Genomic DNA, 61,003 nt, shown 5'->3' with positions numbered 1-61,003 from the left:
AAAAATAAGAAATATAAGAAAAATAAAAATTAGAAATATTCTAACCCAACTGCCGTACTTCCCAACTTTTTCCTGATGTCATGCCGTTACATGTGTACATTCAAGACTAACATACGTAATTATTTAGATATTCAAAATTTCCAAAACTGTAACAAGCTAAAAACTTAACTAAACAACTAAAACTATACTAAAACAATAATTCTATGCAGCTCATAACTGCCCCTAAACTAGACCTGAAAAGGTGGACACATATTTATCAAGTTAAAACCTACCTATACAATGAACAGCAGTTTGGTCAGCAGCTCAGGAGAACATGACCGTGGTGGAGGGAGAAGCTGGAAGACTGAGCTGTGGATGTCTGTGCCAGAACGTGACCTGCTGTATGAATAATTCATTCATGCATGTGGTGGCTCTGGTGTAGTTTACAACTAATGGCCAACGACAGGTTTGATAATGATGATCGAAACTAACACACACGTCTGTGTCTGGGGTGCCATGTGTTTGCACTCAAAGGCAGAATTAAACTGCTGGGGTAATTTCTCAAATTTCCCGGAACACAGTCGCATGGTGTCGCATCAAACTCCTGTAGACTTATTTGAACCATTGACAACCAGTGTGTGTGTGAGGAAGTCACACTCTGTATATACCTTTGATATATGTTTCTTTTTCTGAGATTCTTAAGGAAGATACTGGCAGACAGTTGTGACAAGCTTTTACAAACCAAAACACCATTGTTAAATATAACGTTTTTATTAAATGTAAACACGTCTATATGAGTAATCATCTTAAAATAAAAAGCTATAAGTGAAAAAAGTCGACATATACAGTTGTGTGTAAGAAAGTATTATTTGCGTCTCACTGATATCTAAAATCCAGAACAAAACTTAGAAAAAACATTATTTCGCATATTCGGCAACGACAGTTAAAATGAACTTTAGTTTGACCTTTGCAGTTTTGTAAAATAGTTCGTTTTTGTCACAATGTATTTAGATCACCACAATTTAAATCCATCCTTTGGGGACACAATGAGTAACGATGAGTTAATCTCTGTAACGCAGTGATGAGTAATGAGTAGCACCTTTTCACAGTCAATAAGGAACCGTTAATCAAGAAAGTGACTGAAGGAGTTTCGGGAGCGATCTTGCGAGTGTGTCGGCAACTCGATATTGCCTGCCTTCTGGGATGTCTGTTAAAAAATATGAATTAAAAAAAAAGATTTTAGAGTTCAGGGCACGGCTGTCGGAGTAAAGCTCTGATGAACTTTTTAAGCTCCTTGTCGCCTCTGGTCCACCTCACCAGCCGAGATAACACCAGCCTGCCCTCCTCAGCCTGAGCCAGGGACAAGTACCAGGCACTTTGTGAGCTCTCAGTTTTGGACTGTCCCTGCTGGTCATCTTGGAAATTGTGGTCGACCTTGCTGTCCAATCCAGGACACACACAGGTGCCACCTTCTTGCAGCCACAAGGCATTGTGAGCCATTGCGCCTCCAACCCCCTCTGCCCTCTCCGCACCTCCTCCTGCCCACCTTAGGATGCGACTTCGTGCCTGAGGCACCAGCTGGCGGTCGCCACCCACTGTGGACACGCTGCTTAGTCGCATCTTGAATGCTGGAACATATAGAAACGCAAGTTAGCACACAGGCAGAAGCATCAATGGTTTCATTTCTTGCATGATGTAGCTCACTGGACTCACCGTACTGACTCTGGCAGAAGTTCTCCTGGATGTCAGCTTCCCCTTCCGCAGCCAAGCTGCATGCATCGCATATGACACTTCCTGCGTATAAAGCAACGATGGGTTACAGAAAGCTAAATTCCAAGTTAAATTTCCCCTCATTGGGACTAATAAATTAGTGGTCTGAAACATGGCAAATGTTTCTACTACTAAATATAATGAAAAATTAAAAACAAGAGATAAAACAAGAAATAGTGAATAGTTCAAAATGGAAAGGAAAAACCAACTTCTGATTCTCACAAACTAAAAGATGGAAGTAAAATTTAACATTCTAAATTTAAATGGTAAGATTAAAAACTGAACAAAACAAAAAGCTATCAATAAATAAAAATATGAATAAAAAAAACAAATCATAAATTGATTAATCTATGGACACACAGGGTTCTGTGTTGGTTAAACACAGCTGAAGTCGATGTACAGTCCCTCCTCAAACTGACCCCACTTCCACTGACCTTTCAGCGCCTCCTCCTGTGTGGCCTCCACGGGACTCGGAACTTGCTGCTCCCCGGTGGTTGGGATGCAGAGCTCGGTTCCTTTGGGAAACCGGCTGCAGTTGAACATTTCCGGCCACGGAAACCCGAAGGCGCTCATCACCGGCACACAGTCGTCTCTGACGGCCTCGCACAGACTCCTACACGGGCTGACGGGTCCGCTGAGCTCCGGGAGACACACCGGAGCGAACAGCGAGCAGAGAAACTTCTTGGTGTCTGGGTGACAGAGCTTGGAGACCAGCGGGAGCCAGGCCGCTGACTGCTGCTGGGCCTCCCGTAAGGAGTCGTGGCCAAGCAGATTCGGGAGGCGCATTTGTCTGTAGCCGATCCCGTGGCACAGAGTCAAAGTGCTGGGGATGGGTTTGCACACCGAGCGGACCGAGGAGCTAAATCCCAGCGACGGCGGGCCCACCTGGACCGTGGCCAGGCCGTCGGAGGCGAGCTGGAGCACCAGCAGGAGGACCAGTGAAGCGGTCATCGTTGTCGTTCCGCCGGTGATGCCTGGTTCTGCGAGCAGCGATCAGGGCGTCTGGAGGTGTAAACAAAGGTGAGGAGGAACCGGAGGGGAGGTGAGAGGACAGGAACTTCAGTCATCGCCCTCCCTAATAACCCTCCGACTGACTCACCCCACCGTCTCAACTGTTGCATTGCACTTTAGTCACCAGAGATTTTAACACAGATTTTTTTTCTGGGCAAATGTGAAGTGCGTTCTTACAGGAACAAATGCAATTAAAAGATAAGGAATGTTGCTTTTGTTGTGAAGAACGGAAGTAGTATCTAACATTTAATAATTTAATTTTGTTGGCTACAAGATTTACAAAAAAATAGCATGTCCATATTTTAAACTATCAGCACTGTACTGGTCTACAGACTATTTCTTATACATCAATATATTCCAGCTAACTCAAGTTCACGCGCACACTTTATATCTCCTTTTTTTTACACTTTATTTTGAGCTTGTTGCTCTGATTGGATCAGCAATCATTGTTAAAGGCGACATTCAATGTTAATATTCTGCCATGTGTTTCAGGGTCACTTACAAGGGGTAAAGGGTCTGGACACGTTCACAAATAATTCAATGCCAAGTAGTAGTTCAATAATATTTTCTGCGTGTCCCTGAGGCGTCCTGGAGGTTGGCTCAGCTCATTTGTCTCTGCATCAATTTGACATGACGTGGAAAACTATTTCTGCAACAACAAAACAGAGAGAATAGTGGGAGTCCATTTGATGACTTTGGCACAAAATATAGACAAATACACAGTCTGAAGAAGAGGCTGGTAAACATTATTGTCTCCAGAAAAACACTTTAGAGGCAAGTTTCATTCATCCATTTAAACGCCAAAGTTATTGTTGAAGAAATGTTTCAATCGTGTTCTATTCATAGAAATAAACAAACCTCCAAACTTGGTTGAAGAGGCAACATGTCCTAGGAGGGAGCCATTGTGGAAGGACCTCTATTTGCAGCTGGAAATGAACTGTTGCTCACCGGGCACTAAGAACATCAGCACTCTATCATCACACCCACCCTGAGGATGTCAGAGTCTGTCATCTGTCTCCAGTGAGGCCGTCAACAAGTTCCATCCTGCCCTCTCTTTCCCATTTCGTGTTCTAATAGGAGACACTGTTGTGAAGTTTGCGTACAGTCTAAGGTTATTTTGACTGTTGGTGAGCAACACGCAGGAATTTCTCATTCTAACTGATATCACAATGGCCGACTTCTCCTCCTGTTGAATGACCAGACTTGGACATCAGATGTGGGAACCATCCTCCAACAAACCACAATCCTGTTCAGCATACTTAGAATTAAAAGTTACTCCATGTCAATTTTCTTTTATGACATAGAACCACGTTTAAATCAGAATCATAATCAGAATAGAATTTATTGCCATGGTCAGTGGGGGTCCCACCAACAAGGAAAGTGCTTTGAAATAAAGTGCAGTTAATGAAATAAAAATAAAATAAAATACAAATGCATTTTGTGAAAAGGTTATACTGAAATGGACCATTTAACATTACCAATAAACCGCATCAAGCCTTTAAAAGAGTAGAAGGCTGTTCACAACCAACACGTTTGCAACACTGACAGCAACAGGACATGATCAGGTGCGTATAAATAATAATGAATGTTCCGCAACGTGTTTAATTAATTTACAAGTACGGCTTAAAAATAAAGATAATCTGCTATTTCGCAGAAAATACAATCCTAAACTTTCATTTTATTTGCGAAAGCTTCAAACGTTCAGATACTACGTCACTGGGTTGCCTCTGAAAAACCGGAAGTAGCACTCGTGTTGTGACGCTGTCATGTGATAGCTCGTCTGTGCAGTTGCAGGCTTGATAAACGCACTGCCTGTGGACGGAAATGAAATAAAAAAAACTCCAACTACGTTATATGTTTGCTGGTGAGCACAAGCCCAGCTGCAGTCTGAGGGTCTACGGGGAACCTGGAGATTTGTAGAGCCCTCTGTCGCTGACATGGGTTGCTGTTATAGCAGCGAGAACGACACCCCAGAGGAGGTAGGTTCCTGTTAGCCGGCTAAAACTGCTTCTCAGTACGGTTGATGAGCCATATTGTGAGTTTAATGTCAACGCATATGATGTTGTTCTCTTAATGAACTTGGGCTTTCCGTTTTTAATCCTTTACTTTCAACCTTACAAACTGTTGAAGACAGATTTAGCTCCTCGCTGTTAGCCCAGGGCTAAGGCCTCTCTCAGCTGTTCACTCAGTCATGTAACACACAAAGGTCTGCAGGCAAAGTAAACAAACATGAAGGGCTCTGTCGTATTTCAAACTCGAATAGGCAGCTTCGTTTCCTTGTTAAAATGAGTTTATAACCCTATCATACTGGAATCATCTTGAAATCTGTTGTCTTGAGGACCCAACTTTGCGGAAACTCCGTGTCGTACTTCTTCATTTTTAGCATTAAGTAACACAAGTGTGTGTTGAATATAGTGTGACTTGTTAAAGTCTTAACTGGGAAACTCCTCTCCTACATCTCAACGTTCTTTGCTTGTTGACCAACATTAAACACTTGACTCAATACATTGGAAACATTCATACATTGGAATTTCATTCCTTCCTCTGCCATTCCAATCCCATACTGTATTAATTATTATTCCCTTTACTAATCTGTAATCCCTTCTGTACCTGCCTAATCACAATAATCCAAGCACAGGATTCAGGTAAGGCAATGGAGCTTTCCGATTCTTCAGCTGAATTAAATTTCCATTGGCAATTTTTGGCAATTGTTCATCTAAGGTCACTTCCTGGACTCATGACTATCATTATCCATTGGAGCAGTAGGAGTTAGTTTCACTTGCAGAACTAGTTCTTTAAAGCCGGAGTATCCAAAGCACAAGACGGGGAAATAACAACACATGTCGAATCTTCCCACTGTTGGAAGAATGAAGGACTATTTAACTATCTATATGCCTGAAATCGACATCAGTACATTGACCTGACTAAGTGTATGACTAAAATTGATGACTGAAGAAGGGGTTAAGACATGTTTGTCAATGTATTGACTAAATGATAAGCATCAGGTCAGCACGAGTGATTAAACCAAGTGTATTGGCACTAAAATGTGAAGGCAAGATTAAAAACAAAACAAACAAAAAGACTCTCAGTACCTTGAAATATATATAGATTGCTCTGACCGTTGAATTTTGTGCTCTATTGTCCTTTTATTTTTAAAGAAATGACCTGTTTCAATACATTTTAGCCCCTGGAGGGAGCCGATTTAACCAATGCAGATCAGATGAAAAAACGTTTATTTATGCTTGATTTGTGCTTTATGGCGACTTCTCATTATTTTCACTTGCTTGTAAGGATCCTGAACGTAAACCCCTGATCCCACATCCAAATCCAATAAGCAAGCCACCCAATGGGACAGACTGGACCACTCCCACAGTTCCCTCTGCCCCGACAGATGAGCAGGCCCTCCTCACGTCCATCCTCACCAAGACTGCACAGTAAGAAATAAATAATCTACAAATGTCCAGGGAATGTATTCTTTGATTTCAGTGCCTTACATCCAATAGAGTTGCAAGCACTGGCATTCCTTCCACAAGTTAAGTTTTTCGTACGCCAATGCAAACCCAAACAAATGTATACGTTGATGTCTAGGAACATTATTGATGTCTCAGCTGCCGATTCAGTCATGATGGAGCAGCACGAATACATGGACAAAGCTCGTCAGTACAGGTATGTTTTGAAATAAATTCTAATATCCAACTTGTCATAATCGAATCGTCAAGTATTTTAAGACAGGTCGGTGGCTTGAATTAATGACATCTAGCGGCATAAAGCGGGTACTACATGTTGAATGTTTCCTTGCAGTACAAAACTTGCTGTTTTGAGCAACAGTCTGCCACAGAAGAAAGCCCCAGCTCTGCCGTCACTCACCAGTCAGCCGCACCAAGTGCTTGCGAGTGAATTGGTGCCATACTCTGATGTTCAACAGGTAACACTGCTCTCCAACTGTATGTCTAATGTCTTGAATGCCCTCAGTTGAGTGTCACTTGGAGAGTCTTTTGCAATCATGTATGTGTGGTATTCACTGTGTGTGTGCACCATGCCTGAGGCTATTAATAGATTTCTGGTCTAAGAACATTTGCTGTTGTGCCTTTAAGCAAAACCATGTTTCTGACATTGCACGTATGTTTGTATGCGCTTGTTCATGTTCCATACTTGCATTGACCTCTCGTGTTTGTTTTCAGATCTCCAAGATTGCAGCATATGCATACAGTGCAATTTCTCAAATCAAAGTGGATGCAAAAGAAGAACTGGTGGTCCAGTTTGCCATTCCTTGACTCTGCAAATCTGGCCCGCATATAGTTCCTCCCATCCTGCGGTCTCTTTGTCGTACCTGCCCCTTTGCCTTCCAGCCCAGCCTTTATTAAATCATCCAGCTCCTGTCCCGTTGACGCTTCTAACTTATACCAAGACAGAGACGGCCTAGGACTGCACCACAAACACACTCTATGACTGCCTGTTGTTAAAGTTGGGTCAGCGACAGTATCAAGGGAGGCTGAGGAAGCTAGACTCGACCACACCTGAACCCACTTGTCTTCTCTTACCCCTTATTATAGTGCTTCTTTTTTTTTTTTAAGGCAACTGAAAGGTGCAGTCAGTTGTACTGCTCTGTCTCTGCCCTGCTGTAGAGGGACAGGATAGCATGGATGGTGGTGAAGACTTGGGAGCAAACTTTCAGGTGTTAACCTCCCTGTAGGTTGTAATATTTTGGTGTATATGTTTGACGCAGATTGTACTTTTGCCAAGGAATAGGAGTGATTGGAATAAATTGCCTTTATCCATCAGTTCAATGTTCTCTCATCTTCAAACATCCCACAGATGCCAGTGGCTAACTTCGAAGTTATCCCCTTGACATGACGGCTTGGTTCCTGCTTTTCCTCAAATTATACTGCGACAATTGATAACATCCATTGCTGTCAAATCTTTTCGCTGTTTACAGCGGTGGATGGTTCAGTCCCCCTGCATGCATTCAAAATTGGCATGAATACCAGAACAACAAGAGATTGGCTCAGTTAGATGGAGTCCAGTGTCTTTTTGGTGAGCCAATATTGGTGTTTTGTGGACTTCAAACAGCTTCCATCCACTCAATTGGGGGGGATCTTTCAGGTTTTGATTCATCGTCTTTCACAGTAACCAGTCATTGGCATGTAGAGCAGATGGGAGGGGGCAGGAATGGACGGATGCTATGTATTCATGCCTTCATTGTACAGAATTCTTCGGATCGAATATAAGAAGGAGACAGATTGTAGGAGGTTCCCTTTTTTTCCGCAGTGGGTCGGGATCCGCTACCCTTTTAAGCGTCGACACTTTTAAGGCCTGGATTCCTCAGCTTTTAAACAGAAGCTTTTGTGCTGCAGATTGGAATATGAGTTATTCATATTAATCAGAAACTAACCACAGCAGCGTGTGAGTGATATTGATCATTGTACCAACACTGATGATTCAAGACGTTATTGTGATTATTTATTTTGTTCTTTTTTCTATGTAAAGCTGTAAACATGATGCTCTTCGGATGAAACCCCTGAGCTGCTCTTGAACCTCTAAAGGGATAATCTGTCACGCTTTGATAATTTTAACACATTTTTGTTTGAGCTTAACTGCAATCAGTCTCAGTTTTTTTTCTGTTTTATTAATTTGTTAACTATGTAATACTATGTTTGTATTATCTTAGGCTAGTACCAAAAATGTTTTACATGGTTTTTTGTTGGTTTTTGGTTCAGTTAAACATTAAAAACTTTAAACAAAGGCTTCGTTCATTCAACATTCAATTCCGATTGTTGTTGGAAGCTTCTTTTGCTGATCGTCCTTCTTCGCCTTTGACGCCACATGTTCGCCATAATTGGCTTGTTTGGCGTCACAGCACTGCAGTTCATATTTATGTGTGCAGAGCTGAAATCACATGACCACTGCAGCCGCAAAATGGAAGTTAATCAAATGGTCTGCTACTCTGATGGAGCAACAACCCAAGTTCTCCTGAACACATTAAAGTTCTTTGAAATTTACCTATGTGGCTACACAACACACGCTATGATCCCCGTTGTTCAGCAGAGTTCAACTGATCAATTCTCAACTTCACATGACAACAACCATAAAATGTCATCTAAGGCAGGGGTTCTTAACCTTTTAGATCTCAGGGCCCACCTTTCCCTGAACTGATGGGCCTGGGGCCCATTCAAGTTATAAAATATAACCTTAAAAAATAACCACATTGAATGTACTTATACGTAAACAAACTAAAACCTGGTGGAATGACATGAAACCATGCGATCATCGCCAAGATATTTGTCATTGAAAAGTACAACCAGCTGCAGAACCAGGTGCAAGTCATATTCATCAAGTTGACTAAAGAAAAAAGGAAAAAATACCCTTAATGCAAACTGTAGAGGGAATTGGAAAAACTGAATACAATAAATATAATAAAACCATGTCTAAATATCATAAAATAGAAATAATATATTTTATTTTAACTCCAAAGAAGAAGAAAAATGTAAATGAAAATATCGCCATAAAATGTTCCAATAAATTTTCAAAACTGCTTCAACAGGTGGTTTCATGAACAGTTTTTACTGTTGGGGTGGCATCACTTTCTTAAACATTTTTTCTTTTCAAGAACTTCTCCATAGTTGTTAACTATCACAGATTTGCAGCTGTCAAGTCAATTCAGTGACTCACTACTGCCACCATATGTGTGGCAAGTGTCTTAAAACTGAGCGTCTCGCGGCCCTCACGGCCAAAAGGCGTAAAACAAAGCGGCCCTCTAGGAGGCGCTCGCGGCCCAACCAGATATTCACTGATCCACACTGTTCATGCTACATGATACAGTGAGTGTATTACCAAGTTAATGATACGAGCTAAGTCTAGATCGACTCACACCTTCTGTGTTTCCAGGAGACTCACAGGTGATGAGTGACTCTATATGACTATATAGACATTATAATATTTTCTGTTATGTGAAAACGCATTTTACCAAAATAATAACATCATAATAAGAAAAAATAATTATTAATTTTAGCGCGATTTATTTTGAGTTTTGATTCAACGTCTTCAAAACAAAATTATCGTCAAAACATTTAAACACATTTGTTTAAGTCTAAAGTTAATATTTTGAACAAGTGTTGTCATTTTAATCGACGGTATATGCACACGCCAGAACGGCTGTGTAGCTCCGCCTAACGTAACACGCTAACGGACGTCACCGGCGATTCTTACCAAGCGCGTCCAGTTTCTCAGCCAATCATTTGTGTCCTTATTCGAGACGTCATCAAACATCTATAATCTGATTGGCCGGTTTGTGTTATACGTTCTTTCAGATGCTGTTTGTTTCAGATTTCGAATTTGAATCTGGTGACTGGTCCGAACTGGTATCTCAGAAGACGCTAAATATAAATCTCTCGGTGAGTTACAACAACTACATTTAATGTTAACGTTCTGTTGAGGTTTCTAAATGACAATGACGGTATTTAAGCCAACTACAACTTTACGTGTTTTATCCAGAAGCGTTGTCTGCAGTGGCGCTACGCTAGCTCTGGCTGTGTTGTTGTACAGTGAACGTAAACAAGACTGCACCGCTAAAATGTCGTTTGTTGACCTCAGGTTTCAGCCAACGATGGCAGTATGCATGGGAGTCAAGGCTCTACTTAGCTGGGTAATTATTCCACTTATTCCAAAACTGTCTTTTCTTCTTGGTTCTAATCGTTGACACGCTGACTCGTATCAACAGGTCAACAGTTTAAAACTGGTAGACCGAGAAGTAAAGGCTGACGATTTGCAATGTGGGTCAATCTTACTTCAAATTGTTCACACAATGTAAGTATGAAACATTTGTTCTGTTCGTATTTTCTTCTATTAATCGACCACCCGCTTAAAGTCTGACTTCTGTTTTTCTTACTCCAGCAAAAAGATACCCAGCCCTGACATAGGTCTTTCTGCGGAGGAGCGGTTCAGACGTATTTCAGAGTTTTTGGACAGTAAGTTCTGAGTGATTAAAAATGGGGAACATAGCTTTTATTTGCGTGTTAAAATACAACATGACCCCTAAGTATTTTATATCATGTAAAGGCCCGTTACTACAACTGAGACGATGAAAATAGTATGTTTATAAATGATAAACTGTATGCAATACATTTAAACTCTTTCCAAGCAGCTGATAACTTTTTCCATTTGATCATGCCTTGCTCAAATACGGAGATTCTTGTTTCAAATTTAAGTGACTAGAAATGTTTGTTATGGTCAATATCATTTTATTCCTACTCTGCTATTGTTACCACATTAGTGTTGAAGGATGTCTTTAATTTGATTTTAATTCAACCAATGAGGTTGATGAGACTAGGGGGATGCATCAGATAGGCCGAAAGATGAAGAGGATTTATATGTTTGAGGTAGACTTTTTAGGACAGTATGTTAAAAATGATCTTCTTGCAGTCATTGTGTGATACACTCACACAATACAATTGTTAATCTCCTTCATGCATCGTAGGGGAATGCAGATTTAACCAATCCAATGGGACCTCACTGTCTTGGGACAAAATAAGAGATGGCAACAATATAACTGTGGAAATCTCAAAGGTAAGGCTGTTTAATTTATGCCCAACATTACCTACATGGTGTTAACAAAGTTTTTTGGTTTTTCAACTCAGGTTCTGTTGTTGCTGGTTTATCATGACATGATGAACGACAGATGTTGTCTGAACAGTTTAGACCTTGAAGTCGAGGTTAGTCTGTACGATTGCAGTAAATTGCTTTTCCTCTGTTTTTGTACTGACTTTATTTCCTTTGTCTGGCAGCAAGAGATTGCAAGACTCACAAGCTCATTTGTTATGGAAGGAGAGGGTTGCGTGTATCTCAGTCGCCAACTTGATGCTTATTTGAGGCAAAGGAGTAAGTCACAAATGCATTGTTTTCATAATAATTTTAAGATGAAACTGCAACTTTTTTTTTTTAATGTTATATTGTTTTTCTTTTTTAGCTTTGGGTGCTGACAGGGAAATATTTGATGAGATTGACACTGCGTCTTTGTCGAGTGTTTCCACCCTCTCATCACTGTCAGAAGAGTCACCCATAATCACCCGCACACGGAAAATCACTTTTATGGATCTGCACACTGTAGCCACTTCCTCTGCCAGGTAACCCACTATATTTTGGGTAAAATCAGCCACATTGCATTTATTGCCACTGGTGTTCATGTGACTGAATGTTTATAGATCTTGTGTCCTTTGTGCAATATATGTGTATGTTATAACTTGTGGACCCCCGCAAATCAGCTCTATGTTTTTGAACCGGTGATTTAGTTTCAAGATGCATTTGTAATGAGCTTAAGCAGGTCATGCAATAATATTCAGTCCTTTTTTATTCCCACAGCAAGTCTCCTCTTCAAGACATTATGAACACACCAAAATTTCAGCTAAGGAAGATGAAATGCGAGTTGACTAAAGAAAGAGACTTAAGAGATTCGTTGGAGAGGGAGCTGAATGGCAATATTGTGTTAATCGAGCAAAAAGGTACCTCCTGTTGGGCTTGAATTTGGAGAGCTAAATTTTCTTTTATTTCTTTTATTGTTCTCTGAAATTGTAATCTTATAGTTTTTACGTGTCGTACTAATACAAGTACAAAATGTCACCAACCAGAGTCATTTATCAACCACCTACAATATCATCTGGACAAGCTAAAAGAAGAGCATAGTGATCGGGAGAAGCTAAACCGGGAACAAATTGAGGAGCTGCAGAACAAAAACAACACGTAAGTAATCTGACTCAAGCCGAAAAAATAAATAAATTTAAAGATTAAAATGCAACATGAATGCAATAATACTGTATAATGTTTTGCAGATTACAGCAGCGGCTCCATGAAATTTCAAAAGAAAAAAATGATTTTAAAAGGAGCTCCTCTCTTATGGAGAGAAAAGTGGATCAGATGACAGAAGAAAATGGTTCACTCTCTTTCGAGGTACTTGTGCGATTACACTGTCATTCACTATTTATTGAAGGTGTCTCCGGTTTGTTTTTTTATCCGAATAGTTACATCCTTTCTCTTTGTCTTGGTCTCTAACCAACAGGCGTGGTATGCATTGATTTCTTCTTCACAAGACGTTGCCAATATTGTTCTTTTCTTGTAGTTGAGAGGAGCGCGCTCTCAGCTGGATTCCTATGAGGCCAAAGTTGGTCAGTTGACAGCCACCCTGGAATCTGCTCACGGGGAGTGGGAAACCCAGAAGAATCACTTACAGTCTGAGCTTCAAGAAGCCACAACTGAAAAGGTAGTCACTGCATATGCTTGTTGCCAAACTAGCACAAATGTGTTGAATGTATTTGCTTATACTGCATGATTGTGTATAAAGTGTGAGCTATTTTTTTCCATAAATTTGAGATTAGCATTGAATTTTACGTAGTGGAAAGCTCGACATGATGGCTTATACCAAGGGATTTTGCAGCATTCTAATTTTTTTTTGTCAAAATGTCTTCCCATTTCCAGGAGATCCTAGCTGAAAGAGTCCAGATCTTGCTGGGAAAGATTTCATGCTTAGAGGATGAAGTGAGTCAAGCATCCAAGGAAGAAGTGGGAGAAAACCTGTGGACTGTGACAGAGGTATATTTTACAAAGTTCATGACTAGTGTTTTATAACCCAAATATTTGAAAGTTGAAGCGTGGTTTTCTCTCCTCAATAGAAAATAATGGAGAATGAAATCAGCTCCTTGCGTAATGAGCTTGAAAACGCGTTGGACTCTTTGAAGAAGGCAGAGCTGGAGGTTGAGGCGAAAACTCTGCAGCTAGCTGAGCGTGAACAAGAAATGGGCAAACTGCAGCAGGAGATAGACGAGGAGAGAACTTCCCTTGACCACGAGATTCAGCGTCTTACACTTCAACTGGAGCAGGTTGAGCAACTGAGAAACGAGCAAACATCTAAGCTGCAAGAACAGATTGAAGCTTGTGAGCAAGAGCTTGAAATCCTGAAGCAAATGAAGATGGAGAATGAGCATCAGCTTAGCCTGGCAGAGGCAAAGGTCAATGATCTTGAGGCGAAGTTGTCTGCTGCCATTTCTCAGTTAAATGATAAAGAGCAACAAATTAACACTCTGAGGGAAGAAGTTGAAGTCTTCACAGTGCAAACAAGAAAATTCACAGACGAATGTCAAACTAAAGATCAAATGATTGCAGAGTTGCGTCTGGAGAAGTCGACTGAGCTGGAGATTCTTCAGAGTAAAATGAATACCGTTACCACGCAGGTTGAAGACCTTGGCCTTGAGCTCATTGAAGCGCAGCTGGAAATTCAGCGCAAGCAAGACCTTTTGGCTCAAACCCAGCAGGAGAATATCACCCAAAGACAAGAACTTGAGCATCAGATTTCCCTGACCAAAGAAGAGGCTGAGAAGCTGAATCTGGAAATACTGACAAAGAATGAGCAGCTCGTTGCTCTGGAGAGTTGCAGCTCTCAACAATCTGAAATGCTACGGGGTGAAATCCTAATTTTGAATTCTCAAATTCATAGTCTGAATAGTCATCTTGATATGGCCAAAGAGCGCATTCAAACCCAGCAAGTTTTGCTCAGAGAGCAGGAGCAGCAGAGTGCACATGACAAGGACCTCCTTCAGCAGCAACTGTCTGCATCTGAGGAAGAAATGAGGTGCATTAAGGAAGAAATTGAGACCAAAGAGGAAAACATTTCTCATCTAAAATTGCAGTCCACTGTGCAGACTGAAGAGATCAGAGCGTTAGAGGAACAGGTGGAGTGTCTGTCTTCTTCACTGAGAACTTCAGAGGAGAATTTGCGATCCAAGGAGTCTGAATTTGCCAAACAGCAAGTGGAAAGTGCTCAGACCATGGAAGCACTCAGGAAGCAGATGATGGCCTACCACGATGAGGTGAATAAGTTAAATGAAGAAATCAATTCCAAGGAGAACCATCTTATTGTTTTAAAGGAGGAGAGTGCCACACAATGTGAAGCATTGCAGCGGGAGGTTTCTGATCTCAACCATGAAATGAAAACTCAACGGGAATCTCTGTTTGCTGCCAGAGAAGAAATTGAAGCAAAGGAGACTGTAATTATTGGTCTCAAAGAGCAGCTGGAAAGTGTGAGTCAGAGCTTCAAGAGTACTGATCATCAGTTAAAAGTAAAGGAGGATTTGCTTGCTGAGAAAGAGCGTGAGGTTTCTCTGGAGAAGGAAAAGTTCCATAATCTGGTTCAGACCTCTCAGGATGAGGTGAAGAGGCTGGAGGACAACATTCGATCAAAGGAGGAAGAACTTCACACACGTGCTGCTGAGGGGTCCTATCAATCCAACATGCTACAGGAAGAGATCGAGGTGCTCAAATCCCAGTTGGATGAGTCAAGGGCTTCACTCTCGAGAGCAGATGAGACGATGCAGGAGCAGCTGTCTGTCATCACCAAGCTGGAGGAGGAAGTTAGTGAAGGCAAGAAGCTTCATCTGCAACAACTGGCCAGTTCTGAAGCTGAGATGAAGAAGATACAGGAGGAGATTGAATCTAAAGAGGAGCAGATAGTTCTGCTGGAGACCAAAACCTCTGAGCAGACTCTCCTCCTCCAACAGGAAATAAACAATCTTCAGAAACAAGTGGAGACTTTAAATTCCTCTTTGAAAGTTGTGCAGGAAGACATTCATTCAAAAGAAGATCTGTTGGCTCATCAAGAGAAGAAGGCAGCTGAAGTGCTGCAAGAAAATGTCCAACAAAGAGAGCTCCTGCAGAGTCAGGTTAGCATGTGTGAAAAGGAGATTCAGAATCTGAAGGAGTCTCAGAAGCTCCTCCTGGAGAAACAGGAACTTCTCCAGGCAGAGTTGTCTGCTGAACAGACCCTTGCAGTGGAAAATGAGACAAAGCTGAAGAACCTGAGTGAGGAGTTTGTTGTCAAGACAAACATGTATGAAACATTAAAAGCAGAGGCTGAGATTCTGGAGAAGATGAAGGCGAGCGATGCTGAGCAGAGGAATGAGCTTCAGAAGCAGCTGTTGGAACTCACCGGTCAAGTTGAAAGCCTTTCCACAAAGCTCCTTTCAAAGGAGCAGCAGTTGGCCCTCTCTCAGAGGGAATCAGCCGAGCAGACTGAGAAGATCAAGCAATTGGAGAGCCTAAACCTGGAGATTCAGAGTCTCAAAGAGCAGCTGGAAAGGGTCAGTGAGGCTTCAAAGATGACTGATCATCAGTTAAAAGTAAAGGAGGACTTGCTTGCAGAGAAAGAGCGTGAGGTTTCTCTGGAGAAGGAAAAGTTCCATGATCTGGTGAAGACCTCTCAGGATGAGGTGAAGAGGCTGGAGGACAACATTCGATCAAAGGAGGAAGAACTTCACACACGTGCTGCTGAGGGGTCCTATCAATCCAACATGCTACAGGAAGAGCTCGAGGTGCTCAAATCCCAGTTGGATGAGTCAAGGGCTTCACTCTCGAGAGCAGATGAGACGATGCAGGAGCAGCTGTCTGTCATCACCAAGCTGGAGGAGGAAGTTAGTGAAGGCAAGAAGCTTCATCTGCAACAACTGGCCAGTTCTGATGCTGAGATGAAGAAGATACAGAAGGAGATTGAATCTAAAGAGGAGCAGATTGTTCTGCTGAAGACCAAAACCTCTGAGCAGACTCTCCTCCTCCAACAGGAGATAGACAATCTTCAGAAACAAGTGGAGACTTTAAATTCCTCTTTGAAAGTTGTGCAGGAAGACATTCATTCAAAAGAAGATCTGTTGGCTCATAATGAGAAGAAGGCAGTTGAAGTTCTGCAAGAAAATGTCCAACAAAGAGAGCTCCTGCAGAGTCAGGTTAGCATGTATGAAAAGGAGACTCAGATTCTGAAGGAGTCTCAGAAGCTCCTCCTGGAGAAACAGGAACTTCTTCGGGCAGAGTTGTCTGCTGAACAGACCCTTGCAGTGGAAAATGCGACAAAGCTGAAGAACCTGAATGAAGAGTTTGTTGTCAAGACAAACATGTATGAAACATTAAAAGCAGAGGCTGAGATTCTGGAGAAGATCAAGGTGAGCGATGCTGAGCAGAGGAATGAGCTTCAGATGCAGCTGTTGGAACTCACCAGTCAAGTTGAAAGCCTTTCCACAAAGCTGCTTTCGAAGGAGCAGCAGTTGGCCCACTCTCTAAGGGAATCAGCCGAGCAGACTGAGAAGATCAAGCAATTGGAGAGCCTAAACCTGGAGATTCAGAGTCTCAAAGAGCAGCTGGAAAGGGTCAGTGAGGCTTCAAAGATGACTGATCATCAGTTAAAAGTAAAGGAGAACTTGCTTGCAGAGAAAGAGCGTGAGATTTCTCTGGAGAAGGAAAAGTTCCATGATCTGGTGAAGACCTCTCAGGATGAGGTGAAGAGGCTGGAGGACAACATTCGATCAAAGGAGGAAGAACTTCACACACGTGCTGCTGAGGGGTCCTATCAATCCAACATGCTACAGGAAGAGATCGAGGTGCTCAAATCCCAGTTGGATGAGTCAAGGGCTTCACTCTCGAGAGCAGATGAGACGATGCAGGAGCAGCTGTCTGTCATCACCAAGCTGGAGGAGGAAGTTAGTGAAGGCAAGAAGCTTCATCTGCAACAACTGGCCAGTTCTGAAGCTGAGATGAAGAAGATACAGAAGGAGATTGAATCTAAAGAGGAGCAGATTGTTCTGCTGGAGACCAAAACCTCTGAGCAGACTATTCTCCTCCAACAGGAGATAGACAATCTTCAGAAACAAGTGGAGACTTTAAATTCCTCTTTGAAAGTTGTGCAGGAAGACATTCATTCAAAAGAAGATCTGTTGGCTCATCATGAGAAGAAGGCAGTTGAAGTTCTGCAAGAAAATGTCCAACATAGAGAGCTCCTGCAGAGTCAGGTTAGCATGTATGAAAAGGAGACTCAGATTCTGAAGGAGTCTCAGAAGCTCCTCCTGGAGAAACAGGAACTTCTCCAGGCAGAGTTGTCTGCTGAACAGACCCTTGCAGTGGAAAATGAGACGAAGCTGAAGAACCTGAGTGAGGAGTTTGTTGTCAAGACAAACATGTATGAAACATTAAAAGCAGAGGCTGAGATTCTGGAGAAGATGAAGGCGAGCGATGCTGAGCAGAGGAATGAGCTTCAGAAGCAGCTGTTGGAACTCACCGGTCAAGTTGAAAGCCTTTCCACAAAGCTCCTTTCTAAAGAGCAGCAGTTGGCCCTCTCTCAGAGGGAATCAGCCGAGCAGAAGAAGAAGCTTGACTCTGTGAATTCAGAGATGAAGCAATTCAAAGAGGCGCAAAGTCTTCGGTTAATACGGGAAGAAGCAGAACGTGAGCTTCAGGAAGCCAACGCAAAAGAAAAGGAAGTCCTGGTCAAGGAAAAAGACTTGCTCGTGTCCCAGTTATCCAAGATGGGGAAGGAGCAGCAGTTGGCCCACTCTCTAAGGGAATCAGCCGAGCAGACTGAGAAGATCAAGCAATTGGAGAGCCTAAACCTGGAGATTCAGAGTCTCAAAGAGCAGCTGGAAAGGGTCAGTGAGGCTTCAAAGATGACTGATCATCAGTTAAAAGTAAAGGAGAACTTGCTTGCAGAGAAAGAGCGTGAGATTTCTCTGGAGAAGGAAAAGTTCCATGATCTGGTGAAGACCTCTCAGGATGAGGTGAAGAGGCTGGAGGACAACATTCGATCAAAGGAGGAAGAACTTCACACACGTGCTGCTGAGGGGTCCTATCAATCCAACATGCTACAGGAAGAGATCGAGGTGCTCAAATCCCAGTTGGATGAGTCAAGGGCTTCACTCTCGAGAGCAGATGAGACGATGCAGGAGCAGCTGTCTGTCATCACCAAGCTGGAGGAGGAAGTTAGTGAAGGCAAGAAGCTTCATCTGCAACAACTGGCCAGTTCTGAAGCTGAGATGAAGAAGATACAGAAGGAGATTGAATCTAAAGAGGAGCAGATTGTTCTGCTGGAGACCAAAACCTCTGAGCAGACTATTCTCCTCCAACAGGAGATAGACAATCTTCAGAAACAAGTGGAGACTTTAAATTCCTCTTTGAAAGTTGTGCAGGAAGACATTCATTCAAAAGAAGATCTGTTGGCTCATCATGAGAAGAAGGCAGTTGAAGTTCTGCAAGAAAATGTCCAACATAGAGAGCTCCTGCAGAGTCAGGTTAGCATGTATGAAAAGGAGACTCAGATTCTGAAGGAGTCTCAGAAGCTCCTCCTGGAGAAACAGGAACTTCTCCAGGCAGAGTTGTCTGCTGAACAGACCCTTGCAGTGGAAAATGAGACGAAGCTGAAGAACCTGAGTGAGGAGTTTGTTGTCAAGACAAACATGTATGAAACATTAAAAGCAGAGGCTGAGATTCTGGAGAAGATGAAGGCGAGCGATGCTGAGCAGAGGAATGAGCTTCAGAAGCAGCTGTTGGAACTCACCGGTCAAGTTGAAAGCCTTTCCACAAAGCTCCTTTCTAAAGAGCAGCAGTTGGCCCTCTCTCAGAGGGAATCAGCCGAGCAGAAGAAGAAGCTTGACTCTGTGAATTCAGAGATGAAGCAATTCAAAGAGGCGCAAAGTCTTCGGTTAATACGGGAAGAAGCAGAACGTGAGCTTCAGGAAGCCAACGCAAAAGAAAAGGAAGTCCTGGTCAAGGAAAAAGACTTGCTCGTGTCCCAGTTATCCAAGATGGGGAAGGAGCAGGCCGCTCTGAAGAAAGAGGTAGAAGCTCTGCTCTGTGAGAAGGACAGCCTAGTTAAGACCAACCAGACCATGGAGATGGTCAACATGGCTTCGAGTAAGATGAAAGCAGCACTGCAGCAGGAGCTGGAATTACTCAAGAAGGAGAACGAGCGGCTGGTGGAGGAGAAAAATGAGCAGGAGAAGCAGCTGAAGAAAGAAATGCAGCAAACGTTCACCAGGATAAATGCTGGCGATCACTGCAAGGATAAGGTCAGTGAGTTTTCACTCTTTTTCTGCTGATTTGTGACTATATTTATGTATTATTTTGGTTTATTTAAAGGAACGCTTGCGCTCTGACTCATCTACTTGGATGTCCACACGGCGAACACTGAGCTCTGACAGCTTAGACCAGAGTTCTCTGGAGGACTCTCTGAACAGCAACACGTAATGCTTAGCAGCAAAAATGAAAACGCAAGATCCAAAATCATGTGCTATGCCATATCTAAAACTCTTTCTTTTTCGCCCTCCTGACCACAGGAAAATTGCTGCTCCTGAGGAGTCCAGCACACCGCTTGTTCGTAGCTCAGAGCGACTTGCAGCCAAGCGGGGGGCTATTGAAGCCGAGTCCTTGGAAACTCTGTACTTTACCCCCATTCATGGCAAACATGTCGGCAGGTAAATTCAGTTGAAGAAGAACCGATGTGCTCACATTTCCAGAAATTGGAAGTCATCTTATGAAATGAGCTCATGCCCACAGGCTTTTTCTCTAATTCAATGCAGATACTAGTTTAAATCTGGAAATATTGTGTTTCAGGACCAAGTTGGACAGCAAGATGGATTCCTCCTGTAAAAACCCAACTTCATCTGTGAAGCGCCGTCGGACCACGCAGGTTATAAACATCACCAAGGTGGATGAGACACATGCACTTTTCTCAACTCGAGCATGTTCACTGCTCCTCACTCTAATCCTGAAACGCATGTGTGCATGCATTCCCCTTCCCTTTGGTTTGACTACCCATCATATTCCTGTGTGCCTCTTGTTTTCATGGGGATCTCTTTGTTCACACTTGAGGTTTGTCCATTTCAGAAGACTACTGGCAAGGAGGAGGAGGATGAGACCTTCTACAGCCTGGCCTCGGCTCGCTCTCAGCCAAACCTATGCAGTGACCAAACTGCCTTGGATGATCTAAACATGCCCTGCAGAATGGCCGACGCCGCCAGTGACCGGCTCATCGGTCTCCCTGGGTACAGGAGGAGCACCATCCATGCCAAGTGTAAGCGCCTCACTCCAAATCATCTCCTCAGTGTTTGCTTTCCTTGCTTGAAAATCTGCCGTCTTATTGTATTTTTCTGCTTTGCATTCTAAACTAGCCACCAGTACTTTCTGTGTCGGGGAGGAGAACGAGCCTGAGACGTCACCAGAGGATTGGATGAGGATTGCGGAGCTCCAGGCCAGAAACAAAGCTTGTCTTCCTCATCTGAAAAGTAGCTACCCGATAGAGTTTGAGGTTGGTGGAAAGTTTTTGTAAAACGTTTTTAATGAGACTCAGACTTAAACGTTTTTACGACTCTACTTGTTGTGCCTCCTCCTCCTCTCCGCTTGCCTTTACATTTTATTATTGTAGAAATGATGACAATAATCTGCACAAAACAATATTAAAAAAGTAAAAACAATTGAAATCAATTGAAGAGTGAAGTAGGGATGGAAGTGGCACAAAGAAGACACGTTGGTTTTCATCACTGAAGTACATTAAAGTCAAGTTTTCTTCCAGAGTGGTCGGCCCAATGCCTTTGTGTTCAGTGACGATGACGTCCGTAATGGCGACCCATCGGAGACCATCCGCCGCGCCTCCATGATGCCTGGCCAGTTGCAGGAATCTCTCGCCTCGCACCGCCACTCCCTCATGGTTGGGAAGACCAACACCATCAACACACGCTCCCACAGACTGTCTCTGATGCCAGACCAGCCAGTGCCCAGAACCATCAGCGCGTCCGCCGTGAAGAGCCCTCGCCCAGCGAAACGCAGTGCAGCTACACTGCCGCTGTCCAAACTGTCGCCTGAGGTATCGCATCTCAAATATGCCACTAACCGAAAACTTCCCCTTTGATCGCTTCGCTTAACTCCTCACACACAGAAAAGAGTGAAGGCCAGCTGCTTCCCTCGCCCTCTCACCCCCAAGAACAGGAACGTGAAGACGGGAGGCTCAGATGCTGCCATGACTCCAGTAAATGCTTGTTATCATGATTTTTTTATCCTGCATTTTCTCATGCGTATCGCTTGTGTTGTCAGGCTGACCGGAGGAAGTCAATGATGTTCACTATTGACAACACACCAAAGACAAACAAGCTGCTGAAGAGAAGCTTGAACAAACTCCGGAGCTCCCTCAAGGGCCAAGAGAATACGCTGTCTGGACGGTAGGTCTCCTCGCACAACTGTTATTAGTTGAAATGCAATTAGACAATTTCGGTCATGGAATTTTTTTTTTTTTTTTTTTTATTCCTGTTCAGCTGATCAAAGTGAGACCTAAATTCCATGAAGTGGTGGATAGAACTGTGGTCACAACGATGCTCTCATTTCACACAAATAAATCTTCTCTTCCCTTCTGCAGGTGAAGGATGAACAAAGCTGGTGTATGGATGTTTTTTTTTCCTCTTAAATCTTATAATCTAATATATGCATATGCAAATGAAGGTTGAGGGTGAAATACTTCACATTCTATTCTGTTCACATTTTTCTTTTAAAGGGTTTTATGGCGTTTTTCCGCGTCTGATCTTTTATCTAAGCTTTCACAATGTGTTGTTTGGTCAGTCTCCTTTTAGCAAATTCGATGTTCATTTTTTCTTCTCCTTTTAATAACATGTTCCTGGACCGATTCCTCAATACGTTGCTGATGATTACTAATATGCTACATGTCTTGCATGTACATAATAGACTTTACATGTCAATTCTGAGTTCTTGTTGCGCTTTTTTTAAACTGTATTTTCTGTGCTGTTCATACCATTCATGTTTTTGGAAACCTGTGTCACTGTTCTTCTTTCTGCACTGTCCTTTGTACAAAAATGACTACTTCTTTATGTATATTGTAAATAAATTTGATTTGACTTCATTATTTGTGTTTGTGCTTTGCATTTTATTGTCAATAGAAAATAGAAATCCCTATTGTTTTTGTATATTAATTGTTTTGGACGGGAAATAGTTAAATATTTTATGCTAATATACTGTATTTGAAGCCGCTAACAAAACTATCCGACATATTTCATGTAGTTCCTGCCACCCATATCAATTTATATTGAACGTTTCCTTTTTCGAGCAGCATGTTGTCTCTCCTTTTTTAGGTTTAACCTGAGCTGCAGTTCTCGTCAGCATCAAATATAGTTTCGAGACCTCTAATTCAGGGTAATACTGCCTCGCATCGGTGCAGTGGCGGTACTGCAACACCCACAATAATTCAGCGCTGAACGTTTTTGGAATCATGGAATCAGTTGCCTCAAGTCGAAGAAATATGGAGTTACTCGTAGTTGTCTTTTCTGAAATAATTAAAAACATAAAACGCCAACTGTATTTTTCTTTTATTTTGAAGAATCGCGGTATGCGCCGGGACTTTGCAAGGTTTTATTTCCGTCATGGAGACCGAAAGTCGCGGAGGCCGATTCTAACTTGGTGTCAAATCCATTTTGAAGCAAATGTATTCGTTTTCAAAACACCTCCACGTTTGACTTTGAATAAAAACAGGAAACTTAGCATTTTCTGTCATGGACCCGGACACTGGAGAGCGAAGGTAACTCAAGTTTCTCCTTCTGTTTCTGGTACATGGCACCAAGCTAATGGTTTTACATGACATAGCATGATTTGTTTTAGTGTGTTTTGCCCGCGTTTGCTGAAATACAGCCTCAACTAAAGTCGTTTCTCAAGTATTGTGATGTTCTGAGCGACAAACCAATCTACTTGTAACGTTGTACTTCTCTATCAACTGTATATTGTTATCGAAATATACATCAACAAGCTACAATAACATTAACAGTTCGATGGTAATAAAGCAAAATAAAAGAATTCATGATTCTGACATGTACTTCAGAAGGCTGCGCTTCGTTCCTTATTTTTTCCAAGCGGGAATAATTCATGTGCATCCCACTGTTAAGCAGCAGGAGCAGGCATGGAAGACCACCGTCCAGCTATGGCTCAATGAAGAGTGAGGAGAGTGAAGACGAGGTAGACATTCCTCTTCGAAGTCCTTCTCCGGGTGAAGCAACACCACGCGTCTCATCCGGCCACCAGAATGGAGGGTAGTGTGTCTCTCCAAGACTGTCCGAAGGCTGTGAACGACTCAGCCATGCTGTATTTTTCTGCTCACTCCAGGATGATTCGCTGTGGGTCTCCTGAAACTCTGTACTCCGCGACCACTGACCTGACCAAGCCGCCGGGGGCTTTTGTTATTGACACAAGGTTGGTTAAACCTTCAGCCGTTTCATTCAACGAAGGCCTTTCCTTAGCCTGTTTGTCCTTGTGTAGGCTGTATGAACAAGAATGTATTGAAGAATATGATGGTGAAGTGCTCATCACGAACTCACCGGAACCTCCTGAGCCCATTGAATCAGAAACTGCAGAGGAGACTGATGCTATTCAGCCAGGCAGACTCCACCCACAACAGGACTTGGCTCACGTTTTCTCAGTGTGTATTGCATCAAAACTATTGAAACTGTCATCTGTAATCTCATACGCACCTGGTCTCCTTTTTCTCCAGAGTATCATGGCTTCTCTGTCAGGCCTCAATGAAGAGTTGTACAAATATAAAATGTGGTTCCACCAATGGGAGCCTGAGCTGAACTTACGGCAAATAACGGATGGAGACATTCTTGATTTCGTTGACAAGCTTATAGAGACCCTAGGTAAGGAAGCATATACAACTTGATGTGTACTACTCCTTCAATAATAATCCTTTCTGCAGGTGTCGGAACGTCTTTGTCACATACCATAAAAGCATTAGAAAGTTTCAACATGGCAAAAGCTGATGAGCTGCGTGAGAAGTGCAAGAGAGGCAAGTGAATAAACATTTTATGATGCTACCTCTGATCTTATATTGCCAGTACAGTGGTGCCTCGGTTCTCGACCACAATCCGTTCCAGAAAGCCGTTCGACATCTGAATCGATTTTTCCCATTACAATGAATGGAAAAATAAAAAGTGCGTTCCAAGCCTTAAACTAGGCTTTTATAGGAGTGAATGTAGAGTGTCTGCTGCAGGTGCGCTGTTCCTCTATGTGTGTGGCCGCTGCATGTGGGAGGGGTTGCCGAGTGAGTGACGTCTCTCCAGAAGTGAAGAGGTGCCCGGTGCGTGTCCAGCTCTGAATGTGCGCTTCTGTGCAGTTTGGCTGTGACAAAGTCATAAACCAAGTAACGCTCTGTCCCAGACTCGCCTCATCCCTGTCCCAGCTCCAGCCCACAACAGGACATCAAACCCTGGAGTGAGCGCTCCAGCCTCGGAGTGGAGTTTGTCTCCAACATCATTATTTGTTTATGTTTAAATATAATAGTTAACAAAGTGTAGAGATGAGAAATTCAATGTTTCACGTCTCTGGAAGAACCTGCTCGTGTCTGACAGACTGCTCTGCCAGCTTTATTTAGGGGTTAAATTGAGCCGCCTGTCTGCTGTATCTCGTGTCTCTTTAACTATGGACCAGTCTGGACACATTTCCTAGATGCTACTGAAGAAATATTAGAAATAATGTGAATAAATGATCATTTAGTTCATATTCTATTCTCCAAATTATTATACAAACTGTCAGTCCTTTGTCTTGTGTGATGAAAAACCTTTTCACAACTCTCTCTCCTGACATGGTTGTTTTTCATTGCCTTATTGAAGATTTCGCTAATACTTTGACCGTTTTAGAATTTGTTGATGGTCCCTAACTGATGCCGGGTTATAGCATTAGCGCTGCCTGAGAGAGTGTGTCCACGATCAGTGAACGCTAATGGGGACTCAGAAGAGGACGCCGCAGCCAATCGTGGAGCGGAGGTCCGTCCAATATACAACTATTTTCACCACGGTGTTTCGCCGAGACACCAGCGCAGCGCATGTGAACCAAGGCAGACGACCGTGTCAGAGAACCTATGAGGACCACTCCATCTAATAAAATAAACACAGATACAGAGAGTCAGAGTCGACCAGTGTCATTGTCAAGGGTTCCCTGTGTTAAAAATAAGTTTAGAACTGCGATCGTGAACCAAAGTCCACCACACTCTGGAGCTCTGTCGCGGTCTGCTCTGTCGCGGTCATGTTCATGTGTGCGAGTCCAATGCAGCCAGTTGCATGATTATGGAATTTGTGAGACGCAAAATTGTCATTGTGGAGATAGTGTTTGGCGGTACATCGTGTACGATAAGTTATCGCCCATCTCTACTTAGCTCTCTTAATTATTATGCTTTGAGATGTATCTTTTGAATGAATCATCTGCACTAGTTCTCATCAGTCCTATTCACGTCCCTCTTCCCTTGCAGCGCTCATCCGTCATCATCTGACCAAGGCTTTGATCAGAAAACACCAAGTCATCCGTGAGGGAGTGGTTCAGGCTGGGAAGCACAATAATCTAGACGTTGTCTATGTGGAGCCGGAGATCTCCACGGTTGTCAGTGGAGCACTCGACCCCACTCACGAGTACAGAACCCACTCTCCACCGCCTCCTCAGCAAGCGAATGCAGACACTTCGGTGTGTCTGAACAATCTATTCCGGCTTCAGAAGAGCGATGGGCAGCCGGTGAGGACTGTGCTGACCACTGGGCTCCCAGGCATCGGCCTGAATGTTTCAGTGGGAAAGTACTGCTTTGACTGGGCCCAACAGAGAGCAAATAAGGTGAAGCCACAGTATTCAATATGAATGAATTTGGTATATTATTGAATCAAATGATGGACCCATACAGACATTTAAACAACAAAATATTGTTTATTTTGCATCAGTTTGACAATAGCACAATAAATCACGATGGTGGCTACATTCAAGTTTTTATATCACCTTATTTAAACTAAAGCTCTTTTAATGTCTTGAAAATATTTGTATAAGAATTTCAATTTTATAAGAATTACATTCATAGTAGTGGAAACCCTGGCCATTGTGCAGCGAAAAACCTCCCTGAACAAAAGCAAACAGATGCTTTTGTTAGCTTTTGTTCAGGGATTCCTCCATGTTTGTTGTTGTTGTTATCATCCTAGCTGCCACGTGTCTTGTGCATCAGTGTGATCAGTGGACCAGGAACTCCTGCACTTATAAAGGTTCCCTGTTGTCTGGAGAGAAATTGCTCTATTAAATTAAATTACTTTTTTTTTTTAAATTTTATATTATTTTTCATCGTAATTAACATGTAAAAGTCTCGCCACTAATATATATATATATATTTTTTTTTCATTTATGTATTTATTTTTGTGTGTGGAATAATGTTGCTCCTCATATTTACAATATTGCTCTGTTTCTGTTGTGGTTTTAATATTTATGGTGTCATTTCCTCAGGATTTCCAGTTTGTCATCAAACTTTCCTTCAGTGATCTCTGGCTTCTTCGCAAAAAACATCTTCCTCCATCTGAGAAGATCTCCATCATGGAGGTGATAGAGTATTATCATCCGGAGTGCAAAGACATGGCAGTCCTGGAAGAAGTGGACTGTAAATTTCTCATTGTGATGCACTCGTACGACTCCTACCAAACGCCTCTGGATTGGCTGGTCAGTTCTCCACAGGAGTCTGTTTTTAACATGCTTTGTCATGAGTTGTGGGTGTTTTTGAAATGGTTTTTCAAATCCAATGGTTTGAGAGTGTCATCTTGTGGGCTCTGAAAAGTTTCATGAAGCCTCATCTGGCCATTACTCCTCAAGGTGAATTAAGCCTGACCTGTTGTGACCTTTCCGAAGTGTCATGGTCATGTGAGGCTTTGTAGAACATCACTGAGCTTTTTACAAACGTGTGGCATTGAAACGTGCTGTTTCACCGTGCAGACGGCTCCGGTCATCGACAGCATCAGCACACCAGCACATCCTGACGTCTTGATCGTCAACATCATCAGAGGCACTCTGCTTCCTGGTGCCTGTGTTTGGATACTGGGAAGACAAGCTGCCGTCTCCCAAATTCCATCAGAGTTCATTGATGTCTACACTGAAATACGAGGCTTCAGGTGAGTCTCACTCCAGCATGAACTGGTGTGATGAATTCATTCAGTCACTTCACTCCATGTTTATCTTCTGACCTCACAGTGAGGAGATGAGAGACGACTATTTCCGCAAACGCTTCCCCCCTGAGTTGTCAGAAAAGATCATGGCCCATTACAAGCAGCTTCCAACGCTGCAGATTTTGTCTCGCCTCCCATTCGCCTGCTGGATCATGGCAACCGTGTTCGAGGCCAGATTCCGCTGCCGAGGCTATGGAGTGCACCCTCCCAAACTGACTCCGTTCTTCGTGAACTTCATGATCATCCAGATGAATCGCAGGCTGCAGTTCTACTGTGAGAGATCGGAGACCGACAAGGTAACAAGGTTAACCTTCATTGACTCTTACATAAACACAAGGCAGTGGTTTAAGGTGATGGGCTGGTGAGGCTTCAGTCAGGCAAAATAGCAAATGCTAGTGAGCATTTACCAAAACAAAATTCCATCATGTTTTGTCAGCAATGGCTGCGTGAGGACACGGAGCTGCTGAGGAACATGGGAAAGATGGCTTTTCAAATGCTGGAGATGAATCGAAGCCTGTTCTTTGAAGAGGACTTGGAAGAGTTCGGCCTGAGATTGTCTGAGGTGACGATATTTTCCGGACTGTGCACTGAACTTCCCCGTCCGTCTCCGGAGGACAGGAGACAGTTTTGCTTCATACACTTTACTGTTCAGGTGAGATTTTGTTTCTTCTTTATAAATCACCCTGAACGTTTAATGTCACGGCACCCTGAGGGTTTATTGACTCCTCTCCTGTCCAGGAGTTCATGGCTGCTCTTTATGTCTTCACAATGTTCCGCACGGAGTCAGAGAACATTCTGGATCAGGCGCCTGCCAAATTCTCCAGGATGTTTCCATCCAAGAGCAAATCTGCAGCTGGTCTAGTCCAGAGTGCACTACAGTTGATGCTGGCTTCACCACTAGGACACTACGACATGTTCCTGCGCTTCCTCTGCGGCCTCCTCTCTCCTAACTGCCATGAAGCTCAGCTGGGCGGGTACTTGTATCCCCGCAACTGCGCCAAGCTGAGTGGACTGGGGGAGGTGCAGGAACTGCTGACCAGGTCTACACACGAAGTTCCAGAGGATCGAGTGGAAAATGTAAAGGAATGTTTGAGAGAGCTGATTCAAGAGGATGATTAATAGCGGCTCTTTGACTTTTAAAATAACACCAAACTTTTTAATGAATTTTTTAAATTTAAAACTGAAGTCTCCACTTTGGATTGTGGAAATGCATTTTAAACCTTACATGAAAAAATGTCAAGGATGCCGAGAACTTTTGACAAACTACAGAGCTACAACAGGGAGAGGGGCAACTTTTTTTGGAAACCGGTCAAAAGAAAAACAATACAAAAAAACACAAATAAAAACAGTGAATGTCATTGTGATGATGTTTTTGTGTGTTGGAAAAATGCGATAAAAGTTATAAACATATTCCGAAACGGACAGCAGATGGCATGAATCAGAACGTTTGCTCAATTCACATTTGGTCACCGGAGTCAGATGAAAGTTGTTCCACTTCGGTGATAAGACTGATGCGTTTTATGAAATCAAAACGTTAGTTTTCTGACAGTTTAGGCAAAGCTAGCCACGTGACCGGATGTGCCACCCAGTATAGCAGTAGCTATCACTTTGAACAACAGTATACCATTCGGAGCTCTAAATAAACCAACAGAATACTGTAAAAAACAAAACACTTCTAAGTTAGTCCATTTCCCACAAATCCAGGTGGTTTCATTGAAATGCGTTCATCTGTACTGGAGTTTTTCTGTTGTCAACTGGAGAAACAAACCGAGCTCTAGGGCAGAACCTCGCATTGACTGAGTGATACTGAGTGAAACTAGATCGCTTGGCCGCTCAAAAAAAGATATTCAGAAAACAAGAATAGTGGAATTCGGTCCGTGCTTTCCAACATGCTCACTTTTGTGAAGTCAATGTTTCATGCAGGAGGCGTCAGCGTCATGGCTGCTGCTTGGACGGTGAAAGCTGCGATGCTTATTTGCCGTTTGACTTCGTCCCAGGCCGTTTCTGGGTTTGCTGCGTTGTTGATGCTGAAGAGAGCATCGTAGATTCCAGGGAAAGACTCGCCGGCGTATTTGTTGTGGCTGCTCGGTGCGAAGATCACATGCCTGAAAACAGGACAGGGATTTGCACTATGTTATGAGAGGCTAAATTGTTGGCTGGTCAGTTACATCCATGGGTGGTACTGGCCTGTAAAAGGGTCTCCCAGGTAAACCCAGAGGGTCGATAAAGGCCCGCTCTAGATACATCAGCTGATCGTTCATCATTCGTACCTGGAGAGGACTGGAGCGCGCAGAGAAGAGCGCTGTGTTAACCTCATCCCGACACCAGATATTTTTCACTTTGAAAGTGTTCGAACCAGACTCCTAAAAACTCTTACTCTTGTTGGTTTACTGTCTCCAGTCGTTTGTGGAAGTCGCGCGCTGCCACGGTGAAGTTCTCCACCGCAGAGAACAGGGGGTCTGCAAAGAAAAAGGTGGCCATTAACACCGGACCTGATGTGTTGTCTCCACATTTCACTCACCAAATGACACCTTGTACACCTGCATGTCCTTGTGAAGCTGGCCCATGAGCGCGATGCTCCGACTATACTTCCACAGCGCCACTGCGTACTCGTTGGCGTCCAGAGGGAGGATAGGTGAGTCTGCCAGCGCGAAGACGAGCCCGCCCCTCACCTGAGCCACGGCACGAAGTCGCCTGAAGGAAGGGTCGTAGAACCGCTCCACCACCTCGAAGGTTTCGTACACGCTGTGATAGACTGGATAACTGCTGTATCGCTCTGTTTTCTGGAGACAAACAGCAACAGGTCTGAGGACCTCTGCTTTCTTCATCAACCCAAGACCTTCAATCATCTGACTGTGGGATGAGAATCAGCTTCTTTAAGTTGGACACCTTGGTACTTCTACCTCACCAAGTAGTACTGCTCCAAGTTTTTAGTCCTGTACATGGGTGATTCATTGTATCTGTGTTGGTGAAGAAACAGCTGTGCTGAAACACACACTGTATTTACCTTCCTTGGCATCACAGGTAGTGATGAGCTTATGAGGCTTCATGAAACAGTGTCCTCATTTTCAAAGCCCACAAGATGGCGCTCTTTGCTCTGACATCTTTGAAATTGAGCAACTGCTTTAATGAAACCTCGCTTCATGTTTAAAACAAGAGCACCACCTACTGGGTTCTGAAAAGAAGGACACTGTTTCATGAAGCCTCATCTGCCCATTACTAAAACTATATTGACTGTTGTCCTGCGATGGGCTTCTGAGGCTTCATGAAACAGTGTCCTCCTATTCAGAGCCCACTAGATGGCACTGTCTGCTCTAAACTCTTTGGATTTGCTCAACCATCTCAATGAAATCTTACATCATTTCATAACACAGTGCACCATCTACTGGGCTCTGAAAATAAGGACACCGTTTCATGAAGCCTCATTGGCCCATCACTACCCGCGACAGCTAGAGAATAGTTTCAGAACCGAAACGCTGAATGTGCTGTGTTTACCTTGTTCTTTGTGTATCTCGCTCGCCCGGCTGCTATTCCCAGTCTGATGAAGTACGCCTCAAAGTCACTGCCTGAACCCAGTTTGCTGATCCTAAAAAACATGAGCAGCCTTATTCATATATGTTATACTTCTCAACAATATTCACATGCAAAGTAGAAATGGCCTCATGAGGCTTCATGAATTCGTGTCCTCATTCTCAGAGCCCAGTAGATGGCACTCTCTGCTCTTTGGTTTTGAACAGCCATTTTTCAATGCAACCACCATTTTCAAACTGAGAGCGCCACCTACTGGGCTCTGAAAATGAGTTTCTGGAAGCGTCATCAGTCCATCAGCAGCGTAAAGCATGAGTGGAAGAGACTTGGACACTAACCAGTAAAATGACTTGCTCACCTTGGCGCGTCTCGCTCATTGGTCCAGTTGTCCCTCTTGTGCCAACTCTCATACAGAGAAACTCCCTCCTCTCCTTCTTCAGGACTGTCTATCTACACAAACACAGACAAACAGTCCACGTGTGTGAGACTTGAGATACACCCGCTCTCAGTGCTTTCTCACCAGCTTTGTGATGTTGTACACCAAAGTGTGCAGAGACGGGGTGCAGTCCACCCTCAGAGTGTGCATGCCTGTTGGCCACAAACACATGTTGTTATTACATCAAACTTTGGACGCAATAGTCAAACACACACCCTCGATGGCTGAGTCTGCGTTGATGTAGGCCACGGCTCTCTCCTGCAGCAGTTTGGCATTGTCCTTTGCACAAATACAAAGCATCGTGCTTATGTGTGTTGTTGTTCGGACGATGGTGCAGTGTTACCTCAGCCCACTCTGTGGAGCCTAACAGTCCAAATTCCTCTGCGTCCCAACTAGCAAATACGATGGTCCGTCTGGGCCGCCATCCTTCACAAACACATACATTCATTTCTTTCCTTTTTGAGCTCCTTTGTATTTCATGCACCTTTACTCAACAGCTTTCCAGCACTGCGGGCGGTTTCGTGGACCACAGCAGCACCAGACATGGGGTCAATTCCCCCAAACACCCAGGCGTCACGGTGCCCACCCAGAATCACGTACCTGTCTGAGACAGGAAAATGTAATGTAAGGTAGCAGGGTTTGAAAAGAACTTTAAATTAGAAACGTAAGCGACTGTGCTGTGACTGGCTCAGCTGCAGCGCTGGGGACGGATGTTTCAGTGTACCTGGCTCGACAGCGCCCCTTATTTTCCCAATCACGTTGTAAATCCTGGTGACTTGGTTGTTAGAGTAGATATTCATCCGCACTTTCCTGCAGCAGGGAAATAGCAACGACAGGAAATGCAGTTGAGCTGAGACAAAACTAGCAACACAGACACGACACGATTCTCAGACAGCAACATTGGGGGATGAATAAGCTTATTACTTGCTTATTTACTGTTAATAATCATTTGTTAGGTTTGTTAGGGCCACTACACGTTTTTTTGTTTTTCACCTCTGGGCCATGAGATGCTCAGTTTTAAGACACTTGCTACACACAGTTGCAGTAGTGTGTCTTGTAGTGTTACTTGACAGCTGCAGATTTGTGATAGTTACCAACTATGAAGAAGTCTTTTAGTGTTTACTCATGAAAAAGAAACTATTTTATGTTTAGACGTTGCTTTATTATATTTATTTTATTCAGCATTGTATTCCTGACGTACAGTTTTTCTAATTTTCTCAACAGTTTGCAGCAAGTGTATTGTTTTTCTTCTTTTTTTCTTTATAAATTTGATGAATATGACTTGCACCTGGTTCTGCTGCTGGTTGGACTTGTCCATGACAAATATCTTTGCAATGATCACATGTTTTTTTGTCATTTCACAAGGTTTTGGTTTGTTTCCATGTACGGTTATTGAGCAGAAATGAAAGCAGTACTCACAGTAATGAATCAGTTCTATTCCTTGAATGGGCCCCAGACCCATTTGTTCTGGAAAAGGTGGGCCCCGTTCTCAAAAAGGTTAAGAATCCCCTGGTTTAGGGTGAACTCTCAATGACCTTGACCTTAACAAGAAGCTTTATATTGATGAATAACAGGCTGAAAAGTAGTATTTATGCTTATATATCTTCCCTACAGTCCACTCACACTAACATATCACTTGCCCCCAGTCTATAGAATGGACCTGCTTTTAGCGTCCTCTTTAGGAAGAAAGAGGAGCATCTTCACATGTTCAACATTTCATTCAGTAATCTGAATAATGGCTGGACTTTCATGACATCTGACCGACGAAGGAGGCACCGTAGGAGCCTACTGGCCCATATGAGTTGGTGACATGTGCTGTGATAACGGACTTTCACTGGACATGGGCCATAATGATTTTACACTAATCACTTAGCGTGAACGTGAAGAGTTTTTCTTCTCACTCTAGAGGTACAGGGCCTCTTTTGTGTCTCTCCAGGCTCTGTGCCAGATCACTAACCCCAAACAAACATGGCAACAACGTGTCTTTGTAGACAGAAGCATGCAGGGAGGACAGCAGCTGCTGGGAGGAGCTGAGGGTATCAACAGTGTTTTGTGGAGTCAGTGGACTTTACCAAAAGCACCTACTGGTTCTTGAACTCATCGGTGAAGCCCGGTCCAATCCTGTAGGACACGTTCAGAGAGCCTTTCCAGTTGTTCGGAGGAATTCCTCCTCCCATGTTCCTGTTGGAAAGCATGAGTTACAGGATGGAAGATCGTGTTGTGTGTCACCGGGAAGAGCCGCACTTGAGCAGGTGAATCGCATCATGGTAGCCGATGGGATGCACCGGTATCGTTGGAAGTCCGACTCCCTTTTCCTTGTTGAATCTGTAGGTGTACTCTGGGAAAACACAATAGAGAGCACTAAGCTTTGTGCAAGAGTAAGGAGAAAGCCATCCAACACTCACCTTTCGCTGGGTACCCGGGAGTGAGGGGGTCTCCAGCACCATTCAGACTCAACACGTTCCCTCGCTGAGCCCCTCCTCCGGGCAGGTTCCAGCCATCGGGGTACGGCTGTGTGAGTCAAATGTTCTAAAGCGCATACACAAGTGTTTCCTATCCGTCATGCGAGGATGTACCTGAACACCGTCGGCGCAATAATCGGCCGGGTCTGAGAAGAAGATGATTCCCTTCGCTCCAGCTAGCATGGCGTTCTTCACCTGGAGGAGTCAACAGTCACTTAAGGACGATAAATGATTTATTTGTTCACATTTGTTTCTAATTTTTGGTCCTTTGGATGGGAATCTAATAGCTTCCTCACTAGTGGGGGATCCCTGTCTGCTTTTAAAGGGGCTCTGCAGACAAGATTTTTAGGTTAAAACCAGGAGTATAAGAGCAGCAGACAATCTCTCCACTAAACGTGGGAAAGATCTTGGGTTGTTCTAGAGGCGAACCCATCTACATTTGGCAGTAGGTGGGGGTCACCAAGAACATTTAGTCAGTCTGTCACAAGTCACACACACACGTACCATTTGTGCATGGGGAGAACAATTGCACGCACATAAAAATTTTCTCCGAACTCAGGCTTGCTCATGCTGAATCGTGACCTTCTCGCTACATAATCGTATGACTAGCTAGCGGCTCCTCCACCATCCTGCCTCTACACAGACAATGCTAAACTTCAGTACAGTTCTACTGAACCCACTCCTCCATGTTCTTTTGTTCACACGACGCTACTGTTTTCTTGTCTGAAAAGATAACAAAATACATATTTTTCAGTGAGTTATGGGTCAAGTAAAGAAGATCAGAGCGTAGTGAGTCTCGTTCCCGCAAATGCATCTTCACAACATCGAAATTTTGCGCCCTCTTCAGTCATTCACCAACACTGTTAAAGCAAAAGATGACTACCTTTTGTGGAAATATTTGCTCTTCGTAAATCTCTTGCACAAACTTAGCATGCAGCCAATAATCTTGAGGATAAGACAAATACCAAAGATGCTTCAAACATTTGTGGATACACAATAACTCTTCCTAGTTCTTAGTGCAGTTTGCTGACACTGGCAATTTTGTTTAAATAACCCATGAGATGAGTAAAAGTCCTTTGATCTTTTTTCACCTTGTTTCCTCTGAATATCTTCCCGTATCTGACAATGACGATCTTGCCAGTCACATTGAGGCCCATCTCCGTCTGCAGCTGTTGGAAGTCTTCGGTGCGTCCATAGTTGACGTACACCAAATCTCCCTGAGTGTAGAGCAGCTTTGTTATTCAGCGTCCACGTCAGTCTGTCTCTTGGGCAGCATTCTGGGTTTGTCACCTCAGGATTTCCTTGTGGGGAGAAGGCGCTGTACGGTGGTACGATGTCGGACACCTCTTCATACCCATCAGGAACCGGCTCAGCTAGTGATGTGTTGAAGACCTGCGTGTGGAAGACGGATATTCATGAACACGTGCACCAAATCTTCGTGTAGGAAGGCAGGTCACAGTTGCTACTGTACCTCAAAGCCACGTGCATCGACAATTGAGATGTAGTTTGGCTGCGACTTGTTTGGGTAGGACAGCAGGACATCGTACGGCACCATCTCTACGGAGTCCAAACCAAACGCCAGCCACTCACGTTGGATCCATTCTGCGTACCTGAGATTCTGCTCGGTTCCAGCCAGGTGGGGCAGTCGCGTGAATTTCCTTCCAGCAAAACAGCAAGTGAAGGTCTCAGTGGAGCAGCTAAGATGAACGTTTGACTAACTATAACAACCTTTACGAGATGGATGCTGGTTCCATTTACTGGCGGCAGGAAAACTGCCAATCATTAGGTCAAACCAGTGTGTTTTCTAGTCAAAATAACTTCCATGTTGCTTCCAAAAAACACATCTGAGTAACTATAAACCTTCTCCCTGGTGCAACCACATGTGATGGTTGTCGTCTGTGTACATTTCCAAAAACATTCACTTTATTCTGGATCCTCAGGGTTGCGCTATAATTATAAGAATAATATATTATAAATATCTATATATAATATATTATTTTTCTGTTTGATTGTAATATTTCTTCCCCATCATTTATATTTGCCCATTGTCATAATAACCAATCCATGCATAACACTTGTACAGTATTACCACCATACCATGAAACCGATGTCGCAGCAGGCAGTTTTTGAACGTCAGTTTAGAACTATTTTGTCAAATTTGAATGTGTACTGCAGTGAAACTTGTGACCCATGTACAAGAAAAACATACTGAAGAGTGTTGTTCAAATAAAGATGTATATGGGAAAAAAACCCTCAAAGTAATGTTATGTGAAATGGTGTCAGTACTTGGTATCAGTATCAGTGAGCACTCAAATGCAAGTACTCAATCTTGTTTTTACAGGTAAGCATCAATGTTTTTTCTGATAACATTGTTTATTGTATGTAGACGGAAAAGTGTTAGAATTTTGCAAAGAACTGGGTGATAAGTCAGAAACGTTTTGTTTTTACTTTGGTATTGGAAAAAAAGTTTTACAAAAAAAGACACACCAATATTCAAACAATATGTATTCTAAAAACTAAAAGCCAGTGCATTAACCAGTATCTTCCCTTTGTAATATCAATTTCCCAGCTTCAATGTGCATCTAGATGGATCTCATAACTAACGTCACACTTGCTTTAATTTCTAATTTTCTTATCAGAGCATCATTAAAAGCACAGTATTCTCATCAGTCTATGATAATAAAAAAGAAGTCCTTTCACCTCAGGTGGTCTCTGATCCGATCTGGCCGCATTTCACGCAGAAATTCCTTCAGATAGACTGGTGAAGCATCACTGTTGGTGTCAGTTGGACCGGAGGGCTTTGCAAACCACCCTGCAGTGAACACGCAGTTGCCTTCAAAATGACCTCTGTTGTGAACTCTTGCTCAACGCGGTCAACACTGTCACCGAGCGAGAAAGAACCGCTCACTCACCGATGATGAAGCCCAGCAAGAACAGAGCCGTCCAAATGACCAAGCAGAAGGTCCGGTTCACCAGCCTGCTCTCTTTCCTCGTCATGTCACAGTTCGGTCCCAGCGCCAAGGCTCCACTGCGCACACGGGGATTCCTTCAGAGCGGATCAGAGCGCGGACACGGCAGAGTGGGAGGGGCACCCAGGAAGGGGGCGGGGACTATGGTCGAAGAGCTGGTGAATCTGGGAGGCACCACGAGCAAACAAGGGAGATGAGACTTCAGCTATCTTGCGCACCTTGAACACTGATGCTGCTGACTCAGTAGTTCTCACTCAGTCTGAGGTTCAAGATATGACAGGGGTAAAGTCACACCACTGACTTTAGCCTGGGATTATTTCAGTGATAATAATGCACATTAAATGTTTCAACAGCTTCTATGTTTGTTTTTTTTGTGGTCACCAGATGAATTACATCCTGCATTCATACATTCCCACATTCTGCAGAGACCGGTGTCATGCTTGACCCGTCCCGGCCCTGAGCGCAGCTGTGCAGGGTCTGGGTGAGGACATGGCTTTCATGCTGTGGGATGGAGCGTGAAGTGTGGAGGAGGTTCCCAAAACACCAGGAATGTCTGGAGGACTCTACTCATCCGGAAGTTTACCTGAGGCTGCAAAGACAACAGGACTAACCAGCTGCACTGGATGCATAAAGGGATGGTTTCAGGTTGTGGCTACCATGAACACCCTCGATTTTTACAAGGCAAAATGTAGCAAAAAATGTGAGATTTGTCCTAAAAAAAATAGGCACAGAAAGATCTCATTACTCTGTCCAGTAGTTGAGAATAAAGAGTTGTATGTTTGAAGTTGAAATGATAATAAACTTCTTCTTTAATCGCTTCACCCCCTCCCACAGAGAATGTCTTTGTTGAACCAACATGCTTAACCATTGTTTAACTTATTTGTTTAAGCTAACTTCCCATCTAGCGACTGGCTCTCCCGTTCATCACCCACACTGTTTTGCATCTTCTTCCCCACTGTCTTCAACTGTTTTTCCCGCAGCAGTCGATTACTTGTCCTACCGCTGAAACAATCTTTCGTCACTTTGAGTGCGTTGTGTACATTTCTAAAATAAACATTGAAAGAAAAATCTCTAACACAAAACTACATTTGACATCTATTGACCTAACAACACCAAGTCAAAGGAGTGTTTCCCCCAGAACAGTCACATGTAAACTCATTCATCTGTTTTCAGCATGATATATATATGCAAAGCCTGAGGATGACGTAACCTCCATGACCTCTGAGGACGGTGACTCTCCTCAACGTGGCTTGAGTGCCTCTCTCACACCAGCTCAGACCAGACACAAACCCAACAGGCAGTTTAGATTCTAGAAATGACCATGAGTTGGAGCTCACCTCGATTCCATGTCTCCCCTGTTGCAGATTCCGTCTTCATGGAGGCAAACTTTTCCAACTGGGGACAATGCAATGTATCAAATATCTATATAAAACCCATTATCTTGGTCATTCTTAAGCGACACGCTCGTGGATTAAGAATTTAACATAAGAATTGATCACTCTCTGAATATAGTAGAAGAATCAACATTGAATTCCAGATTTTGAGAGCTTGAAGAATGGATATAAATGAGCATGAAACAGCGGGTAAATGGAAGGAAGCATGCATTTTAGTTAAACACAGTTAGTGAATTCCAACTCAAAATGACTGTACTTCAACATGCCTGAGTAGACAATACATATCACCAGCAATATGACACTACTGGAATCCTCATACCCCTGACACCTGTGGTAAGTGTCGCCAACACCACAGGGGTCACTATTTTACTGTAAGAGGGAGTGTTTTGTTTGTTTGTTTGTTTTTTGTTTCTGGGAGCCTGGGAGAATCCTTGCATGTTAAATATAGACTATCATTAGATTACTCTTTTTTAATTCTGAGGTTGTTCAAAAGAATGTTCTTAAAAAATATTGGCTTGTTGTAGTCAACAAACGTTTGCATGGGGAATGCATTTTTTTTAAATCCTACATTGTCTCTCCCTTGGTATAAGGTAGAATAACCCCATTGACATTGAAATGTCAATGGGATGCAGCTGTAATGTGCAAAATATTATTAACAATTGTAGTCATCTTAAAATCATTAACAGGGTTTGTATATAAAATACCTAACATCGCAGTTATCTTAAATAGAAGTGAACTTCAACAGATCAACATTATGTATAATAACTTTAAATCTAATAGTTTCAATGTCTTCTGAAATATAGGACCACTCACCAAATTCCAAATCATAAACAGTCGCACATGGAATTTTAAAAAGCGTAAAGTGAAGGAAAATTGTCTGTGATCCATACGTTTGATTTGATTTATGATGACGTCCCTCACGTTTCCCACATTCTGCAGAGACCGGTGTCATGCTTGACCCGTTCCGGCCCTGAGCGCAGCTGTTCAGGGTCTGGGTGAGGACATGGCTTTCATGCTGTGGGATGGAGCGTGAAGTGTGGAGGAGGTTCCCAAAACACCAGGAATGTCTGGAGGACGCAGCCAGAGCTCTGTTCATCAGGAAGTTCACCTGGGGCTGCACTGACAACAGGAGCTGCACTACAGAAGAAGGATGGCTTCAGGTTGATCAATAAATCACCGCCTAAGTGCTAACAGCAAATACGCTGCCTGGCCAAAAAAAAAAGTCGCCACCAAAAAAAGGGTCATGCACTCTAATGTTTTGTTGGACGGCCTTTAGCTTTGATCACACCATGCATTCGCTGTGGCGTTGTTTCGATAAGCTTCTGCAGTGTCTCCAGATTTATTTCCATCCAGTGTTGCATGAATTTTTCACCGAGATCTTGCATTGATGATGGTAGAGTCTGACCGCTGCGCCAAGCCTTCTCCAGCACCTCCCAAAGATTCTCAGTGGGGTGAAGGTCTGGACTCTGTGGTGGCCACTCCATGTGTGAAAATGATGTCTCATGCTCCCTGAACCAGTCTTTCACAATTTGAGCCAGATGAATCCTGGCATTGTCATCTTGGAACATGCCCGTGCCACCAGGGAAGAAAACAATCCATTGATGGAATAACCTGGTCATTCAGTATATTCAGGTAGTCAGCTGACCTCAGTCTTTGACCACATCATGCTACTGAACCTAGACCTGACCAACTGCAGCAACCCCAGATCCACGATCCAGGTGGCGACTTTTGTTTTGGCCAGGCAGTGTAGGATACCTGTCAGAAAGACAGATGGCAGTGAGGAAAAAAATAACAAAAAAAGAAACTATACCAATTAGAAACTTTTTGAAAACGATGTCCACACCGGAAGTATCCTTACAAATTAAAAGATACTATACACGTTTAACTGTCACTCATAATGACGACAAAAACGTATACAAGATTTAAGGTTTGGTCTCTTTAGATATGATTTAATTGGTCTGTAAATTGAAAATTGTTTAATGTATTAATTACTTTTTTAAGCAATTGAGTAAAACCGTGACATCTAGATACATTATTATTATTATTATTATTATTATTATTATTATTATTATTATTATTATTATTAGTAGTAGTAGTAGTTGTAGTCGTAGTCGTAGTTGTAGTTAGCATCAATAGAAGCAGGAAGATAAACGTGAAGCGCTTGACATAAATAGCATATGTTAACTGATGGGGCCCTCTAGCGGAAGCTCACTGTTAGTGGTATAGGGATTAGATAGTTGCACATTTCTCTATATAATTCAATGTATGGTGGGCTCTTTGTAATGTTGTTAAGTTTTAGAAGAGTTTCAGCTTACAGATTTCTTCAATTATTTCAATCCTAAAGCGTGGTCTAAATGTACTTACACGGCGATAGGGGCGTGGACCCGCGCTCATCCACCCAGGCGCAGGGAGGTCGGCCTTCCCCTCTCAGACACACCGGGCTGTGGTGTGAGGAGTCCGGGCAGCTGCGGAGGCGTCATGGTCGTGTCGGTGCGGAGCTGGCTCGCCAACGAGGGAGGAAAACACTTAGTTCTGGTGAGAAAACAGACTTCTCTTTTCTGAACCTGACATATTTGAATGGTTTCACCCCCGTTTGACTGAGAATTTCGAACTTGTACCAGCATCTGTTGGACCGTTTGTCAGTGAAGTTTGAGTGCAGGAACAATATGTTGACTCAATTGTTACAATATGGTATGCTGCTCATTTGGAATCATGCTTTTGTTTAACGTTGTTTAACGCCGTGCAGATGCTGTGGTTGGGAGCCAACACTTGGCTGTTTGTGAGGACGTTCCTCCTCTACTTCACCGGGCACCAGTATCACTACCTCTACCAGATGTTGGGGGTGAGACACTCGCTTTATCTGTCAAATACATTCCTTGTTTTCACGATTGATTTTGAGTGTGTTGCTCTCCCAATTGTCCTTTTGTTTTCTTAGTTAACCGGACTGTGTTTTTCATGTCAGCATCAGCTCACATATTCCCATGAGACAGACACATGGTCTGTACTGCTTTCCTTAAAATCCCAACCTTAGTAAAGTTAATGCTGGATCAAGATGAGTCATGTCGTCGTGATGAATGAATGAATGAATGAATGAATTACACAGTTGTCACTCACCACTTAGTTTCCTTTCTGAATCAAAAGCTCCGACAACACAACTGATGAGTCTCCTGGTCGTACAGCTCCATCTATTCCTGCTGTTCAGCCTGACTGAACCATGAAAAAAAAAAACCCCAAAAACGATGGGGTTTAGTGAGCAGGTTGCTCTCCTGATCCCCCCAAATCTCTATTTATATCCCTGGTGTAGTGAAGGATGGCTGCGTGTTTGTCTCTCATGCTTGCAGATTTAATGAGCCTCAGTTATGACTGTAAATGCTGCGGCTCAAATGAGCCACGTGTGTCCAGCAACTGTGTCCAGACCCGGGCTCCACTGTCTGCTTTACACACACTGTGCTGACCCACGTGAGGGGCACTGGACTTGTTGTTACAAGCTAATGCATGTGTGATTTTTTTTGATGAACTTTTCTGGGCTGGTGGAGAACGTCACATGCGTTTCATTGGGCATTTTCTGCACGTTTTTTACCCCCTGAGTTTTAGCTGAAAAACCATGCAATACTTAAAGTGTTAAAGAGGGTAGTTAATACTACTATTATATAAACATTCTCCAAATCAAACAGCAGTCCAGTCTGGAAGACTGTGCTACCCTAAACATGAGAGCCAGTACAGAACCTAAGTGATGCGATAGCACTGCCACACCTGGTCACATATTAAGTTAGAAACTCTAAACACAGCAGCAAGGACGACTTGTCCAAAAAGAGGAGGGCGAGGGGCAAGTGTGGGCACGCCAGCGACTAAGACTGAGCGACGTAAGTGTGTGCTCTGACATGTACATGTCTGTGTGTTTCTGCAAGTGTGTGTTGATGCGTAGGACGACTTTATTTTAATCTTCAAAGACAATGTTCCACTGACTGGGCTGTTCCTGGGTGTGAAGGGGAAAGACTGAAAAGATATCAGATATCTGGCTCCATGTTTTGTCGTCAGCTGCTCGAGATGCTCTGTTGTCTGCGTTGTGTGTGATTTGTCAGTGTATTTTAATTGTAAATGGTCAAACACGGTGATACTCGCCTGCGTCTTGCTACTCTTGTGACGTATGGAATTAGAATTCTGTCTCTTTCAGCGAGTGCTGACTGCTAACTGGTATTTAAAACAAGGTTGAGTCCCTCTATCTTGCTTGTGACAGTGGGGTTGGTCTTTTCCATGTCAGTCTTGTTCCTGGCACAAGATGACCTATTTGGGTTCTGGGGATCTCTCCAAAATATTCAGTATGTTATGTTCTATCGTGAAACATGAAAACAATTACACAAATCTTTTGTGATTTGTTTAATATTTGACACATAAATCTATGTATTCATCGGTGCATATGTGTCTCACTCTCATATGACCTGTGAGAGCTTGATGCATACATGTTTTATATACATGGCGTAAAGAGGAGTTGTGTAATAACTTGAAACATTGTTGATATTCACAATGCGAAGGCATCCTGCTGTTAGATCACATCATCTCTGCCATGTGGTTGTGGAGAATATAAATGATGCTGAAATTTAATAGACGAACGAGTTTTTTTCCGAGGAAAAAACATATATACAGACAAAAACACTGAGGTGGAGTTTGTTCTGTTCTGGGACATTTGTACTATGCAGAAATTAATACATGATATAACTTGGCTAAAACAGCTGGAGACATGGAATGGGAAATATGTTCCTCTAAAAACAAAGTGAATTAACTTAATCCATCAGAGGGACACAGGTTTGTCTTGGACCCAGGTGCCTCGAGCTGGACTTGAATCAGGTTTCCTCACTTGACGACAATGGGTTTTTCCCAAGTGAAATGGCAGTTTGTTTCAACCCAGGAGGTGTAATAACAAGTTGATATCGTCTGCTTGACGTGCACTTTTTCATTTGAAGTGTATTGTAAGAGAAATGTGCTTCATTTGGAAAGAGGTCAGGTAGATGGACACGTGATGGTATGGAAGCAATGTGGCAGAAGACAAAGAAAAAGCTCAAAACTGTGGAAGTACATTCCTGCCTGGTAAAATAAACACATAACTAAAACTAATAATAAATATTACATTGGAAAATAACATTTTCTGCTGATTAATGTATGATGATCAATGTAAAGGAAATAGTGGAGGCACCTGTAAACTGCATGTGCTTTTTCCAGATCGGAACAAGGCAGTGAAGATCAAGAAGGTGACAAACATGAACCGAGAAAGAATGATTGATGAACTATTGCTGCCTTGTTGCCGATGCTTACAGGCATAAGCCTCCTGAAGCTCCTTCCTCTGGAGCTGCAGATGCGCCTCACACACTGTTTACTTGTGAATAATGAGAAGAGACAGCACCGGCGGTGAACTTGGAGCCTGCAGCTCTGCAGGCCACATGAGTCTCGCTGATCCGTCACTATGAAACAGCTCTAATGATCAAGATGGATTTGGGAAGCCAGATTACACAGCCCTCTCATGTCAGTCCAGGTAACATGATGGTCGGATGCTGCAATGACAAAGGGTTCCGACTCAGAATCTTTGTAATCCGAGCTGGTAAAAGTTGAAGACACCAGTGGTGACCCCCCCTGGAAATCCCCTCCAGCAGAGCTGTTCTCTTATTAGGTCTGCGTGTGTTCCAGCTGGGCCTGTGCATCAGCAGAGCGTCTGCTTCGGCGTTGAACCTCAACTGCAGCTTGGTGTTGCTCCCCATGTGCCGCTCGCTGCTCACCTTTGTCAGAGGGTCTCACACGGTGAGAGCAGAAAACTCACAGGAGCTGGAAAACATCAGCTGAATTTGCCGTATATATATTTGCTAAACCCCGCAGGTATCAAGCAGGAAGACTCGCCGACTCCTTGACAAGAGCAAGACCTTTCACGTGGCCTGTGGAGTGGCCATCTGCATCTTCTCTGGTAAAGGAGAACGTGTGTGTGTGTGTTGGTGTGCATGTGCGGATAAATGAATTCAGGCTGGCTCAGCATTCCTTAAGTACCAGCTGCAGCGTCCCTCCAGCTGGTTTTGTGTTTCCCACTTGTGAGTGTGTCGTCCTTTAGTGACATCATGGGAGCCCCTTGCAGCTGTGTTACCCATCTTTTTTCAACATTTTTCCACCATAATAGCCTGATAACCGCTCTTATCTCACCACTTCCTGTCACAGACCTTTCTACTTTTAACAACTCCAAACTGAACTAGCTTGATCCCCGTTATCACTCGCATTTTCTGACATCTCGTAGTGATTTTCTACAGTAATGCTGATATAATTCACGTTCTACCACTGTTAGCTCTGAAGGTCCATCGTTCCCTCTCGCTTCCTTCTCTTGTAGTGGCAGCATTCCAAAGTACTGAGACAATTAAAATGAACAGAGAAGGCTGGCAGACGGAGAGAAAAAAAGTGCTGGGGAATTGTATTGTAGTGGGAGAAAGGATGTGGATTAGGAATAAAGGAGCCTTGTGTCTCGTGCTTCCCTCCACACCCCACAGACTTTAATTCCATCAGCTGTTCCGCGCAGCATGGTTGGTCTGTGATGTCAGACCCAAGTGTGAGTCAGGAGGATGTTTTGCTGATGTGGCGCTGAATGGACAAAGGCTTGTTTCTAAGTTTCAAATTGATTATGTGCATGTGCAGACAGAGGCATGTCCTGTCTCCCGTAGTGACTTTGTCAGTCCACTGTGTGTTTAATTCTGCCCTGCACAATGAGCCGACAAGCCACAGTTCGACGTGCTAGCAAGCGGATGTGTTACATGCTGCTAGTTGTATTCTGTATTATAGCAAGAATACGGCAACACAGGATGTGATCATCTTCATGTAGGCTTTAACATCCTCAGTGAAGCAGGCAGTGGTTTACTGAACTGCCACGGCCGGCTCAGATTGATAAGAGCAGGTACCAGAATCACGAGAGTGTGAGAGAGAAGAGGCATGGAATTTTGAAAGTCTTCTTGAAGTGTGTTATGATTATTGTGTGCCCTCATCCCATGTCTAACCATGAAGCTTCTGTCTCCAGTGGTTCACGTCTCAGCTCATCTGGTCAACGTTGTCAACTTCAGTGCCAGCTACTCCGAGGACTTTCCGGCTCTTAATCTGGCTCGGCACAAAGGAGAGGTGAGCTGTTTCGTATGAGTCAGTGGCGGATCACTACTTCATTCACTTCATCTGGTGAATTCAGCTCATGCTTTTCTATGTGATGTCGCTAAAATGTGCCCACTTACATACGAATAATGTCAAAGAAGAGGCTTAATAGAAGAGGTTTAATTTCCACATGTTCCAGTTCATTTTTAACCGTGTCATGATACTCAAATTTTGTTGTATAAAAATACAAACATAGTTTATACTGTGGATTGTCCGACCAACATGTTAACAAAATCTTCTCATCTTATTGTGAGAACTGTATCATGACTTGGTGCGGGACTCAATTGAAACTCACCTAAGAACAACATATTTTGTGCTTTCTGAATTTATTTATTTATACTTATTTATTCTTATAGTGTTCTATGCTTCTATGCTATGGTTATTATGACATCAGAATGTGTAATGTGGTGCACTTGAAATTGAAAAATGTTCTTTCTGTGACAGAAAGTTTCTATTTACCTGATAAAACTGTTATTAAGATGAATTAATCATTTTTTTCTGAAATTAATGAATCAAAATGATCACGTTTTAAGTCCCAGGCCTAGTTAAAACATTTACTTTTTTTTAAACACTTCACCTTCGGCACGCTCACTAACATATATTGGTAATATTTTGATTTATTAAATGCAAGTCCTTTGATTTATTGGACTGAGATGAGCTTGGTGGCATTTTTTGGAGGAGAATATTAGAAAAAAAATATTTAAAAAATGTTGTGACTCTTGGCCCGGTGGTTTGCTGCCCCAGGACAACACCACACTATACAGTGCAGAGTTGAATTATGTCTTACAATACTCCTGATTTATGGACGTGCTGAAGGAGGACATGAGGGTTGAGAGAAGAGGAAGCAGAGGACAGGGTGAGATGGAGGAGGATGATCCACTGTGGCCACCGCTGAAGGGAGAAGCCGGAAGGAAAAGAAGAAGATGGTGCTAAACATTACACAGTGATCTCCTCTTCTACTGACCGTGCTACTTTACTGCTTTACATTTTCTTGACCAGTTTAGTGGCTGGTCACACCATCATGAATAGTACTCCTTTAGTGGCTGCTACACGCCATGACGAGAACCAGATGCTCTTGAGCAAGGCGCACAACACCAGTTAGCTTCTAAGATGGCAGAGCAGTTTTTGCTTAAACATCTCCAAAGAGTATTTGTATCAATATGAGATGCTGTGTGCATCTTATGAACGATAGTAAAAATGTCATTTGAATTTTCTGTCTTTTAACCAGGATCCAAAGCTGATCATTTTAACCACAAGTAAGAAACTAAAATTTAATTCCATGATAGAAATGAAGGTATGTAAACACGTCTTTTTTATGGTAGTTCCTGGTGTAACTGGACTCCTGTTGGTCCTCATCCTCTTTCTGATGTTCTCCTCATCATCCTACTGCATCAGGTAGGTCTATCACTGTTCAAAATTGTATATTTCAAGACACTTTCATTTCCTATTGCATCAGCAAAAGTGTCTCTTGTTTTCCTCCAACACGATCTCTGTGGTCATGACTGCATGTTATGGTCTTTTCGTGGAGACAGATGTGGACGATGCGGACGATAAGAACTTGTGTTTACAGAGGTTTTTTTTAAAGAGGGCAAATCCTCGCTAAGTGTTTCACTCGGGGCTCTGTCATTACTCAGGTCACAGTAGGTCACTCCCAGTGTTTGTGTGTGCGTCTCAGTGTGTGCATGTGTGCCCCCCCGCTGTCTTCAGTAATTGAGCAGAGGATAAGAGGAATTTCCAGACCACTTAACTGGGGGTTCAGGTGAGTTGAGGGATGTAATAAGCCACACTTTATATTACTCATGTGGTGAGCGGTGGAATGGAGATTTACTGCATGTTGGGCTGCCCTGTGTGAGGAGCAAATATATGGAGTTGTGTTCCTTGCCTCACTTATGATCGTGGACGTTGGCTGCAACATGGAAAGACATAGGTAGGTGCTATGTATTGAGGGGCTCAGTTACTCCGTCAGTCAGGGGTTACGGCATATAATATAATATTAGCGATGTGTCCATGAGGCTTCATGAAACAGGAGCCTCACTTTCAGTGTCCACTAGATGGAACTCTACTCTACATTTTACTGTGATTTCTCATATTTTTAAAACCGAGAGCGACATCGACTGAGCTTGGGAAATCTGGACACACCACTAGAGAGTAATATGTTCAGAGCTAACTAAACTGTCTGAGGTGAGGGATGTTCAAGACAGCCTAAATCCAGTCATACATTTAAACACATTATTTAACACGTCACTGGGTGTGACTGACGTATATTCTAAAGAAAAACAATGTTCGTCCGTCTGTCCAAAACGTCCAAAACTGGAGGTGTCCATGTCCACACAAATGCGGCCAGACATCCCTGCCTCAGCACAGTGGTGTGCAGGAACAGCAAAGATGAAAGCGCGGAAGCTTCTAAAGCAGCATTTGAATGTGGGGCTGGTCTTGTTCATTGTGCGCACGCTTTATGGGCCAGGGGTCGTTGTGTGTGATGACCCCTCTAATGCTGACCTCTGATGTCCTGCTTACTCAGACTCTCAGCTGTCTGTCTCTTGGTTGACTTCTAACAACAACTGCTCAGATCTTTTTGTTATTTTACGATTTAGTTGTTGACCTTATTTCACTTTAAACTGCTCCTGTGTGAATTATTTTGTGTTTTTCAGGATATCCAACTATGAGATCTTCTGGTACACCCACAACCTCTTCATCGTCTTCTACATCATTCTCATGGTTCACATGGTCGGGTGAGTGCCTGTAAACATCTTACAGAGAGAAAAAAAGTATTGTTTTTAAAGTTGAGCTAATTTCTTTCCACGAAACAGGGGAGCTCTCAAGTATCAGACCAATATCGAGGTGCACCCCCCCGGCTGCATTAGAGTGAACCAGAGCAGTGGAAAGCAGCAGGAGGAGCTGGAGCAGCGTGAGGAGGGAGAGCAGCGGTGCAGAGAGGACGCTCAGTTTCAAGCCCACTGCCCACAGGTGTGTGTCTACTGTAACAATGGTGATATAAAATGATTACCTCAGGCACAACAAAGCCTCTCTCTCAACAGTTTGAAATACCAACATGATTTCTCAGTTACACCAGCAGAGTAGTGTACCTGAGACCAGACTGAATCCTGAACAAAGTACTACACGTAACATCCGACTTACGACCTGCTCGACTTACATCCACCCGTACTTACGACCACGGCCAGCAGATGCTTTTTTGTTTTTATTCAATGTCTGGCAACATGTACGACAGTTACAGCAGCACAGTATCCCAGCATCTCACTCTCACACAGCGATCCACCACTACAGTAGTAAGTATAACCCTCGCGTCTGATATTTAGAATGTCATTCGACTTACGTTCAATCTGACTTACGACAGGGATCGGTGCCGACCAACCGGTCGTAAGTCGGATGTTGCGTGTAGTTTGTTCCGATGAAACCATTTCAACTCTTTATTTTGAAAAATGATTACAGTTTCTTTGGCAGTCAGAAATAGATGTATGTGTCAGACTTCTAGACTTCTGTATTCAATATGGTCTGAATCTTGGTCTGTCCTTCGCACTGGACTCTGTTATGATTCAAGATGCGGGGCAGGACCCAAGTGCAGTGATGAATAACTTACAGGAGGCAAGGTGCGGAGCAAGGTACAATATTTAATAAGTCACAACAATAAAACTAGAACAGAAAGCATCACAGAAACCGGGAGAAGCAAAACATAGTCAAAATGTCACCAAACCGGGAGAAGTCCATCAAGGAAATGAGTGCTTATGAGCTGATAATGCTGACTAGATGTTTGACTCCAGCTGTGTTCCATTAACCAGAAGACTAAATGGAAGTTACAAAAAACAAAATAAAAGTGAATCATGACACTATCTCTGGTTTTGGAGGTCTCCTCTATAACACTATCTTTGGAATGCCTTTAAGCTTTTTAATGTCAAGGGGAAAAAATAATTGATTTAGAAATATGTGTCATCACATCAAAGCCAAAACATAGTTTAATAGATGTTTAAATACCTTTTCTGCCCTTAGATGATGAAACTAAGGGGTTAAAGCCGATTGTACGGGGATAAACATTTGAACCTTTAAGAGTAGCGTGCATTTGCAACCAGAAATTCACTCTGGCTCCTTTGGCTCTTTCTATCGGTGCTGTGGTTTATTAGAGGTGTGGTGCTGCTTGGGAGGGGCAGACAGCCTTTTTTTTTTTAACATCAAGGCCTGTGTTTGTGTGCGTTTCCTTCTGCACGTGTGATTACGTGTTTGCACATGGTTGTTAAGCAACAAGGTGGGTCCGTAAAATCTATCTTCAACACCATTGTGTTCCTTTGGATTTACTGGAGCTGTTGGCAATTAGTCCTGACAGGTGAAGGTTCAAAGACGAAACGGAAAAGCTGCAGACAAACACTGCGGGTGTCACATGACCCGTGTTTTTTTTGATGAGCAACAAGGTGGATTTTTGTTTCGGATCCCTGTGATTTTGGGTCGGAATTTGTTAATTCCGTGCGAGTGAACGTCCTGGCAGAGAAAGGTTCAAACATTACCAGATGTAGGAATCATTTGCTGTGCATGAGATGGCTTCTGCAGATGAGGGGAGATAAGAAGAACTTCTGCATGGCTCATTTCAGTCACTCATCGCAGCTATTCCCTTTATTTCTCACTTTAAGTGGATCCAGTAGCCAAATTCACTGCAAGAAAGAAGCTCCATTCAGTCACAGTCACCATCTTTTAAGTTGAATAGTTAGGAAGGGAAATTTATGATGAGTCTCAGGCGTCAGCTGCATTGGATCTGAATTTCAAAGCCTCACACCTTGGTTCCTCCACAGACGTGGATTTGGGTGTCCGGTCCACTCTGTCTCTACTGTGCGGAGCGTTTGTATCGCTACATCAGGAGCAGCGACCCCGTAACCATAGTGACGGTCAACCGGCATCCTTGTGATGTTGTCGAGTTGCGGATGTTGAAGAAGAACTTCAGAGCCCGTCCTGGTCAGGTGAGCGACGAAGCCGTGGCATTTTCACACTACCTGGTTCGTTCTCTGCCCTTTGTCTGACTCACCCTCCTCCCTCCCCCAGTATGTTGTTCTCAACTGTCCCGGCGTCTCTTCCTTTGAGAATCACCCTTTCACACTAACGGTGGTAAGAACACAGTCTACACTCATGGCACACGTGATTCAGTTTTTTTCCCTCTGTAAAGAAGAGTTCTTTGTCTTGCTCAACACGGCACTGGCACTTGATTGACAGCTATGTCAGATGCTCCTCCTCCGTCCCACATTGTTTATATATGACTTGTAATTTATAAAAATGAATGAAAGGAAAACAGGAGAAGCTCAGAAAGTGTCTCCAAACATTGTCTATCACACACTTGTATGACGCTGCCGACGGACCCCCGAGGCCTGCAGGGAGGCGTGTGTGCCTCCTCCTCCTCTATTGCCTTTAAAACCCTGCGTGTGCACCGTGTGTCTCTCATGATGGTCTTCCTTTTCAGTGTCCAACTGAAAACAAGGACACTTTTGGCATTCATCTGCGAGTGGTGGGGGACTGGACCGGTGCGTTGCCTTTCCTCATACATCCCTGCACTTGCATGGACACACCGATAACAAGTGGCTTTAATTTCTTTGGAGAAAAAGGAAATGGCATTGAGAAGTTTTGAGCACGAAACCTTCATCTCCACATTTGTATTCTTTCCGTCTACTGCTTGTTCTACCCTTATCAGTACAGCGGTGGAGCTGATACCGGTGGCACACGCTTCATCATCTGCAGAGAATTCTACATTCACCAGAATAACTGTAGAACAAGCGTGTCTAACTCATTCACTCAAGAGGCAAACATGCTTCACACTTCAGGAATAAAGTGCTTCTCATCTAAAACCAAACCATTGCAGCTATATTTTGCTCACATAAACTGTAACAAGCCAGTTGAAAAAGCAGGGGTTTGAGCAAAGAAATGACCTTCACTACGCTTTAGATACTCATGCTACACCAGCATCTGCAACACAGTGAAAAGGAGAAAGGCACTGGGACAGAGCTGACCTCCGCTAAGGCTCATATTTCCAGCCAATGTCCGACACATATTTTATCAACATGATTTGTGTTCAAATATTCCGAGTGCAATGAACGTACAGCAGATGGCAGTAGTGCTATGGACTACCGGTAATGCACACATGAAGAAGTGCTCTGCAGGGAGTGAATGATAAAACCTTGTGTTGGTGAATCTGCAACTACTATCTCTCCATACTCACATGAAAATAGACTGAATATGGTGATTCCATATGTGTGTCTTGGATTTATGTTACGTTTCCAATATACGACCTACCATGAAAGTTAACAATAATAATTATAATAATAGTGATAATGACTCTTGAACTGCACAATCGAAAATGCTGGCTTGTGCTTGATTAATGTTCTTCTTGCTTGCTTCTTGTGTTTTGCCTTAAATGCGTTGCCATTTGTTTATTTTTGTTGTGTGAGTGCTTGAATATAAAACAGACTTGAGAGGAAATTGCTGCTCTCAGGACTCAGTGACAATTCAGACTGATGCAGTCATTTCCCCTGGCTACTGTACATGTCCGCACACGCACACACACACACGCTCGCTAAGAAAACAACAGCGGGAATCAGTGTGTTTTAGCTGTGATGTGACGCTTTCACATATTTGTCATGAGTTCATTGAGTCAAGGTTGACGTTTTTCTCATCTGGTTCACAGAGCGATTCACTCAGCTGCTGCTTCCTGAGCCAAAGATCAACTTTGAGATCCTCCCCGTGGTGCAGCAGAGGAGATACCCCAAGTATGCTTAGTGTGTGGTTTTTTTTGTGTTAGGATGTTCCGAGATCATTTCTCATGAAGGCCTAAAATCACAGACGGGTCAAAGGTCGCGGTCGGCTGACTTTTGACCCGGTTCTTTTCCTGCTGTGATCACATGGGCGAGATGAGACGACATGTAAAGGGAAGTGGCGTGGGGGCTTTAAGTTTGTTTTGTGATGACTTAGTGAGGCAGCGCTATGAAAACAAAACATCCTGATGCAGTTGGGTCCTGGGGCGCAATGTACTTTCCCCCTATATAAAATAACTGCTCTGGGAAACACACTTAATGAAATAAACAAGCAATGGATGTGCACTCTAGACACAGCTGTGCGGAAATATGTGAAACATATGTTTAAATGTTTAATGTCCTTTCTTGGTGGTCAGTTAAAATGTATTGGTCTTTGACTTTAGCAGTTAAGTCAGTAAGTTGGGTCAGACCCTTGTTTTAGTGGTCAAGTGAATTGGTCTGGACAGTGAGCAATAAACTCATTCTGCTCACACACCTGTTCCATTAAGACCCTTGTTCTTTTACGATATAAATGCAGCTGATCTGTTGTTCCCTTTCAGGATTTATGTCGACGGTCCATTTGGAAGTCCGTCTGAGGAAGTGTTCAACTACGATGTCAGTGTCTGTGTGGCAGGTGGAATAGGAGTCACGCCGTTCGCCTGCGTGTTACACGCTCTCCTGTGAGTCTGTCTGAAGCCGTTGATCTTCAAGTGTTGTGCAGCGGGGCTCTTCACATCTGCTGCGTTTTCCTCTTGTGCCTTCAGAGACGGCTGGAAGGGCTTCAGGTTGCAGAGGTTGTACTTCGTGTGGATCTGTAGGGAGCTCCAGTCTTTCTACTGGTTTGCTGAGCTGATGGTTGCGCTACACCGAAAGGTCAGCATGCCACTTTAATGGATCATGTCAGTGAGCGAGGAGCGAGGGCAGGGTTTTAACGTGTTATATTCCTAGCTTTGGCAGGAGAACAGACCGGACTACTTTAATCTGAAGCTGTACGTCAGTCAGCCAGACAGTTTACAGGTAGGTGGCAACACCACAAACACACATTCAGACATCTATAAATGGTGTCAGATTTATTTAGCTAAGCTCGCCAAAAATGTTCTCATGTGACTTTCATTCTCATATTAGATTATAATTTTAAACTGCTTAACTGACAAGGAATGCGTATCTCCTCGTTAGTATAGTGGTAAGTATCCCCGCCTGTCACGCGGGAGACCGGGGTTCGATTCCCCGACGGGGAGTGTCATCCTTTTTTTACTTTATTTTATTTTTTATTCTTTACCTTTAGAGCTGGGAAATATGTTTGTTTAGTATGTTTAGTATGTTTATGTCCATTGAAGATGGCTTTAATGTCGTTGGTCCCTCACAATCCGATTTCCCTTTTTCCCCCTCATATTACAATAGCAATACATTTGCTTCCATCTGCTGGCGAAAATCGGTATTGCATAACGAAATGTAAAGCCTGTGTTAATGTATGTTCCTTTCTCGTTTCCTACAGGTTACAAGAATGTATAAAACATTTGAATATGCAGCATCGAATAAGTATTTAAGTAATAAGATGACGAAATTTTCCATTTCTTTAACCATGCTTTCGTGAATCTATGTCCAGAACATGTTGGACGAGAAGTACCAAGCGCTCGCATCAAGACTGGTGGTTGGCAGACCCAAGTGGAAGTTGCTTCTGGAGGAGATTGGAAGGACCAATCGGCAGTAAGACCTTTGAAATCTTTCATGGATTATTGCGACCAGGCCTTCACTGTGTAACGTCCGTCTTCACAGTAAGAAGGTGGGCGTGTTCTGCTGTGGACCCAAGGGCATCTCCAGGACCCTTCACAGACTTTGTAACGCCGGACTGTCCACCGGAGCCACTTTTGAATTCAACAAGGAGTCCTTCAGCTGACTGGAGCGCAGCAGGATTAAAGAACTCCCCTTTGAATTTCAGACTTTCCTTGACCAAATGTGTTTACTTGAGACAGAGTTTGAGTCCCGCAGCTGCACGTCAGGGGTGTCACATCTGTGAAGCTGGAGTAAGAGGCGGACAATATTTATATTCCAAATGCATCGACGCAGCAGGACAATCACTTAGCATGCAGCAGCTCTCTGCAGCCTGAATCGCCACTTCACTGGAGAGGAGGTGCTCCGGCTCGTTTTGGACACAAAATGTTGCACAGGAAAACGGACATCAGTCATCTGTTGGTCGAGGGGTGAGACAGTAACTGGCACTGTGATGCCTCAGGTTTAACGTTCAACCATCCTAGTGTGTCTCTGTACACAACCTTCTTAAAGTGAGCAGGGGCACACACACTTGCAATGCCATCACCTGTTTCATGTGTGTAACAATGGGCACAGTTTCACCAGAAATATGATCGAGGATCATCAATAAAGACAACTAATGCTGTAGGTACATTATTATTGTTGACATTTTCTGTATGAACAATGTTATTTTCCACCTATGAATGTGTTGGATTGAATCATGTATTTAGTATTGCAACACTGAAACACAACAGAAGCAACACTTTAGAGTAATTTTTTGGGACATTTATTTCATAAAATAAAATGTGAACCATTTTTTGTCCTGCACTTTGTCTTGTGCATCTCGTGAATGCACCAGTTTTTGAAATTTTGTTTTGGCGTCACCACTGGTGAAAGAGTGGGATTGCAACTGCGGGCAAGGATCGCTGACAGCTAAATAATAATAAATAGCTAATAATAATAAATAAAAAATAATAGACAATACAACCAAACAGTGTTGTAGTCATGACCTCCAAACACACGCCCAGTGAGGGGCAAGACCAAGACCAAATGGAATACAGAGCAATCTAACAGTTTGTTCTCTTCCATTGTCAGCATTGCAGTTGTTGGTTCATTTTGAAAAATGAATATTGTCAAAGAAACAACTGTGTACTGGGTTTGAGTCTCGGTCTCAGGTTTGGTGGTCACAACATAGTTACACTCAACCATGTACTTGTGAAGTCCAGAAATCTTTTCTATGGTTTGTCATAAGGGATCGTGCTCCTTCGAGGTTGAAGCCGTTGAAAGACGACAGACTGACAGAGATAATATAACTTTATTTATAGAAGACATTTCAGAGCGCTACTTACCAACAGCTTCAGGGTCAGATGAGAACACGCCAAGTGAAAATGCTGTGTTTCTTCTGTGCTCCTCCTGTGTTACATCACACACTCAGCATTATAAATCATGAGCATACAAACTGTGATCAAAGAGCCAAAATATTGACAGTATTTGGATTTTATCTCCAGTCGTCTTCAGGCCACGAAGTGCATGAGACAGTTGGGAGTGCAAATCAGACAACAATGCTAATGAGAAAACAGGTAGCAGACGTTAGCACTAAAAAAAAAACAAAAACTAGTGAACACGTGAGTGTTGCTAAAAAGGCCGCCCACACATTTGAAAACACAAAACACACCGGTGGTGCACACAGTGAATGACTGAAGTCCAGTCCTGTCATTTAGCATCTGAGTGTCACCATTTTCAGCTTTATTCTGTTGCCCTTAAGTTTTATTTTAAGATATTTTAACACTTCAACTCAAGTACTTCAGTTTGATATCATACTGAAAACCTTAAACCCCACCACTCCAGGCTGGTTTGACATTTCAAAGACCCATTCTTTTTTTTCATTCATGTAAATATGAGCCTCATTACTTCGCTACTCTGAATTAGAAAGGTCATGCGGTCCTCACTTCCTGTCTGCGTGTGACCGTAATCTCTCTGTCTCCTACGTCACGATCAGTCACACCTGCCCACAGCACATTTCCAGTTTAACCCTTCATGTTTAGAGTCGACTTTTACCGCACCTGGGTCACTCGGCCATATATCAGGCGTGGCAGGAAGTCAAGGACAACCGGGATTTTTATCACGCAACAAAACCAATAAATGTCAGGGTTACTGGGACGGAATGCATCATGTTGGTGACGGCAACTGAAATGTCAGGGTGGCTGCACCCATGTTGTGTTGGTGACCAAATCACTCGCACACACCAGATCAACATGGCTGAGGGATTGTTTTGTGCTCCAGGGTTTTGCCAGTCAACAGCTTCTCAACTCTCAATATATATATATATATATGTGTGTGTGTATATCAACAAGAATGAATGACAGTAGTACTAAAGTACTAAAACACAATGGATCCTGCAGTACTTTTATACATATTTTATACTTTTATTAGCTTGTGTCTTTACAAGTCACTTGCGTTGGTTCATTGCTCATTGATTTACATTTACAGGGAGATATTTGTTTTTTGTCAAAATGACCAAGCAACATTTTTTTTAATCATTTACAGTACACTGGAAACAACGTCCTTCAATCATTCATTAGCACCTCTTATGCTCATTTAAAAAAATGCACATATATTGTTTCTTGCCTTATCATGGGGTGAGAGTATTAAATATAAATAGAGTGAAAGTAGCTGCAGCTGACCTCATTCTGTAGGTCACAAACATCTTTGACCTGGACTCGTCTCACTTTCCTGAGAGAACAGTGAATTTTTCATGGATTTAACTTGACAGAAAAAAGTTCCAGCCCTGATAGTGACAATGTTTCTGTATGGAGGATTCACAATTCGCACCAGGAAGACCGAGCCTGGGTCCGTGTTCATCGCCGGGGTGTGTTACAGAGTTGTTTGGTATGAGGACCCTTCCTCTGAGCTGCTCTGGAGAAGCGGCTGCCGCTCCCCATAAATGGACATTCGCTTCCTCCGCTGGTTCCGCTTCCACTTCCTTCTTGCTGCCACGGCAACCACTGCGATTAAGGAGGCGATGACCGCCCCGAGGAGGCCGGCGGCCAGCAGCCACTGCCAGATCTGCTGCGCCTGCTCCAGGTAGGGGGTCAAGAACTCCTGCACGAATCTCTGACCTGCACAGACGATGATGTCAGTGTTGTACTCGAATATTGCAGTGGTTTTCATGACTCACCAGGGTCCAGCAAATAGGCGTACTCAAAACCAAGCTCTTTATTGGTCAGAAAATAGTCTCCATTTCGGAACAGAGGCATGAAGGGGACCATGAAGTAGCCGTCATTGTGGCCTATTGGTGCATTGGAAAGAGGATAGGAAGATCGAGGGGGTCGATGGAGCCTCAGCCAACGCTCAAAGATGCTTAAAAGACGCAAGAGAAAGATGTCATGAGAGAGATTTTCAATATTACTGATATCACTGTGTTTCTGTGGATCTCAAATCCAGTTGCAAAGTATAAATGGAAGGGAGTCACCCCTCCTTTTTCATCAGAGGTTTATGGAACCATGGTAAAACAGTATGAGCAACGATACAAAGAAACCCATGAGGATAAATATATATAATTGTATACTATATACAGTATGAGTTTTAAAGATGGAATTGCTTGAGAAAATATAATATGAAATTATAGTCTACTGAGACTAAACAGCTTAAGGATCGACTCTTGAGAAGTGTTGGTGGTCGAGGAAGGAAAGGTGTTGAGTTTGATCAATAACATTTTCTCTCTTTGTTGAAGCAGTTCTATTCTCACCCCGTCTTCCAGAACCTGCGAAGAACCACGCTCTGATGGATCCATCTGCCCCACAAGTTTCAACATGCTCAAGCTTTTCCTTTCTTTGACCAGTCATTTCAGCTGAGAAAGTGTGTGTTCTTTTCCTCAATGTGTTTGCCTACTTGGAACCATCTCCTCGACCGATCCAGCTTTTGCTCTGGGATGCTTGCGTGTAACCTCATCCCCATGTTACAAACCTTAGTGGTAACTTATTGGAAGTTGTGACAAGCTCTGCTGCATGTTACTGTTGTCACTGCGGTGGTTTAGGTTACAGGAAAATTGGGGAAAAAGAAGGTCGGTTGAAAGTGAATGTTGCATTATGGGAAAACCAAAAATGTAATGCAATTTTTAAAAAATACATAAAATAGTGTATACATGAGAGAAAGTGACTTCTCACAAGAATTCCATCAATACATGGAGAATATTGATGGTCCAAACACAATTCTGTACTGTACAGTACATACAAAAGAAATACGTGATTGATCTGTTTAGCAGATGCTGTGTGAGTGCAAAACATGCTGAAGTCCCTTCCTTGGAAAGTGCAACTGATATCCATCACTTTGACTGCAATGTTTACGGAGAGCAACTCATATCTGAACGTCTCCACTCACTAGTTGGCCACATCTACCCTGATACCTGCTGAAATGGCTGAGTGGGATTATTATCTGTGTTTGTGACGGAGTACCTGTCGATGAAAGCGTGGTGCAGCAGGAATATGGGGTCATTTGCAGAACCCTGCACGGATGACATGGTGCCGTTCATGAAGACGTGCATGGCGTTGTGCATGGTACTCATGCCTGGCGTGGCTAGTCCTGTCACAGGGCTGGCGAAGCCTGAGAAGAGGAAGCGGAAGGTTCAGGTTATTCAGCGTGGAGAACATTTCTATCCATGTTGGTGACCTCTCCACAGACTTCATCATCTGAGACATGAGGCTTTGTTCTTTCGAGTCTTGAGGCACTTGACTTGCTGGTCATTTGAGAGGCAGAGATTCTTTCTCTCAAACGGAACATCACTGGTTTCATTGTCCCCTTCATATTGGTATTGGAGTGATCTCAGCTCAACCTAAGCCTGTATCTCAGGTGACAGTGTCTTAAGCTATTTTGCATGTGGCCGCGGTAATTCCTCCTCCACACTGTTGTAAACATGAGATTTAGTTCCATACATTCTATCACTGTGAACGCTTTCAAACCTTCCAGCATGTTCCTGAAGCTCATGTTGGAGAAGCGGTCCATGGTTCCAGTCTCGTACTGCGGTATGTTCACGGTGAAGTCCACGTCCGCTGCAGTGGGGAGGCGCTGGACTCGGGTGGTGTCGTGATTGCCGGGGTTACGCAACAGTGGGCCCTCGGCAGTGGCGTTGCACACAGCCTCCCGACTGTTGTATTCCTCTGGCTGGGTGCAGATCACCTGGGAGTTCGACAGAGCCAGGTTATTGATCGTGTATTGATCATATATTATAAAATACAGGCTGATATGGAGTCAATAGTAGGCTTCCTTGAAGAATACAAACAAACAACCGTGTTCTGTGGTGAAGGTTGTCGTGTTTTGTTTTTACACCATACTCACAAATCTACTCCGCCAAGGACAATGTTTTGTATCTTATTTTTGACTGACCTACAAGGATTGCTAGTGAATGCTTGAGTGTGACATTTTTGGAACATGGGTTTTGAGAGCATAACAAGCCTTTGTTGGCCGGCATTTCAGGTTCTGCTGAGTCATGATTAGCTAAGGAAGGGTTGATGTTTTCTGTAAACTGGAACATGAAAGCAGGCCAAGTTGTTACCTTCCAAGAGGAGAAGACGGATGCAGGACTGATGAGGCTGGGGTTGAGGGGGCTCCTTCCTCCCATCAGAGAGTCAGTGCACACCTCGCAGCTCTGAGCGTTCCTCCAGTCCCAGTACGGGATGGTGAAGTTGAAATCTCCGGTCAGCTTCCGGATCTCGTTCTCCCAGTGGAGCAGGTAGACTCTGTGCCAGGGCAGGAAGGCGGCGGACTCGTGGGCGAAGTCGACGTCCCTCCAAACGTTCCCCGGTCCTCCCAGGAAGGTGTCCCGGGACACGTAGTAGTGCATCCAGACAAACAGATCGTAGGTGTTGATATCAGAGAACATTGGGTTTTCACCATTTTCGCCCATCTCTGCTCTGGTCCCCGTGGAGATGACGTAGTCTCGGCTGATTGTGTTCTTAGCCAGATTGAGGTAGGAGAGGAATTTCTGTTGCTCGGCTGGCGGCAGGTTCAGGATGTTTCGCCGCACAGTTTCACGGTATTCGGCACAATTGGCACCCCAGTACCCAAATCGACACTCCCCACAGTTGAAGCCACCGTAGTTCCCCGCACACTGGCACGTCCGGTTGAAGAAAGCCAGAGGCCACTGCTCTCTGTCGTCAATGCCTCGGTGAGGGTACTGTGGCCCGTGCGGCTCGTCCCGAATCTCCACCTCTGTGCAGAAGCCACGGCCCGAAAGAGCCCCGCAGGCTGACCCGTCTCCATCCCACACCGGGCAACACTCTTTAGTCCGAAGACCCTCAGAGTTGGCACACGGGCGAGGGAACTGGCTTAAACTAGTCCCAAGAAGGTGTAAGAAAACTAGTGACACACAGAGACCTCTCATGATGCCAGCTCCTGTTGAACAGAGAGAAAGCTGAATGAGAATGCCGGAATAAAAGATGCTAAAATGAGGCCTAACTCTGACATCTTACCTGATAACAGTCAAGCCTCCTTCCTCCGCTGCTCCGTCTACCACCAAGCCAACATTCCTCTCAACTGTTCTACTCCTAAGACATTTAAGGGGCCGTCCTTGGACAAAGTCTGCAAAACATTGTGATCACACACACACACAATTGAGCATGTTCACTCGCACGTCACATGCCCGGGATAATATTCCTGATTCCTCTTTCATTTGGTCCTCAGACCAGCTGATCTCCGCCTCACTGCACCTCAGGCCAATGTGTGTGTGTGTGTGTTTTGTAGCTTAATGAGGCTTGGAAAAAGGATTTCCAAGTTTCATCTCATTCATTATCCATATATATTGACAATAATTTCAAGAAAGTTGTTTTCCAGTTCTCTCAAGAGTCAAAGTTTGTATTGATAATTGGGCAAGTGAAGTTTGGAAAAGGACGCCTTGGGGCTGAGTGTAAACCCCCACCCTCAGTCCGGTCCGGTCAGGAATGCAAGTGTGATCTGCTGTTTGTGTG

General features: G+C 43.5%; 7 protein-coding genes and 1 non-coding gene across 14 annotated transcripts; 5 read left to right on the top strand and 3 right to left on the bottom strand.

Annotated features, from left to right (window-relative positions):
- Positions 1-819: 819 nt before the first annotated feature.
- On the bottom strand, positions 820-2,738 carry sfrp2l (secreted frizzled-related protein 2 like). The gene is made up of 3 exons (XM_053874079.1): positions 2,184-2,738; positions 1,693-1,773; positions 820-1,607 (listed from the first exon to the last, which is right to left on the bottom strand). Exons 1-3 carry the CDS (start codon positions 2,698-2,700, stop codon positions 1,219-1,221), a joined length of 987 nt encoding a protein of 328 aa, XP_053730054.1. The 5' UTR covers positions 2,701-2,738; the 3' UTR covers positions 820-1,218.
- Positions 2,739-4,506: 1,768 nt separating this feature from the next.
- On the top strand, positions 4,507-8,461 carry lamtor1 (late endosomal/lysosomal adaptor, MAPK and MTOR activator 1). Its single transcript, XM_053874101.1, has 5 exons — positions 4,507-4,739; positions 6,052-6,194; positions 6,349-6,426; positions 6,562-6,685; positions 6,942-8,461. Exons 1-5 carry the CDS (start codon positions 4,698-4,700, stop codon positions 7,032-7,034), a joined length of 480 nt encoding a protein of 159 aa, XP_053730076.1. The 5' UTR covers positions 4,507-4,697; the 3' UTR covers positions 7,035-8,461.
- Positions 8,462-10,054: 1,593 nt separating this feature from the next.
- Positions 10,055-22,444, top strand: numa1 (nuclear mitotic apparatus protein 1). Of its 2 annotated transcripts, none has more exons than XM_053873968.1 (23): positions 10,055-10,151; positions 10,351-10,402; positions 10,478-10,563; positions 10,651-10,724; positions 11,234-11,322; positions 11,394-11,468; positions 11,541-11,634; positions 11,723-11,879; positions 12,115-12,254; positions 12,381-12,492; positions 12,582-12,699; positions 12,869-13,009; positions 13,225-13,338; positions 13,419-19,622; positions 19,693-19,796; positions 19,890-20,027; positions 20,167-20,242; positions 20,440-20,626; positions 20,724-20,860; positions 21,125-21,415; positions 21,488-21,577; positions 21,643-21,767; positions 21,962-22,444. In XM_053873968.1, the coding sequence occupies exons 2-23, from the start codon at positions 10,364-10,366 to the stop codon at positions 21,963-21,965; spliced, it is 8,595 nt and encodes a 2,864-aa protein (XP_053729943.1). In that variant the 5' UTR covers positions 10,055-10,151; positions 10,351-10,363; the 3' UTR covers positions 21,966-22,444. The 2 variants fall into 2 exon arrangements, with proteins under 2 accessions (XP_053729943.1, XP_053729942.1); XM_053873967.1 differs by having other exon boundaries at positions 20,167-20,260.
- Positions 22,445-22,983: 539 nt separating this feature from the next.
- nlrc3l (NLR family, CARD domain containing 3-like) lies at positions 22,984-28,918 on the top strand. 2 transcript variants are annotated; one of them, XM_053873341.1, is made up of 12 exons: positions 22,984-23,131; positions 23,496-23,636; positions 23,710-23,796; positions 23,863-24,022; positions 24,095-24,239; positions 24,299-24,388; positions 25,847-26,199; positions 26,851-27,060; positions 27,331-27,506; positions 27,586-27,856; positions 27,997-28,212; positions 28,299-28,918. In XM_053873341.1, exons 1-12 carry the CDS (start codon positions 23,106-23,108, stop codon positions 28,677-28,679), a joined length of 2,256 nt encoding a protein of 751 aa, XP_053729316.1. In that variant the 5' UTR covers positions 22,984-23,105; the 3' UTR covers positions 28,680-28,918. The 2 variants fall into 2 exon arrangements, with proteins under 2 accessions (XP_053729316.1, XP_053729315.1); XM_053873340.1 differs by having other exon boundaries at positions 23,493-23,636.
- Positions 26,281-37,066, bottom strand: naalad2 (N-acetylated alpha-linked acidic dipeptidase 2). Of its 2 annotated transcripts, XM_053873339.1 has the most exons (20): positions 36,899-37,066; positions 36,687-36,798; positions 35,458-35,644; positions 35,277-35,378; positions 35,078-35,203; positions 34,101-34,181; positions 33,930-34,035; positions 33,769-33,862; positions 33,610-33,705; positions 32,249-32,334; positions 32,009-32,128; positions 31,868-31,950; positions 31,740-31,803; positions 31,609-31,676; positions 31,447-31,538; positions 31,056-31,146; positions 30,082-30,343; positions 29,938-30,019; positions 29,748-29,840; positions 26,281-29,665 (listed from the first exon to the last, which is right to left on the bottom strand). In XM_053873339.1, the coding sequence occupies exons 1-20, from the start codon at positions 36,981-36,983 to the stop codon at positions 29,476-29,478; spliced, it is 2,220 nt and encodes a 739-aa protein (XP_053729314.1). In that variant the 5' UTR covers positions 36,984-37,066; the 3' UTR covers positions 26,281-29,475. The 2 variants fall into 2 exon arrangements, with proteins under 2 accessions (XP_053729314.1, XP_053729313.1); XM_053873338.1 differs by having other exon boundaries at positions 31,447-31,534; positions 31,740-31,950.
- Positions 37,067-40,686: 3,620 nt separating this feature from the next.
- Positions 40,687-54,816, top strand: LOC128763710 (NADPH oxidase 4). Of its 4 annotated transcripts, XM_053872813.1 has the most exons (20): positions 40,868-40,884; positions 41,096-41,191; positions 41,285-43,876; positions 44,029-44,139; positions 44,215-44,299; positions 45,389-45,486; positions 46,742-46,769; positions 46,836-46,908; positions 48,165-48,245; positions 48,324-48,480; positions 50,310-50,474; positions 50,557-50,619; positions 50,969-51,029; positions 52,187-52,268; positions 52,853-52,972; positions 53,057-53,165; positions 53,241-53,309; positions 53,788-53,831; positions 53,899-53,999; positions 54,069-54,816. In XM_053872813.1, exons 3-20 carry the CDS (start codon positions 43,865-43,867, stop codon positions 54,398-54,400), a joined length of 1,791 nt encoding a protein of 596 aa, XP_053728788.1. In that variant the 5' UTR covers positions 40,868-40,884; positions 41,096-41,191; positions 41,285-43,864; the 3' UTR covers positions 54,401-54,816. The 4 variants fall into 4 exon arrangements, with proteins under 4 accessions (XP_053728786.1, XP_053728789.1, XP_053728787.1 ...); XM_053872811.1 differs by lacking the exon at positions 41,285-43,876 and having other exon boundaries at positions 40,687-40,884; XM_053872812.1 differs by having other exon boundaries at positions 40,825-40,884; positions 41,096-43,876.
- On the top strand, positions 53,459-53,530 carry trnad-guc (transfer RNA aspartic acid (anticodon GUC)). The gene has a single exon. It is a non-coding gene; the product is annotated as a tRNA-Asp (tRNA).
- Positions 54,817-56,465: 1,649 nt separating the features above from the next.
- Positions 56,466-60,620, bottom strand: tyr (tyrosinase). The gene is made up of 6 exons (XM_053872773.1): positions 60,509-60,620; positions 59,593-60,431; positions 59,000-59,216; positions 58,496-58,643; positions 57,220-57,401; positions 56,466-57,160 (listed from the first exon to the last, which is right to left on the bottom strand). Exons 2-6 carry the CDS (start codon positions 60,418-60,420, stop codon positions 56,916-56,918), a joined length of 1,620 nt encoding a protein of 539 aa, XP_053728748.1. The 5' UTR covers positions 60,421-60,431; positions 60,509-60,620; the 3' UTR covers positions 56,466-56,915.
- Positions 60,621-61,003: the final 383 nt, after the last annotated feature.

Source organism: Synchiropus splendidus, chromosome 8, assembly GCF_027744825.2.
Source record: "Synchiropus splendidus isolate RoL2022-P1 chromosome 8, RoL_Sspl_1.0, whole genome shotgun sequence".
Lineage (NCBI taxonomy): Eukaryota > Metazoa > Chordata > Actinopteri > Syngnathiformes > Callionymidae > Synchiropus > Synchiropus splendidus.
This window is presented reverse-complemented; position numbering and strand designations above follow the sequence as displayed.

Coding starts and splice junctions, on each gene's coding strand:
- sfrp2l (XM_053874079.1), bottom strand. CDS start 2,700: ATGACCGCTTCACTGGTCCTCCTGCTGGTGCTCCAGCTCGCCTCCGAC. Junction 1,774..2,183: donor ACAGGAGGAGGCGCTGAAAG/GTCAGTGGAAGT, acceptor CTTTATACGCAG/GAAGTGTCATATGCGATGCA. Junction 1,608..1,692: donor CTTCTGCCAGAGTCAGTACG/GTGAGTCCAGTG, acceptor TATATGTTCCAG/CATTCAAGATGCGACTAAGC.
- lamtor1 (XM_053874101.1), top strand. CDS start 4,698: ATGGGTTGCTGTTATAGCAGCGAGAACGACACCCCAGAGGAG. Junction 6,195..6,348: donor ATCCTCACCAAGACTGCACA/GTAAGAAATAAA, acceptor GTTGATGTCTAG/GAACATTATTGATGTCTCAG. Junction 6,686..6,941: donor CATACTCTGATGTTCAACAG/GTAACACTGCTC, acceptor GTTTGTTTTCAG/ATCTCCAAGATTGCAGCATA.
- numa1 (XM_053873967.1), top strand. CDS start 10,364: ATGGCAGTATGCATGGGAGTCAAGGCTCTACTTAGCTGG. Junction 11,880..12,114: donor GTAGCCACTTCCTCTGCCAG/GTAACCCACTAT, acceptor TTATTCCCACAG/CAAGTCTCCTCTTCAAGACA. Junction 19,623..19,692: donor GCGATCACTGCAAGGATAAG/GTCAGTGAGTTT, acceptor GTTTATTTAAAG/GAACGCTTGCGCTCTGACTC.
- nlrc3l (XM_053873340.1), top strand. CDS start 23,106: ATGGACCCGGACACTGGAGAGCGAAG. Junction 26,200..26,850: donor CCCAACAGAGAGCAAATAAG/GTGAAGCCACAG, acceptor TCATTTCCTCAG/GATTTCCAGTTTGTCATCAA. Junction 27,061..27,330: donor AAACGCCTCTGGATTGGCTG/GTCAGTTCTCCA, acceptor TTCACCGTGCAG/ACGGCTCCGGTCATCGACAG.
- naalad2 (XM_053873338.1), bottom strand. CDS start 36,983: ATGACGAGGAAAGAGAGCAGGCTGGTGAACCGGACCTTCTGCTTGGTC. Junction 34,036..34,100: donor ATTGCGCCGACGGTGTTCAG/GTACATCCTCGC, acceptor TGACTCACACAG/CCGTACCCCGATGGCTGGAA. Junction 33,706..33,768: donor GATGCGATTCACCTGCTCAA/GTGCGGCTCTTC, acceptor GCTTTCCAACAG/GAACATGGGAGGAGGAATTC.
- LOC128763710 (XM_053872811.1), top strand. CDS start 40,828: ATGGTCGTGTCGGTGCGGAGCTGGCTCGCCAACGAGGGAGGAAAACAC. Junction 45,487..46,741: donor TGGCTCGGCACAAAGGAGAG/GTGAGCTGTTTC, acceptor TCTTTTAACCAG/GATCCAAAGCTGATCATTTT. Junction 53,166..53,240: donor TGGTTGCGCTACACCGAAAG/GTCAGCATGCCA, acceptor TTATATTCCTAG/CTTTGGCAGGAGAACAGACC.
- tyr (XM_053872773.1), bottom strand. CDS start 60,420: ATGAGAGGTCTCTGTGTGTCACTAGTTTTCTTACACCTTCTTGGGACT. Junction 58,644..58,999: donor CTTCAGGAACATGCTGGAAG/GTTTGAAAGCGT, acceptor TCCTCTTCTCAG/GCTTCGCCAGCCCTGTGACA. Junction 57,161..57,219: donor CGCCTATTTGCTGGACCCTG/GTGAGTCATGAA, acceptor TCGTCTGTGCAG/GTCAGAGATTCGTGCAGGAG.